The sequence below is a fragment of the Gadus chalcogrammus genome, chromosome 3, assembly GCF_026213295.1.
Source record: "Gadus chalcogrammus isolate NIFS_2021 chromosome 3, NIFS_Gcha_1.0, whole genome shotgun sequence".
Classification (NCBI taxonomy): domain Eukaryota; kingdom Metazoa; phylum Chordata; class Actinopteri; order Gadiformes; family Gadidae; genus Gadus; species Gadus chalcogrammus.
Genome location: NC_079414.1, coordinates 8,437,140 through 8,492,139, shown reverse-complemented (window position 1 = coordinate 8,492,139; position 55,000 = coordinate 8,437,140). Strand labels below are relative to the sequence as shown.

At 44.1% G+C, this 55,000-nt stretch overlaps 3 protein-coding genes across 4 annotated transcripts in view; 2 read left to right on the top strand and 1 right to left on the bottom strand.

The window, feature by feature from the left end:
* Positions 1-13,687, top strand: part of LOC130379134 (inactive rhomboid protein 2-like) — a 28,485-nt gene extending 14,798 nt beyond the window's left edge. For both annotated transcript variants that reach the window (XM_056585774.1, XM_056585775.1), the window contains 15 exons: positions 797-980; positions 1,565-1,786; positions 2,007-2,147; positions 2,604-2,716; positions 4,222-4,452; positions 4,883-4,994; positions 5,138-5,212; positions 5,669-5,830; positions 6,871-6,956; positions 7,184-7,247; positions 7,414-7,508; positions 7,790-7,865; positions 8,395-8,495; positions 9,267-9,420; positions 11,934-13,687. In XM_056585774.1, coding sequence (XP_056441749.1) covers positions 797-980; positions 1,565-1,786; positions 2,007-2,147; positions 2,604-2,716; positions 4,222-4,452; positions 4,883-4,994; positions 5,138-5,212; positions 5,669-5,830; positions 6,871-6,956; positions 7,184-7,247; positions 7,414-7,508; positions 7,790-7,865; positions 8,395-8,495; positions 9,267-9,420; positions 11,934-12,365 — 2,248 coding nt within the window. In that variant the 3' untranslated portion in view covers positions 12,366-13,687. The remainder of the gene's footprint in view (positions 1-796; positions 981-1,564; positions 1,787-2,006; positions 2,148-2,603; positions 2,717-4,221; positions 4,453-4,882; positions 4,995-5,137; positions 5,213-5,668; positions 5,831-6,870; positions 6,957-7,183; positions 7,248-7,413; positions 7,509-7,789; positions 7,866-8,394; positions 8,496-9,266; positions 9,421-11,933) is intronic.
* Positions 13,688-16,161: 2,474 nt separating this feature from the next.
* ube2o (ubiquitin-conjugating enzyme E2O) lies at positions 16,162-48,460 on the top strand. The gene is made up of 22 exons (XM_056585773.1): positions 16,162-16,721; positions 23,173-23,232; positions 24,087-24,197; positions 31,311-31,408; positions 31,520-31,583; positions 32,679-32,822; positions 33,040-33,149; positions 33,569-33,719; positions 34,104-34,164; positions 34,355-34,511; positions 34,665-34,820; positions 35,173-35,327; positions 35,520-35,632; positions 35,802-35,933; positions 38,986-39,075; positions 39,878-40,199; positions 40,813-41,195; positions 41,576-41,741; positions 41,877-42,013; positions 42,247-42,450; positions 43,537-43,594; positions 44,104-48,460. The coding sequence occupies exons 1-22, from the start codon at positions 16,317-16,319 to the stop codon at positions 45,006-45,008; spliced, it is 4,182 nt and encodes a 1,393-aa protein (XP_056441748.1). The 5' UTR covers positions 16,162-16,316; the 3' UTR covers positions 45,009-48,460.
* A 1,121-nt stretch (positions 48,461-49,581) lies between these two features.
* On the bottom strand, positions 49,582-53,747 carry LOC130378181 (sphingosine 1-phosphate receptor 1-like). Its single transcript, XM_056585071.1, has 2 exons — positions 53,656-53,747; positions 49,582-52,335 (listed from the first exon to the last, which is right to left on the bottom strand). Exon 2 carries the CDS (start codon positions 52,129-52,131, stop codon positions 50,896-50,898), a length of 1,236 nt encoding a protein of 411 aa, XP_056441046.1. The 5' UTR covers positions 52,132-52,335; positions 53,656-53,747; the 3' UTR covers positions 49,582-50,895.
* Between the last annotated feature and the right edge of the window lie 1,253 nt (positions 53,748-55,000).

Below are 55,000 nucleotides of genomic sequence, written 5' to 3'. Positions count from 1 at the left end.
GGAGAGATAAGGTGAACTTAATTGTTTGAGTCCATTTATTAGGTTTTGCATTAGGCAATGTGTACTGATGAGTTTTAGGCTATCGGGAACAGGTTCAAGGCAGTTATATAATTGGACCCCTGCTATACAGGCTGTCAATGCACTGACCAGAGTGCCGCTGTCACGTTAAAATTGTACCGGGGGCGAAAATTGTACCGGCCTACGTCATCAGTTGTTTACATCTTGACAACCTGCCGACAACATTCGGCTCATGTTTCCAAAAGACGAAATGACATAATACAGATAACGGATCGCTAGATAACACTTGTTTTTACTTTATATTTGTATTGTATTTAATTGTTTAATCGAGGCGATCGCGTCAAATGACGTAGGAATGTACAAGAACCTTCCTACTTCATTTGACGCGATCGCCCGTTTCCCGGCAACAGACGATCGCGTCGTCTGTTGCTATTCGATTAAACAATTAAATACAATACAAATATAAAGTAAAAACAAGTTTTATCTAGCGATCCGTTATCTGTATTATGTTACTTCGTCTTTTGGAAACATGAGCCGAATGTTTTTTGCAACCTGCCCGGCAACAGACGATCGCGTCGTCTGTTGCCAGGCAGGTTGTCAAGATGTAAACAACTGATGACGTAGGCCGGTACAATTTTCGCCCCCGGTACAATTTTAACGTGACACCGCCACAAGCAAGAGTTTTGGTGTGTTAATTAAATTATCGTAGAACCGGCTGTAATGTCATTTAATTAATGTTCTAATTCTCACTCTTCCTCTCTCCCGTTTCTGTGCACAGGGGCACGGCCCAGTGGTTCGGCGTGGGCGATGACTGTGAGACGAAGCAGCAGACGTGGCACAGGAAGAGCATGCGCCACTGCAGCCAGCGCTACGGCAAGCTGAAGGCCCAGTACCGGGAGCCGGACCACACGGCCAGTATGGACCAGGGCCTGGACTCCCCCCAGACACACAAGATGCCAAAGGTCCGCTCTGTTCCCTCCTTACACATCCATCAGGATTCAAACAGAATCTAATTTCAGCTGAACCCGGAGGCTATGGTCACCTGGCAACGCATTACACCGTCCAATGACATTCATCTAATACGGGGTCGGCGTCGGCCCCAGTGGCCGATGGGTTAGTCGCCACCGCACCTACTTTTTTTTTGACAAGACATTTTTATATTTCAACCAGGCACAGAATACTAAACACCTTCAAAGTTGTGGATCCATCGGACATGGATCCACATGTAATACTGGGGCCACCACAAGGGGAGGTCGGCGGGGCTGAACCTGAACAACTAACTCACTCTATCCCAATGTTTTTTTAACCAAATCAGACCGGAAACGAAAGAAGAAGACTATGGTGTTCATAGCCTTTGCTGTCATAATCAGAGTTGAGGACGTAGGGTTTAAATACATGGTGAAAGTAAATAAAAAGTAAATAAAAATTTAAGTTTGAAAGTAAAACTATACAATAGTAGCCCATAAAATAAGTACCAAATATACTGTTATAAACCGATCGGGAAATCCTTTCGATACCGAGGTAAAACATCTCTCCGTCCTTCCAGATCGTGGATCCTCTGGCCCGGGGACGGGCCTTCCGATACCCAGAGGAGGTGGACGGGCGGGGCCCCCGGACCCCTCACGCCCCCCAGGGAGGGCCGGTCACCCCGGGGGTCACCTCCCTGTCCTCCTTCACCAGCCAGCGCTCGGGCTACGGCCGGCCCACCCGCCGCAAGAGGGAGTCGGTGGCTCGGCTGAGCATCCGGGTGGCGTCCAACGTGCTGCGGGTAGGTGACACCCCCCCCCACAGAACCAACAACCCTGAGACTAGTAGATGGGTCTGCATCAGATGGCTCCCTCTCTAGGTTAAACACATCATGCCATCACTTATTTTCTTCAGATAAACCATTGTTGCCACACACCTGGCCTCCCCTTGTTGAAACTGTATTCAATTGGCGCCAGCAGCCCCTCAATGAGAGAAATCTGAAATGTGTTTATGTGTTTCAGGGTCGTAATGGTCTGGCTGGCTCCCACTCTGGACGGAGTTACCCCAGGAGGAGCTTTGTGAGGCCCAGCTGGATGGATGAGGACATGGTGGACTCGCATGCACACAGTGCAGACACCTCAGAGTCCCTCTTCTTCAGCAAGGTCAGTCCCTCACCCTTTCAGTCCCTTTCCCCTCTCATTCCCTCACCCTCTCACCTCTCAGTCTCTCACCCTCTCATTGTTATCATGGGTTTCATTCATGGATGCATTCAAAGATTGTTTACCATCTAATTGCAGCAATCCTTAGTATTACAGATGGCAAGGAAATTGTTTCTGACTTATTGTTATACACTCTCCCTCCTGCTCGGTCTCTCCCTGCTGCCACGGTCTCTCCCTGCTGCCACGGTCTCTCCCCCCTGCCTCGGTCTATCCCCCCTGCTCGGTCTCTCCCTCCTGCTCGGTCTCTCCCTCCTGCTCGGTCTCTCCCTGCTGCCACGGTCTCTCCCCCCTGCCTCGGTCTCTCCCCCCTGCCTCGGTCTCTCCCCCCTGCCACGGTCTCTCCCCCCTGCCTCGGTCTATCCTTCCTGCTCGGTCTCTCCCTCCTGTCTGTCCCTCCAGCACGACGCCCACGAGGAGCAGTACTCCATGGCGGACGACGTGTTTGAGTCGCCCCCCATGTCCGCCCACGGCCATGACGAGCAGCCCGACTACCTCCTCCACAGACACAGCCTGTGAGTAGGACTGCAGAGGGTACACGCTGTGCATGCTTTCTCTTCTTGAGCTCCTGGAAAGCTCTTAAAAAGACCAGACCAGGTCTTTTAGATAGACCATCAGGTTTCCCCGCTGATGATCAGGCTGACTCTGCTCCTGTTGAAACCCACTTTTAAAGGTCCCATGGCATGCTACTTTATGGATGCATTGATATAGGTATTGGTGGGCTCCTACGCCACTACGAGCCAGTCGCACATTGAGCTTTACTCACATGCGCCGTTTCGGTGTCTGCAGCTTTAATGCAAATGAGGAGGAGAGAGGCGGGTCATGGAGGAGGGAGGGGGTGTGGCCCTGAGCAGCTTGGGGCCACAGTACCATGCACTCTGTTTACAGTGGATGTATTGCAATGGCGAGGCGCACATAGCCTTTGGCCGTGTTCTGTAAATATTCTAGAACACTCCGGGTGCTCCAGTGGGACTCCTGGAGCTCTATATCTAAATAATATCATATTATGCATAGGTATCTATATCATATAATATATATTATCACGGCAAAAAGCTGTGTGCGCCTCCAGACGATATTCTAAATCTCAAACGACTGCGTTCGGGTTCTCCGACGTCTCTGTTACTTCCACTTCCACATCAATCTGAAGTAGACTGAATCGTGACATGGAGGAGAAAGGGATTGTCGCCAGGGATTCTCTCCGGCGGGAGACAATCGCGGGCAATAATCCCTTTATCCTCCCGCGGTTCATGTACTTCAGGGAGTCAAAGCCAAAGTTCCTTTCCCCCTAATTCCTTCTCAACCATGGCTGAGATAACCCCCACTACTAGTCTCGTTGTGGAAATTCCAGAGACGTCAGAGAACCCGACATGTAATGCGCCACAACAGCAGAACGGTTATCCAAATAACTGAGAAGTGTACAACATTCGTAGCTCATTGTCTCATTGACGGGCCAAATTCTCTGCGTGGGCAAAGCAGAGAAGGGGAGGTAACATTTTCCTGTATGACGACATAACGGCGAAATTCCCAAAACAGCCTGTCTGAGCTTTGTCTTTTCAAAGGCAGAGCAGGATACCTAGTCCTCATTTTACACCCAATGCCATTTCTAGCTACTGGGGGACCATAGTCGGGGAACTCATATTAATGTTAGAAAACCTCAAAGTGACATTTTCATGCCATGGGATCTTTAAAACTCAAAGAGTGGATGGACCAACCAGTGCTAGGTGGCAGGAGTTGTAATTTTTAATGAAGCAAGGAGTCAAAAACAATGGCAAGGCCTGAAGAAGGTGTAGCAATCAAATGATTTGAAATGGAACAAATATCAATGTTAAAACATGCGTTTGCCAACTCTAACTATGAAGTTTATATTTTTATTTCTTATTGCAGACAGTGTCATTATGCCATTTCATCGGTTGTTCTTCCTCACTTGTTTTAAGAACATTCATCAGGCCATCTTTCTGGTTCCCTAACCCTGATCTCTATTTTGATTATCTCTGTCTCTCTCTCCCACCTTCCTGCCCAGCAAGGACATATCGAAGATGTCCCGGACGCCCCGGACTCCCCGGACTCCGGTGACCGACAAAAGCCATCCTCGGCGCGGGCGGCGCATCGCCTCCCAGGTCAAACACTTTGCCTTTGACAAGCAGAAGCGGCAGTTTGGCATGGGCGTGGTCGGCAAGTGGCTGAACCGCAACTACCGCCGCAGCATCAGCAGCAACGTGCAGAAGCAGCTGGACGACTTCCACAGCCACAGGTCAGAGGGACACACTGCATGCACGTCCACATGCTACCCAGCACAATGACGCATGCCTCCACATGCTAGACGGCACAATAACACATGCTTCACCTTCCACATGCTACCCAGCCTTATAACGCATGCCTCCACTTCCACATGCCAGCCAGCCCAATGATACATGCATGCACATCCAAATGACAGCCTAGCCCAATGTCACATGCACATCCACATGCTAGACAGCCCAAAACACATGCCCCCACTTCCACATGCTAGCCAGCACAGTAACACACTCCAACGTGCGAACATGCACACATTTGATCTCCCACCTTTGACCTTTTTTCATATCTTTAATTTTGGAAGACAAATGTGAATTTTAAATCCTCTGGAACAGTTAATTAACTCAAGATTGGTGAAATCAAGCATAACCCTGCGATGCTTGGACCCCCAGGCCTTACTTCACCTACTGGATCACGTTTGTCCATGTAGTTATCACACTGCTGGCCTGCGGTACATACGGCTTTGCCCCCATCGGCTTTGCACAGCACTCCACTACTGACCTGGTGAGTTTCCATTAGAGTTCTGGTCAAAAACCCTCTCTTTCGATGTTCCCTCGCTCTCACTCTGATGTTATGATGATGTGATGTTAAAGTGAGCCAGCGTGCATACTGTTTTTAATTCGAATGGTGTCTGTCGCCCCCTGCAGGTGCTCAAGAACAAGGGCATCTACGAGAGCGTGAAGTATATCCAACAGGAGAACTTCTGGATCGGACCTGGTTCTGTGAGTGTTATGTTTAGCACATTTTTATTTCATGCACATAGCGGTTCTATATTGCTTCTGAACCTACAACAAAAAACAATCCCATTATCTCTGTGTTTGGGCATCCTTCTGATTAAAAACAGTTTTCCTTACTGAAGAATACATGTAGACGGTGGGAATTAATTGTTTGAGGTTTAGTTAAAATGTATGTATCTTTGCAAGCGCATAATGGGTTTCAATTCTTTGGCTGCTTCCAGAACTTTTTTTATTATGCGAGCCCTGAATCTGTGTCAGCCCTTTAACGCTATTTAAAGTGTTAAGGCCCTGTCACATTGAATGCAATTGTTTGTTGCGATCTCTTTCCCATGTAATCTAAATACAAAACAACATTCCCATCCTGTATGGTATCCATTTATCATCCAGGAAAAGTTTCCCAGTTTTCCATTCCACAACCAGCCGTTCTCTGCTGCGTAACAGGATGACCTGATCCACCTGGGGGCCAAGTTCGCACCGTGTATCCGCCAGGACAAGCAGATCGTGGCGCTGATCCAGAGGGCCAAGGACCTGGAGAGGAAGTCTGGCTGCTGCGTGCAGAACGACAACTCTGGCTGCGTGCAGACGGGCCGCAGCGCCTGCTCGGTGAGTCTGATGGGACCGTCTGATGGGACCGTCTGATGGGACCGTCTGATGGGACCGTCTGATGGGACCGTCTGATGGGACCGTCTGTTTGGACTTTGGACCGTCTGTTTGGACTGTATGTTTGGACCGTCTATTTGGACCGTTTGTTTGGGACGTCTGATGGGACCGTCTGTTGGGACCGTCTGATTAGACCGTCTGATTGGAATGTCTGATTGGACCGTCTGACGGGACCATCTGATTGGAAAGTCTGACGGGACCGACTGACGGGACCGTCTGATTGGAAAGTCTGACGGGACTGTCTGATTGGAAGGTCTGACGGGACCGTCCCATAGGGCAGTCTGGGAGACTTAAGGCTGAAGGCTCGGTGGTTAGCGCTGCTTCCCAGCAGGATGGTCCTGGGTTCAATAATCTGTTTTGTGTTGAGTTTGCACGTTCTCCCCCGTGTGCATGCAGGTCTACTTTCCACCTGCCTCCATAGACATGTGAGCTACCTGGCAACAGTTAGCAGTCCAATAAATATTTATTGGTTAGCTTCTTGATGGTGTTAACCAGGCCGAATGTTATAAAGACTTGCGGTTGGTCTCCTATGCTTCTTCCTAAGTGAAAACCATGTTGGGGATTGTAGATTGTCTATTTGATTGTAGAGGGCTGTAATTTCATTGTAATTTTTTGGATGTCTTGAATAGTGCCCTGACGGATGATAATACGATCATACAGGTATTTCTGTTGTTTATGCATAATACATATCAAAAGGTTGGTCACAAATACTAGGGCCTATTAATGCTACAGCAGGAGGGGAATCCCTACTGCTGAAAGACCAATGGGATTTGAATAAGCACCGTGGCATCCGTATATGATGTTACATCAATATTGAGTGCCCCGTTTCATTGGGGCACTCAATATTGATTTAACATCGTATGCAGATGCCTTTTTGTTTCAAAGAGATTTATCCAAACGTTTCACTCAAATAGATCTCCATACAAAAGTTATTGCTGTCCGCTTGTACTAATGGTGGTGTGTGTGTGTGTGTGTGTCTATAGGAGACCTTAGCCACCTTTGTGAAATGGAAGAATCAGAGTTTGGACACCATCCGCTCATCAGGATCTGTGTGTCATCAGGACCCAAGGTACCTCAACCAGAACCACTGCTTCAGCTGGAACCTTCCAGTCCACCACATCCTTTTAAAACCTCTAAATGTTTATGTTAGCACAGTCAGCTCTGACTGAGCCATCGAACTAGATGTTTGAATTGTCCTATGCAGGATAGATCTGCTAATGGGAATTTGTAAAAAGCTCTGTGTGGAGGTGTCTTATCATTGTATCATTGATTTTGGTTTTGTTTTTCTGTGTACAGAGTATGTGAGGAGCCCGCCTCTGCAGAGCCGCACATCTGGCCTGACGACATCACTAAGTGGCCGGTGACAAAACCTTTGATAATTTTTAGTAAACGCACGAGAACACACAGACGCGCATAAGACACGTAGAAGCCGAGTATTGATATTGTGAGCGGCGTTAAGTTACCCCGAACGTCCGCCCAGCATGAGGTGGCTCCAGGCTGACAAGCGTATTTTTCCCACGTTCCAGGTGTGCACCTTCCCTCAGAAGTGGAACCAAACAGGCTACAGGCACATGGACTGTAACATAAAGGGACGGCCGTGCTGCATAGGAACCAAGGGCGGGTGTGTGTGTGTGTGTGTGTGTGTGTGTGTGTGTGTGTGTGTGTGTGTGTGTGTGTGTGTGTGTGTGTGTGTGTGTGTGTGTGTGTGTGTGTGTGTGTGTGTGTGTGTGTGTGTTGGTGTGGGGTCGGCAGTAGCTCAGGAGGTGGAGTGGGTGGTTGACTCCGCCGTCTGTGTGTGAATGAAATGGTTCCAAGTCGCTCTGGATAAAAACATCAGCAAAATTCCCAAAATATAAAGTGTGTGTGTGTTGATTGCCTGTAATGTCCTGCTTTTACCTGTAGGTGTGAGATCACCACCCGGGAGTACTGCACCTTCATGCACGGCTACTTCCATGAAGAGGCCACCCTCTGCTCCCAGGTCTGTGTGTGGGTTGGCATTTTTACTCTGCCAAGTGGGTTCGGTCGCAGCCTGGTACACCCGGCAATTTCACCGTCTTATCTGTGTGAAACCGAGGGGGTAAAGTCCCCCGTTCGTCGCAGCGCCGGCTTTCTTGGTTCACTGTAGATGGCGGGGGCTTCACACGGACCACTTTAAAATAATTTGCATTCTCCCGTATGTTTTTATTTTTTCATGAATGAAGACACCCGCATTCAAGAATGAGTTCACGTCTGAGTGTAGGCTAGAAACTCAATTAACTATTTACAAGTAGAAAAAAGCCAACCTATTTTTTATTTTCAAGTATATTACCTCGGGCAGTGTAAACGCCCGGACCATGCTGGGAAAAAGGCGTGCATAATACGGGCATATTTGGCAGTGTAAAAACGTCTATTGTCTTTGGCAAAAATTCCTCTGGTACGTTTTTTCCAAATTGAATACTGTAACTGTAAATGGGAATTATTGGTTGAACTATTCAGCCAGAGGTCTGATGAAGGTTGTGTGTGTGCAGGTTGACTGTCTGGATGATGTGTGTGGCCTGCTTCCCTTCCTCAACCCCGACGTGCCGGACCAGTTCTATCGCCTCTGGCTCTCCCTCTTCCTCCACGCTGGGTATACAACCGAAAATAACCCACACACACACATATGCACACTTTATTTGCCTGAATGTGTTTCTATGTTATGACTTTTATGAGTTAATACAATAGCTTCTCATTGTCAGTATCCAATTCAGGAACAGCTTTGGCTGGCCCAAATCTACATACATCTTCTCTGTGTGGCACTGTTTGACAAGTACTTTTTTGAGTGCCATCATGATTTTCTGCCAGATTAGGGGGTCTTACAGTTGTGCTATGTGCTGACCTTTTTCTTATCCCGTTGTGCGTGTGTTTTAAATTGCGTCAATATATTTCAAGTTTAAACTTCATATCAATTATGTTACTCTTCACGATTCAGTTTTGTAACTTAGACTTGTCTACTACAAATGAGCCAGTAGAAGAAAACTGGAAACTTTTTAATCCTATTAGTGCAAGGGATGAAATTGGATAAGCACCTCGATGATTACCGTAATAGCTTGCCGCGTCTTTAATTCATACCAGCTTTAAAACATGGGAAAATACCTTTTACTTAAGGCTCGCTTTCCCATGAGCCGGGTGCTTGGTTTTAATACGGGAAGAGGTGAAGGCACACCATAACAAGTGCTATGATGAACGACAAACACCAGAGACCTGATGAACCAAGGTCACCATGTGTTGGTTTGGGTCTCTTATTGGCTTTAGGTCTTGCAGAGGTTGTGAGAGAAGAACTGGGTAAAGGTTGTGCTATCTCGTTGCTAATGTCCTCTTTTGTGTGTGTGTGCGGGTGCGTGCTTGTGCTTGTGCGTAGGCTGTTGCACTGTCTGGTGTCTGTGGTTTTCCAGATGACCATCCTGAGGGACTTGGAGAAGCTGGGCGGCTGGGTCAGAATCTCCATCATCTACATATTCAGTGGAATCACTGGAAACCTGGCCTCTGCACTGTTCCTGCCCTACAGAGCGGAGGTACAGCACGCACACATGAGAAGTTTTCAAAGCACACACAGCGACTCGTGCACAGATCTCTGCAATGCTGGGCTGGTTTCTATTGCGGTCAACGCATGATGAGCATCCAATTTACGTTCTCTGGACAATAGTTTGGGCATTATATATATATATAGCCAGCCTACAGACAACAGTTCAGCACTTTGAACACCACCACGGAAACTAGAAATGAAAAAAGCTGTTCTGCTACACTATAAAGTCTCAATGTTGAAGTAAAGTCATAATCCGATTGATGTGCTTTGAGAGGTCAGCGTCAGTTTAAATTGTGTGAACTTTAAGCGCAGCCTCAAGGTGAAAGATCTGAGCTGTCTGCTGCACCCAGGGTAGTATCAAAGCTATGTAGGGTTCAACTTCTTCTACGTTAACTCTTAAATTTAATACTTCAGAGTTCTTCAGGTGTCAGCACTACATCTTCTGAGAGTGGGCTTGTTTTTCACCTTAAAAAATAATAACAAAAAAGTGCCTCTTTGGAGGGATGCGCACATTGGGCCATAACTGGTGACATCGCTGGCTTTTCCCATCAACGTAGAAAAAGCTTTTGTTTTTCTAGATGTGTTCCACATGAATTCCATATTCAAATATTTTCAGTTTGTGTCTCAAACATATGATAACAGATCTTTGACTGTTTAGCCAGTTAAGATAAGTCTTTAATCAAAAGTCATGTAAATAGACAGATCTTCCATTAATCATTCTAAAGAGTCCTATTTGAATTGGCAACATGGTAGAGGCCATTGTCTTGGTTCATTTAACTGTAGCCTGGGCCCCTTCCTGGGTTGCGTGTCCCATCTCCGCTCAGCTTATTGTTTTCCAGAAGGAGTGCACTACTAACTTTATGTTGTTTATCAAAGAATTTGACATAAATGATCTTGTGGCAATGTGTGAGGGGTGGAAATAAGTGTCCTTGCACATCATAACATGTGTCAAACACATGACAGGAAATAACATTGAGCAGCTGCCATCTTTTGGCTGACATGTGTAGTGAGAGCATGGGGTTGCTCAGATTGGAAGTCCCGGAGGAAGGGGGGGCTTGGTTTGAAGCCCTACTGCTATGGGGATGAAACAGTTAGAGAGCCAAACCTTGCGACACCGTGTGTCCCAAGGTTTGGCTCTAGATGGACCGGTAGCTTTTGTGGATGGAAGTCCTTGAAAGAGGTTGTGATAGGAAGCTCATCCCTGCTCCACTCCTGATCCTGGAGGGGTCAAGGTCTAGGAGAGAGTGCAGGTTAGAGCCGATTACCTTATTGGCTGACGAAAAATATCCACTGTAGTCTGCCTTGGTGCTTGGCAGTGGAGTAAGCGAACCAGACGTTGATAGATGAGCTAAGAATGGAATCAATGATGGTCGTGTAGAACATGCTCTGCTTGGCCTGGATGGTGGAGGTGATGTTCCCCACCCACCTTAAGCCCTGTCAGGTTATTGTGCCCAGGAATCTGAATGCCTCCACACGTTTTACTGGGGAGTCATGCGTGATAAGGGGAGGGCTCCCCTTGGAAGTTTGTCCTGGATGAGAGTTGGGGCGATGGTGTTGAATGTGGAGATTACGCGATTACCCCAAACGGGGTAATCGCGGTGGTGTCTAGGGGCTTGAGATTGAAGTGGAGTCCTATGTTGACTGTGTCGTCTACAGACCTGTTGCCTCTGTAGGCGGCCTGAAGTGGATGGAGGACGGAGGTTGGATTTGAATGACCATACAGAAGGTTGTGTGTATACAACATATGTTGTTGAAATTGAAACAAACTTTTAGTAAAGCTTGAATTCCAAAAAAAGATTCTGAAACAGTGGGAGTATGGGATAGGTGTGTGGCAGCCACAGAGCCCCGTCTTTTCAGTCAGACTCAACCCCTGTTATCATTGTCCTTAAGGCCTGACCCAATGTCCTGCCAGCTTGGCCCTCTGCCGCACGCCTAGTGCCTCCAATAGGCTCGGACATTGTGCTAATTTCACACCTTAAGTGTCTGAAGCAAGGCTAACGTTAGAGATCCCCAGGCGACAAGTGTTCCTGGTTCAAAGACATTTCTCAAGGGAAGGCTTTAAAAAAGCCCCCGTAAGCCCCATGTTTTGGCAGGCATCCTTGAAATAATAAGTGCTGTCTTTACAAGGAAATTAATGAGACAAATATTCATGTTTACACCTCCATATAAAAACATATCTTTGAATGAACCCAATGTGGAAGATTGCTCACTGAGAGTGGAACATTAGACTCACTTGTAGTTAACCTGAACATGATTTAAAGGTTACGTAGTTGCAGCGGCCCTAATGCTGAAAGTTTTTGTGGGTGAATGGTGGGGTAGAGTGATTGATTTGTAGACCTGTATTATACACATCAATGTGCTGTATATCGAATTTCATGAAAAATGAAAAAGCTCTATACTGTATATTTTACATGTAGATGATGAAGCTAATCATTTATAAAGTAATTTCCGTTTAAGGTCTGATTGATAACAAAAGTCTAAATTCTCCCTCTGTTCTTCCAGGTGGGTCCGGCAGGGTCTCAGTTTGGCCTCCTGGCTTGCCTCTTTGTTGAGCTTTTCCAGGGCTGGCAGATGCTGGAGAAGCCGTGGAAGGCCTTCCTCAAGCTGCTAGGCATCGTCTTGTTCCTCTTCTTCTGTGGCCTGCTGCCATGGATCGACAACATCGCCCACATCTTCGGCTTCATCAGCGGACTCCTTCTGTCCTTCGCCTTCCTTCCCTACGTAACCTTTGGCACATTCGACAAGTACCGAAAGCGTATTTTGATCGCTCTCTCGCTGGTGGTCTACTTGGGGCTCTTCTCGTCGCTCATTGTCTGGTTCTATATCTACCCCATTAACTGGCACTGGCTGGAGCACCTCACGTGCCTGCCCTTCACCAACACGTTCTGTGAGAAGTATGACATAGACCACGATATAGAGCACGTGGTGACCTAGAGGCACGTCCGGCCGGGAGATGGTCCTCTAGTACTGGTGGAAAGCTAGCGCTTTAATCCTGATGAGGCAAATGATTCCCAAGTGGATGGCGCTCAAGTGTGGATGAGCATTTCAGTTGTATTTGTGCATCGCCGTCGGACCTTCAGAGAAAAATGGATACGGTACATGGATGGGGGATAATTGAATAATGCCATGATGTCTGTCTTCCTAGACCTCAACTCTCTGCCCTCTCTCCATCCTTGTAAAACCTCAACTTGCGTCAACATCAACCTGCTTTCCCATTTTCTATTCACAAACTGGTCATCACAGCTAATGCTATCATCAGAGGTTTGCTGGAAGTTTGAAGAACACGAGAGATGTAAATTAAGAAGACATGGCTATATTTTTTTTATTTTTGCTAATTACTTGACCAGTAAGGGTACGTACCACTGGATTTTTAACATTATTTCAGTAGATATGATGCGTTAAGCATTTGTAATTTGTTGCTTCACAATCAAATCCCTTGGAAGAAGCTCAATGCAATGTTGATATTGAAATGTATTCTCACTTAAAATGTTTGGAAAGTCAAGAAGTTCCGGTAAAAAAATGCCTCAAAATCTACATAGGATGTACAAATTAGAAATTATGCGTTTTTCTACAACTTGACATCTTTTAAACTGTATCATGTCTCATTATCTGCAGAATTTCAATTATTGATACATTACCAATTTCAAAAGTGCACTAAGCCTTGGTGATAAGTTATAAGTAGTTGCAACCTCTGCAGGAATTCTATCAAAACCACTTGCTGCCTTAAAATAACAATTACCTTTTATGAAGAGACGGATTGCAGCCATCTCATTCTCTTCACAGATCACATCCATATGTTTTGAGGCATCTGAGCGGTTTTACCCACTGTTCTTGTGCATGTTCTTGCTATACCGGTTCCATCTTTTAAATCTCATTCATCGTGTTTCACTTGTCTGTGCGCTAGCGTTTACAGCACCACTACTGGCATTTTGATTGTTCTAATGTCATTCTTACATTCTTGTCTAAACCACAATTTAGTCATGTATTCAGATTATTTCAAGTGTTTTTTCAGGAACGCCACAAAAAAGCTATACTTTTATTCGTGGGTAACTATTATCAATGTGCCTGGTTAGATGAAGGTTGCAATGGGTTTTCCCTGAGCCTTCTCTATTTGTAACATACTTTTACTTTGAATCTTTAGCTCTGTTCGCTGAGGCAAAGCAAAAAAAACAAGGTACACTTCTACTCTGTATGCCTATACCCTTCTTTCTAAAACAAGGTACACTTCTACTCTGTATGCCTATACCCTTCTTTCTCCCACGTCTGTTGGCCAAATTATGCATTAACTAAAAGGGATTATTTGTTATTTACATTTTCTGTAACTCTTGTGAGTAATATGCTTTAAAACTTGGAAAGCCAACAGGAAATATTACCTTATTTGGTTATAGTCAGCAATGACATATGAAGAGGGATAAACGAAAGATGAAGACTGTTATGGATAATTTGTGTCATGTCATTTTAAGAATGGATTCAAAAATCAATTGGTAATCAGTCATTTTGTTGGGGAAAAAAGACTTTCACAGCCCAGTGCCTTTCTACAAAGTGGAAGTCTTGACCAATGTCTTTTTCATGCAATGTTTTTATGCAGCAATGTCCAGGGCACCGTTATATTATGAGTTTCTCTTTTAAATGAAATACTGTAAAAAATAAATAAAAGAAAGCTGTTCAAAATCAATTTTATAAGCAAACATATTTGTGTAAAAGGTTTACAATTGACTCACAAGAAGGAAAATGTTTCTGCAGTATTAAAAATAGAAATAATCGGATCTAGATATTTATTTTATTTCCTCAGCATTTTGTCAGTTTTGGGACTTGAGGCAAAAATGTGATTGTCCACAATGGACATTTAAGAGAGAATTACTACGAAGATAGATTTTCTAATATGGTAGTCGTACATTTTCAAATATACCAATGTGGAGCTCTATATAATATAGGAAGAGCCAGGTCGATTGAAACATGGGATTTCCTCGAAAACCACGCAAGTCTTTCAAGTCAAATTTACGTTCAGCACGCAAGGCTGACCAACCCCGGGACATTATGTGTAATGACGTAAAATCTTTCGTGCGGTCGTTTTTTTTCTAATAAACAGTTGTGTTTTTTGTTTCATGCCATAATAATATGACAATACAAAGGATGAATTCGTACTTAAACCTGTCCTAAAGTGGGCAATGTCAGAGTTTTGAAGTTAAGAGGCAGAAAAAGGTGCCAGTAGTGGCTGTCGGGACGATTGAAACACTTGTTTCAAACGTCCCGCACGTCACTATTTTGTTTAAAAGAGTTATTTAATATAACAGGATGTTCAACTGTGTATCCTTAAACATGAATTAGGACAGGGAAATAAGTAAATTAAATGAAAATGTATTCGTCCAACGGGTATAAAATAAGAAAGGTGAGTTTTAATCGAAATGTGCATCTTGATAATTACGATCAGGACAAAAAATATTTGGTTGACCTATTTGTATTACGAGAAATTATGGGACATTTTAGCAACGACGAGGACACTAGTATGTTGTCCGGCATGTTGCATAAAAACAAGAGTATGGTCAATCGTTTCTGTTTACAATATGCTGATCATTCGTCCCGCATATGTAAACGTCCCGACTGGGCGGGGAGTTTGAAACAGTCAATTTACGTTCAAAGTTTAAAAGAAAAAACATTACAGCGCGATCATCCAATATGTGTATTAAATAACACTTCTAACTAAGATAATACGAGTTGTGAGTTGTTGATCACATGATGAAATTATTTGTATACGTAACGTCATCTTTGAAAAAGACGTTTAACTGAAAGCTGTTTCAATCGACCCGGCTCTCCCCATACAACGATTATATTTTGTTTTTCAGAAGGTGAGATCAACAGTAGCCATTTGCTTCATGTAGGCTACTTCATGTATTCCTGTACTACTTGAACTGCTGTTAAAAAAGGATTAACATGTTTTCGATCATCTGGAAGTGTTTTCAACGGTCAAAAGCAGGCATCGGGATTAATCGGAAATCTTAGAACAATTCCGATATTTTCCTGGAAATTTCATAAAAAACCTTATTCAAACCTCAAATTTGTGAAGCTGCATTATCATAATCTCAATGACACGAGTGCAGAGTCCATCCCTCCTGTGTCCTCTTTTTATAATTTATTTTATTTTATTTACATAAATTTTCGCTTTTCTGCTTAGGTCATTTCCTTTCCTAAGCAAGTTAGTTTTCTGTTTATGTTTCTTGTTTATGTACCCTACTTCGAATTTCTCCTTTGAGTTCTTTATTTCTTTGACGAATTCTTATTATTATGGCTAGCTTTTTCTGTCCCAGTATTTTCTTTTCTTTACTTCCTTCTGGGTCATGTTTTCAGCCAGGCAATGTGGTTGAAATGCAGCCTGCATCGATTTTTGGATTGAGGAAAAAATACCTACCTACCTACTACTTAAATCACAGAAATATTTTTTTTCGGATAACTATTCTATTTAGTGAGCTTTGCCCTACACTTATTTCCAGACATGGATACATTGATAAATAAATTTGAGAGTCTCTTATTGCTGAAGAACCAATGCATAGGCTCCTCCATTAATATTCTGTTCTATAGGCCTACTACCCAATATTTAGATGCCTCTAAAGTAACTCGAATACATTTTGAGATGCCTTACTTTCATCCGATAGTTTAAAATAGGAAATGAATGCATTCAAAGTATGCAATATATATAGACCAAATAAACACTGACACCAAGCGGCGAGTTCACCAGCCACCTGAAATTCAATTGTGGCAAGTGATGCACTGCGCTAGTTACGTTGCGACGCAAACACGTGCACTTCCCCAGTTACAAGTTTCTCTTTTTTCAGTCCCATCATCCACCCCTCTGGAGCTCCAGCTGCATCATTCCCTGAAAACACAGTGATGGCGGACCCCACAGCATCAGATGCAGAGGTAACGGACGAAGAAGCAGCCTCCCCGACCCTCTCTCCCGCAGCGAGTCCGGGCTCAGAAGCAGCGTCCATGGCGCTCTCTCCCACCGCGGACGGTTCGCAGCGGCTGCTCTTCTCCCACGATCTGGTCTCAGGGCGGCACCGCGGCTCGGTTCGGCTGGGCCTAGTGCGGATGATTCACGGAGAAGAGGAGTTGATTTCAGATTCGGACATCGACGACGACGGCGGAGGGAAAGGTGGCGGCGGGGGCGGACGTGTCCCGTGTAGCTCGGACACCGAGAGCGCCGCGGACGCCCGGAGTCGGCCTCTCGGACGGGGATTCGTGCGAGTTGAGTGGTACCCCGACGGAGGAAAGCAAGACATCCGGGAGACAAAGGTATCTAGCTGTGGTGCTAACTGTTTACACTCCAATAAATCACCTTGTGGGATACGAGGGGGTTGTGTTTGGGTGTTGTCAGCTGGCTGATGTCTCAGAGATGACTGTTGCCCCTTATTGGAATATATTAAACTAATTTACTCAATAAGCCAAATGTGCTAGTTGACTTACGGAACAAGGCAGACATGTGTGCTAGCAAGCTGCTTAGCTTTCTGCTACAGTACATCTCTTATCGGCTGGTTGCAAGCGAGCTACATTGGCTAAATCCTCCACCTGCCCCCTCCATATCTCCTCATCCCAGCTGTAAATTCACACAAAATGCCATAAAGAATAACAGGCAATCGAGGCTATCCTAGATTTTTCTGTACAATCTGTTGTCCTGTTTTCAGCACTTCATATTTGATTATAATCTTAACTATTCAAATCTCAACTGGGTGTGACTTGGCCTTTGGCGCATGGTCGAGATGTTTTTTTGAGGTTAGGGAATCGCCAATTATTCAAGCTGAACTCGTGTAGTGATGCGTCTTCAGGACAGTGTAAACTAGACGCACCCACAACTAAACAGGTGTGGCAATAACTGCAGCAAACCATTGTCAGGCTAAAATAAAACATTTCATCCATATCGCCTGACGCTTTTTTTTATATCTAAATTTAAAATGGTGCTAACTGTTCTTAGTCGTCCGGACAAGACATTCAGGCCAATGCATTTACTGTCAGTTCGTACGATGATCACATTTAAGATTTATTTCTAGGAGGTTCAGTACACTAGAATCATGCTCTAATCTCTTATCTTCAGCAGGTAGCTATCATAAAACTGCCTGTAAGCTGGTGATGTTATTACAAAAAACAGTCAACATTACAGAAACACAAATTGTGCTTTGCTGAAAAAAATGAATCTCTAGGGACTGAATATATGATCCTAGAGAACAAAATCCTTTTATTTATCATACACATAGATTAGACTAGAAACAAATTTCAAGAGCTATTCCCAGCTGGCATTGTCAATCTGGCAAAATATGTTCTGGCCAGATATGTTGTTTATGGATAAGAACAAAGGTTGAATGAAGCTGACGTCTGACAATGACACACAGGTCAACATGCCAGAAAACCTTTTGTTCTGTGTCAATACAAGTAGTGAAGTGGCAAGCCCCTAAAGGCTTGACGGTGTATTTGTGTCATCATATTTGCACTTATAGTGGCTTTTTAAACATGCCATTGGCCTGACAATATACGAATAAGCCATCAAAACGATGGTCAAATAGATTTCCCTATGGAATCAGTTTTATTTATTATTCTTTAGTTCAAATCCCCTAATGCTGTTCATAACATTGAACCAGTCAGTAATATTTTTAAACCTTTCTTAATATTATGAAATAGTTCGCGACAATGCTATTTTGAAAACTACTTTAGGATACTTAACCTTTCTTATGGCAGAGCCATTTCTGCAACGAATGTGAAGGATTGTCAATGCCATCCACTCTGACTAGGAAGCCCTTTTCTTCCTTGGTGCTAAAATGAACACTGCCCTTCAGCTACTCTGTTTTGATGTAACTAGCAGTGATCCACTAGGGGAAGTAAATTCCGAGTACATTTGACACCAACCGGTGATGTTCTTAGGTCAATGTGAGTCGGGACAATAATAAAAAAGTATTCTAAATCGGGGAGTCATTAAAGACAAGTTTCAAGCATGTGTATAAATAAAAAAAAAACTTTCAGCTCACTTCATGAGTTTATTGTGAGTTTCTTTATGGTAGATTACAGCTTCAGGCAGATAACTTTGGGGGGGGGGGGGGGGATTGGAGTTTATATGTACAACATGTTGAAAGGAGATTCATTCAGTAGCTCCTTACTGCGAAATCGTTTCTCACATGTATACCATTACATCTTGATGCATATCTGAGTCCATACTCTGCCCTCACTACCATAACTATAGTTCTGCACCGAATTCAGGGATAACTAATTATTTCTAAACAGTCACTTTCAAAGAACATGAGTTTTGTGTCAGAAGATTGAAAGTCAACTGAAACAAACTAGGCTCAGGCTGCCACGCTTTATGACTCAAGTATTTTCTTTGTTGACACCACCCACTCAATTTGGCTGGAATAATTGGTTCAAAATGGCTTCAGAGCATCAGCAAGGGGATGGCTCTTTATTAGTGCTGTTGGGAAACCATATTTCCAAGGGTTTAATCTTTCGATACGTCCAATGTTGTACGTTTTCGTTATTTGTGATAGTCAGTTTATAAGAATGGCATAGCTCCAGTATGCCATTCTACTCTCGCTATCATGCCTCAACATCAGCAGGCAACATTCTGTAAAGTGTAATGAATGAAATACCCATATTTATTTATAACGGGCTTTGTTTTACATTTTGAAAGCTAGCTAGTTAGATAGACATTTATACAACATGTGCGATCAACTTTAGACTGTCCATCGGCCGCGGGATTAAGGAGCTGTTGACTAAGCTGGTAGAGCTAGTCGAGACTAACCTTAGCTGTAATGTAGTTATTTATTTAGTCTTCACCAAAATTTCTCGGTGTAAAGCATTCCCACTTCCTTGACCCCCTGGCTGTCGGCTGGTGATGTATGGGTGATTGGAAGAATCCATTCCAGACAGTGGAGGTTGATCAGCAGAAGGGTGGGGTTTCTCCATCCATTAGCTTGATCCTGCTGCATCCATTCCCGTAAAGACCCCCGGTTCATCACCTCCCCCGCTGGTGCCTCAGCAGAGTACAAGAAAAGCCTCTCTCAAATGAGAGAGGGAGTGGAAGGCACATTTGACAGCCTCTTGCTACCCAGCCCCGTTTTGCCATGAAAGAAAGACAGCCAGACTGGTCTTCTTTGAGTCTGGGTGTTCCTGAAGCTGTTAAAACAGGGATACATTGATAAACCTCAGAAAATTGCCTTATCGTGGCAAAGAATTTAAATGAGCAATGACAGTGGTTATGCATTCGAATTATGATTTGAGGATAGACTGTTGACTTTCAAACTGGCTCATGGCAGGCTAAAAGGAGGAGTTTTAACCACATTAATTAACCAACAAGGTGCCTAATCTGATGGGCTGTTGCCTCTGTTTGCAATAAGGAGGCATTGCAACCCCAACCAACCGTTTTTGCCTGCTAAGTATTGACACGTTATCTCCCTGTTGATGTCTTGCTCCGTTTAACTCATTTTGAGGTGGTTAATGATCAAACTCCAATCCAACTGGTCTAGTTTGATGTTGAATTCCCTCCTAAATATGTGGAATTGAAATCCTTCTCCGTCGCTTTACTTGAAGTGGAGCGAGATTAGAATATTTTCAAGGTCTCTAAACAGCGTAACCAAAGCCTTAGATATAGCAGGACGATTGCAGCCATAGTACTTGCCTGTCAACATAGTTCCTACAAAGTGATGATGAAAGGCTTTCTTGAAACCTAGACTGAACTGTGTGGTTTGCTGAAGCTGGACCCCGGTCTGAGCTCGTGAGAGAAGCCGTAGACCAGGGCTATTCAACCTCCTTAACAAGTGGGCTGAAAAGGAAACCCACTGGGGGTTCATGGGCCACACAGAGTAAAACTACGTGAATGAATCGCTACAAATAAATCGTACTTAAAGTAGTGTTAACTTAATATATATAGTACTACTACATGGAATAAACTTGTCAGACGCATTCCTTCCTTCTTCACTTTTAATCGTATCATTATAAAAGTTTTTTGTTCTCGCATATTTTGGACACGTATTTAGAATTCAACCATGTTGTTAGAATCATCACAAAACAGAACTACTGTACATATGAGACATTTTGAGTCTGAGAAAGATTGCACTGCCTTGTTTGCCTAGTTTGGCTCATGTATTGTCCGTTCCTTTGCGTCAAATTTTATAGATACGGTCAGAAAACTGAGCGGTTTCACTTTTAATCAAACTCAACTCTGTAATGCTATGTTTACATGCCGTCTTTTCTCAAAGGAACAAATGTCAGTTGGATCAACTAATTGACAAGAACTCTCATAACACTAATTAAGAACCCTTATACAATCGGCACACAATGAATTTCATAAGAAAAATCCTATTAATATATATTTCACAGATTGGGCGATCACGCATTAAAAAGATTGATTGTTATCTGCTTAAATAAAACCAGATTGGTGCATCCCTAAATAGCTGCTAAATTGGTTTGCCGTTTTTTGGATTACTATTGGTGAAAAAGACTAGGCTAGAATCGGGTCAGATTCATACTACATCTTAAACTATTCTCGTTGGGAATAAGAAATATAATGTTGAAAGATCCCAGTCACCTCCAATAACAGGCCCTTTTTTAAATAATTTTTTTTATTTGTTTCCAAATATTGAATCATTTATATAAATATAAATTATTGCCTAATTTTAGCCAATATTGGCACAAATGGCATTCCATACTCGACGGCCTGTTTCGTTATTCATTCCTTTAATTATATAAAGTCTTATTAAAAAAGGTAATTTAGGTTTACATGGAAGCGCACCGTGTGATAGTTGGATTATCTCTTATAAAACAAAATAGTATAATTATTTTCGATTAGTCTTGGTCCAAACAATGGACATTGGAAGATATTCACATTATTTGATCTGTTTGTGTCTGTGTGATCTCTAATAGATGACAAGTGGACATGGGCGCGTATCGATTCCTCTCCACTGTTCTCCCAGAATTCTACTGGCTAGGGTTACAGCTTTGTTTACACATATGTTGTTTGTGGATTTAAATGATTATTTTTCATGTTGGATTGTTCCGTTAAAGGCTGTAGAGAAAACAAAACGAGAGACTGCATGTCTTGTATCTGACGTCGCGCTCCCTGCGACTAGCGTGGACAAGACCGACAATCTCCCCATCGGCATAACTGAAACTCTCCTCCACATGCCCAGACTTATAATAGTTTTCACCTCTTTTAATGCTTTTATCCTCCCATTGGAAAAATGCGGTGAAGTGGAGCAGAGATCGCCATGTCTGTACCGGAGTTCCAAGTGCGGGTGGTGATGTATATCATTCGCGTCGAGAGCAGCGTGGATTTAAATGATCATTTAAATCCACAAACAAACATGTGTAATTCAGGGCATTTAAAGTAAAAAAATAAAATGAAAGATAATTACTTTCTCTCCCTTGAAACCCATTCATATTTTACGATCTCATAGGTCCTATGGGGTCTACCGGAAAGGGCGTGACTTTGACACTATTGGCAGCACCCGCACTGTTTGCGTACATTTGTTGAATATTCTACTGACTTTCTGGTTGGTATTATGTGGAAAGCGACTGAGGATTTTCTCAGATGGAAAACATGTTACACTTGGTCATGCTGGTACGGTGTCACTGATTAACTAAAATAGAAGATGTAATGAAACGACAACAGGAAAATACTCTGACGGCATCAAACCAAAAACATAAAATGGCTCCTTCTCATTATCCCGAATTGGTGCCAGTAAGTGCTTCCACCTGGCATACAGGCCTCTACCCGCTCCCCCTTAATGGTTTCCATAGTCCATCTCTGGGCACTCCCGAACACAGACATCTGTGGCTGCCGCATGCGTCGTAACAGCCCCATCTTCAAATGTTACAGGGTGGCGCAGCACAACTGTTACTCTATTTTGGGGGAACTGTTAGACATTCTATGTGCCCCAATCCAATCAATTTACTCTATACCGTTTGCGGCTTTGCTGAATTTATATTGTGGGGCAAATTCATACCGGTGTAGTTAACTTAACTGTGCCAATATCGTAATCCAACTGGGTTTATTGGATGGCGTAAACCCAATCAGCCGGACTGGGTCCAGAGAGGTGTGGATGGACTAGGTCAAGCTCCACACACTCGGTGTGTCTATGACTTCCCATTGATTTTAGTTGTACCACTAAATTGTCATCGAGTCTCTTTGGAAACGGTTAAAAATAGTTCAATACACATGCAGCTGGGTAGAGGAGGCAAACGCACCTTACGCACAATTATTACTGCATGAAGAGCATGGTCGGTGGGAAAGGGTGGCAGGTAAAAGTCAGCAAAGCTGCTTATGCAGTGTTATTTAGCAATCAGAATTAAGCACAACATAAATGGAAAACGTATGATGGAATGCAGAAAGCAACACTTAATTTGAAATAACACCAAGCTGTATGACTTTATTTACGGTTTAGTCTATTTCAAGATTAAAATCCCAGTGGAAAGTGTACCACAGGTTTAGGTTGGCGGTTCAGCTCTGAAGGGTTCTCTGGTCTCTCCACTGTTTAATGAGGACCGTGCTGAGCCCTCTTGGCAAGCTCAGGGCCACTTGCATCAAGGATGCTGAGTTCTAATGCGCCAGCGGTCAATACGCATCTTCTAGTCTGCAATGAATAGACTCCCCCTGTGATGGAAAACAAGAGGGCGTACTCTTCTGCAGGGGCTGCAGACAAGATGACTGGACTTTTTTTTTTAAAAATGATTTTGTTGACCGGTATCCCTTCTCTTTGTCTTGCAGCTGAAACTTGAAGACCGCTCCATCGTTATTCGAGACTTTGTTCGGCGGATGAATTCTAATGTAAGTGGAAAAAGAACACTCACTGAATGACTGACGCCTGGAAGGTGTTGTATTTTAAAAACGTGTACATCTGAATTGTACAAATTGATAAACAATTTTTTCATTTGATCCATTTTCATTTGTGCTCATGATGGTTATTCTAGATCACCAATACCAGATTCAAATGGCAGGGGGGGCAGTTTGAGGAGGGCATCGGGGACTCGCATCAACTGCATGCAATACCGTTAAAGTTGTCCGTGTATAAACATTTTATGAATTAAAAATGTTAAACATTAAATGACTATTATCTCATGACGCTAACTATTGTGGAGAACAGTGTTTTGGTGAGCAAGCATATGGAGAACAGAGATGCAGGGTGTCGGATCAAGCAAATTTCTTTCTGCATGTGCTACAGAAGGGTGACCATCTTTGATCAAGTTTCCCTCAGCGCTGTATTAAAAGCCAAAATACGACCACCCTTCAGACTTGCTCCATCCAGAAGGCTGAACTTTTTCCAGAACGCTCTCTATGCCTTTCGCTATGCTTCTCTTGACTCCAAAAAAACCCACGTTGCATCTGTGAGACTGTTGCTGACTTGGTGGATGTTTGACATAACATTGACCATGACTTTTTCAGAGCATGGTAATTGAACGATGTTTCACCGATAATTAAAATGGTAACAATCCTGCTTACAATCTGAATTTTAATGTGGTTTATTGTTCAATCGTAAAATATTGATCGCCTAGAAGGTGATTAATGTTGGGTGTGTCTGTGTCAAACCATAACTCTGGACACTCTTCCGACCGCATGCTGTTGAATGACTATATTCCAAATCATTATGGAATAGAGGATGTGATGTCATTTTCTTTTCCCAGGACAACCAGTCCGGTGTAGTGACCAACATAGACATATCGTGTGCGGTGAAACTGGTCGGGACTAACTGCGTTTTGTATCCGGTGAACAGTAAGGACCTCCAGCACATCTGGGTAAGAAGGGCGAGTCCTGGCTTGGTTTTATTCCTGGTGAACCCTTTTAACAGAAGCATCATCGTAGGACAAACACGTGCGTCACTCATAACACTTATTACTGTGAATGCTGTAGCATTCACACTCTAGATATTGAAATCTTTATTATTCTTATTTTTATTCTTCTTCCTTACGTTTTTTGGGTCTCCAACTCTTCCGCCATACTTTCAGCTACAGAAGCCATTCAACTATCAAAACGTTCAGCTCTTTAACGACATGATGGCTATCTATCAGTGTTTTTCAACTTTTTAAACTATTCAGCTTTTTCCACCTCTGGTACTTCAACTTCTTAAGACGTAACTCAATCAATTTTCTACCGTTTATCTGCGTTCAAACTAGGGCTGCACGATATGGGCAAAATATGATATCCCGATATTTTTTGGCTGAATGGCGATATACGATATATATCTCGATATTTTCTATAGAGTGGGTTAGATGTTTTTTTTCTAAGTCAAAAGCCACATGTGAGATGTTGCAAGCACTTTTATTAAAACATAGGTCAGTATGACTGCAACATGTGATTTTGTATCGTTATTTTCAACAGAATTGAATGAACATGTTAAAAAAAAAGGACGTTTTTCACCTTCACAAAATAATCACCTATGCAAAACATTATAAAGCTGTAGGTTACACACATTAGCTACCAATAAGAGCATTGGCTTCGTCGCATTGTCCTGTGTACTACGGTGAGGGTTTCAGTGCGCCGTAACTTTAATCCCCCGCCCCCTCCCTTCTCCGTTCCATTTGGGAACATGTTTGGTTTCATTTTGCTTGTTTCGTATATTTTAATTAATTAATTAAGAGCGTCACCAGAGGGCGTCCCCAACACATTTGCCGAGCGCCGGCCCTGGTTTCGGGGCAGAAGAAACTGTCGCGGCCGGTGATGCAGCAGCACAGCCACAGAGTATTACGCATTCCTTATACTGCACTTTGTACCGCTGCTGTAAATGGTGGAACAAATTTGTCGTGCTTCCACTTTTAGTCGCAACGGTTTTGCTACACTCTCTACAGATGACCTGCAGCTGCTACTCATCTGTTTTTTTTAAACCCGAACTATTTCCACATTATGGAGCCGTTGTTTCTCCTCTTTGACTCAATTTCGTCTACCGCCGCCGTCTCGGGGAGGGGTCGCGCTCAGTCTCCAAGGCAAGCGCTGTAGACGCTTGAGGGGGAAACTGACCATTTTAACGCATATCGATATAAACGATATTGTCAAATCTTGTATCCCCGTCGGAATTATATCGATATATCGTGCATAGCCGATATATCCTGCAGCCCTAGTTCAAACTAGGGTTGCCGCGGTACACGGTATTACCGGTGATGCCAACCTCGGTGTTGCACAACGGCAACAAAGGATTTTTTTTTTTTTTTTTCAGTAATAAAAAACGAATTCAGTAAAAATGAATAATATAATTAAGAAAATTGTAAGTAAATGTGTAGAATAGGCCACAGTTCTGCTCTGTGCGGGAGAATTGGCGCGCCGAGAATTGACGCGCTTCCTTACAAGACTGGTAACTAGGGCTGAAACTAACGATTATTTTAATAATCGATTTATCTGTCGATTCTTTTTTCGATTAATCGATGAATCTGATAAAAAAAAGAAACATTTGGAATTGCCGCATCTTTATTCAAAAACTGAACATTACTTCAAATTCACAGTGCAGACTGAAGTGTTAAAACACCAGGTTATTGCTCCAACGTCCCGGAACTATTAAAAGTAATATTAAAGAATTAAAAGAACATAACTGGGATAACACAAAAAAAAACATATGATGTATGATACTGTATGTGAATGTATGATATACTTTTATATGTATATAAGGGATGTCCATGGTTAACAGGTCAAACCTATTGATACCATTTTCGAGACTCCTTGAAATAGAACTTTTAATATTGCTTTAATTGCTGATAAGATGATTATGGTTCAAGACAGGACATTAAACGGGTCATAATTCTATCTTTACTATCTATTTTATATTACCTTGAAAACAAGTTTTCACCAAATCCCAATTATTATAATTTTTTTTCTGTTGCATTTGAACGCATCAATCATATTACTGAGCCAACCTGAACACATCACATTTGACACTGTTTGTGACCATTGGTCCGTTTTTTTTTTTTTAAGCTAACTAGCTCTATATCCTGCCGATTTTAACATGGATTAAAAACTGCATTACTATTTTTAACTGACGGGACTTTGTACACCGTCCGGTTGTGTGATTACTACCGCTGCTTTGAATGACTGTTCATGCACGCGGTGCCGACTCTGAGCCCGTCTGCACAACGTCTGCAGCAGCTGACAGAGTTTTCGGTTGGACTAGACGGATACTCAGTTGAAGGAGTTTTTTTTAACCCAAAGACAGTGAAGGTACAACACTTTTATATATTTTAAATACAAGCTGTGTTCGCTCACACCAAAAGCTTGCTGTGGGCGGGCATGAACCATGAACCAACCTGTCGGCGGCTGGCTGTAAACAGTGCTGCGCCTATGAGTAACTTATTAATCGCGCGACACAACGAATCGACGACCAAATTCATTGCCAACGCATTTAGTAATCGATTTTATCGATTCGTTGTTGCAGCCCTACCGGTAACCATAGCAACGCCGGTAAACATCCCCCGCGAAGCCCAAGGCCTAAAAAAATAAAAAGTTTGGTTCCTGTTGGTTGTCAGTTGAGGTCATGGGTAGGTAGGGAATTTAATTTATTTTTTTATTTTATTTTTTCCAGCGACAGCGAATGATAGGTAGGTTGTTTTCATTTGATAACGAGAAAATTCGCTCATCCTTGTACAGAATGAATAGGTGCTGTACCAAAACGTAATTATGGTTTGCATAAAAAAAAAATATATATATATATTTTTATTTTTTTTATTTTATAAAGCTCATAAAATAATTTGGGTCGCACATAAATTGACAGGGTCGGTCAGAAACCGGAACCAAACATTTCTTTTTTTAGGCCCAATCCCTACGTGAGCTCCCCACGCTATGGCCATCCGGAGGCGCACAGAGCTTTTGGCCGTGATATTATGATATATACAATTAGGGCCCGACCGATTTATCGGCCTGCCGATTTAATCTGCCGATTATAGCCTTTTTGAAAATAATCGGCATCGGCCTAAAAGACGCAGATTACAACCGATTCTTTTTTTTTTTTTTTTTTATGTCATTGCGCTTAGTATCCTGCAGATTGCGCTCCTACTCGCCTTGCTAACTAACAACTTTAGCTGGAGTAAAAAAGAGGAGATTGAATTTTACCGTACAACATGAAAGCACGCTCGCTCAGGCAGCTGCGCGCTCACCTCACCAATGTACACAAGACGCGTTGTTTGAGCATGTTGTGCCTGTTTGTCTTTAGGTCCCAGGCCATGTTAATTTGTTATACTGTAGACTCTAACGGTGAGACCATACTGCTCAGCACGCACGTGTTAGTCACTGCTCACGAGTGCAGCACATTGGGAGTTAGTTAGTTATTTTACATTTTACATTACACTCATTTTTGACTGTAAATGTATTCTAAAACACTCAAAGGTTCTGCATTCAATTCACATATTCGTCAAAAGTGTTTAAAGTATATTTAAGGTATCAAAAACTAGGTTTTATATGCTTTTTTTTTTTTTTTTTTCAAAAATCAATATCGGTCGGGCCCTATATACAATTATATTATACTATTGTATATAGAACGTTATAAGACGCCGAGAATTGGCGCGCTGCCAGCCGCTGTCAGAGTGTGAGAGGAGAGTTGACGGACAAGATGGCGGTTAACCTATAGTTTCAAAGTAATACCGTTTATACCGGTGTTGACACAATCGTATTACTCGGTGTGAAAATGTCCACACTGCGGCAACCCTAGTTCAAACCATTTAACAAATCTACACACTTGTATCTTCAATAATATCTAAACGGAATTTAAATATTTTTTAAACTTTCTTCAGAATCAGTTTTAGTTTCAAACCGTCATATCTACAGTTGGTCCTGTTGAAGCCATCTGCCCATTCTGACACTTAAATTACTTAAGACGTCGTAACTCGGTCAAATTTGCACCGTTTACCATCGTTCAAACCATTAAACAAATCAGCACATTTGTATCTTCAATACCATCCAACAGAATTTCGATAGCATTTATACTTTTTTCAGAATCAGTTTTAGTTTCAAACCGGCATAGTTTTCAGTTGCTCTTATTGTTTTCCGTTGACACGCACACATTAGCTCCGCCATTCTCTTAAAGAGACACACAGGCAATGCCGCCGCCGTTCCCTTAAAGGGGACATATCATACCACCAGGTGTGAGTGTGATTAGCCATTACAAGCTGTTTTCAAAATGTGCAGCATAGTGACATCACAGGTGGGCGTGTCCACCTAGATATGTGCTGGATAGATCAGTCTACCAGCCTACCCAGTGGACTGTAGCATGCGTTGCTCATCTATGCGTCACACATCTAGGTGGACATGCCCCCCTTTGATGTTACAATGCTGCGCATTACATAATCACACTCACACCTGGTGGTATGATGTTTTCTTTAAAGAGACGCACACACACCAATGTCTCCGCCATTCTCTTAAGACACACACTGCCAACGCAGTGTGTCTTTATTCAGCTTTATTCCAATTCGATTTTGCATTTTGAAATCACTGGATTAAAGCTAATCAACATTTCAACTGCTGCCTACTACTCCTACCATTACTACTACTCCTACCATTACTACTACTCCTACCATTACTACGAATACTACTACCATTACTACTCCTACCAATACTATTACTACTACCAATACAACTACTACTTCAGCTACTAACTATTACTTCAGCTACTAACTATTACTTCAGCTACTAACTATAACACAAGCAATAAATCCTTCTATAGTAGGACTAACGCAATATTGTAAGCAGTCAACAAATAAACTGCTCCTTCCTGTAGGCCAGGCCTTATATGTTGAGATGAATCGGAGGCCGGAATACTACTGCCCTGGTAACAAATCACAAACTAAAGTGCAAAAATATGAAAACGAATATGTTGCTCTACCACTCTAAAAATAATGTAGATAACTCAGTTTTTGTAATAAACATGTCGTATGTAAACATGTGCGATTTGACCACCTGTCAGCAGAACAGAAGTAGTAAAAAGATTTATGCTCTGCTGCAGCTCTCCGCTTTCATGTTTTGAATACCTCCAGTAGGGCAGCCTGGCCATACATGTGCGGGATGCCGTGCTGTTTATCCTGCGTCTAGCTGTAAACATGGCCTTGGTCACCATGTTGATCATATTGTTCCCTATGAACTCCGCGTTCGTCAGAGTAAATTTGCAGTTTTGAATCTCATTCATACGGAATTATGCTCTGGATCATTTTGATTAGTGATCCCTGCTGGGTATTTGGCCTACTTGGTAGGGTTTCTGTCAGTTAATTTTTTATGTCTGGTTCACCATTGTGAACCATTATGGCAAACCGTGGCTTTATTTTTTTCTTTCATCGCAGCCTGTGCGATTTCAGAATCTCTGTTACAAGCTGACCTACCGCGCTCGTTATTCCCCCGGGTAGTCAGCCCGTAACCTTATGCTGCTATCCATTTGGAGGGTAGGCTGGTAAGAACGACCAGCTTCAGCGAGAACGTGACGTATTTCCCTTGCTCCAGCCTTCCAGTTTGCCATTTGTGTCCGACGAGTTTGAGCCGAAAACTATTTTGGAAAAAAGAAATAATCCAGTGTATAATGGTTGCCAGCCTTTACAGAAACATTAACATTGCAAGCCTTTTAGATTGCAATAATATTTTACCATTTTTCGCAAATTTTAATTTCAACAAGTGCTGTTGTGTTTCTGTCGAGCCACGAGGGATAGTAGCGGGCTAGTCATCATTAGCAATATAGCATCTTTAGCAAACCAACTTGAAAACACAACTTTACATTGAATTGCACGCAAAGCAAGGCCGTGCAATGCATAAATTGGTGACCGGATTAAAGCAGCAATGAAATCAGGTGTGTAAGAGGATTACAACCACATTACAACCACCAACGTGGTACAAATGCAAAGAAAATACAGCTCAACCCCCATTGACTTTGGGCGCATCCATCTTCTTTGCTAGTTGTACAGATCTGCTCGCTCTACTTTGAAAGCGACGAGATACTACGACCGAAAGGGGGCGTGCCTCCTGAAATGCAGCAAGAAAGCTGGGAGATTTGCGACTTTAACACTTTGTACATCCAAATGGATAGCATTAGTCTGTCCCTGCGTGGTGCGTTGAACTCGTAACCTAAGCGTTCCCTTGGTGTGTGCAATCTTTCCTATTTAGGGGGTTAAGTGAGAGCAAGCACCCCATGTCCAAAACCACCGCACGCAAAAGCTCTCTCTCACTGACACTCCGCCCCAGCCCCTCGTCCCGATGGGGTGAACTGTCAGTCCCGTTAACCAGCCCGCGCCTAAGTTCAGTCTTTTCATTCCACCGTGTGTATATAAATCCAAAAGGTTCTCTCTCTCAATGAAGTGTCTTGACAGCCAAACGTGTGTCCTTCGGGTTAGGTCCTATATCCGAGTCCCGTCTGCAGAGAGCCAGGTCCAGAGACTCTCACCTCAGTCTAACAACCTGACACTAAAGGCAACGCTAATGAGCACCTCAACACCGCCCCCTCTGTGTGATGTCAACACCGACCCTCAGCATAAGCACACTAACGCTATCCCTATTCCTCATATCGTAACAATCTCGTTCCATTACATTGCGTTTGAGGGATACACTTAGATTAATTGTTTAGCCCTAACGGGTAGTCGACTTATCTGCACTGATTTAGACCTCTACCCGTATCCTGGTGCATGCAAGGAGCAGACCCATTATTAGATTTATGAGCAACACCTGTTTATCCTAAATCACTGTCTCCTGTATAAAGGGTCTAATTAATCCATGGCTATCAACTGGATACAATCTGATGCCTTGCAATGGCTTGCATATATTATTTCACTTTCTTATAACGAATGTAAGTCGTTTTGGATAAAAGGGTTAGTCTGCTGAATGCCCTGAAAGTAAATGATGGTCAATCTTGCACATAATGTGGAGTTTCATACGTGGACTAATCCTGCTCCTCCTTCCAGTCCTTTATGTATGGGGACTACATCGCCTATGACTTTTGGCTGGGGAAGGTTTACGACCTGACCAACCTCATCATCCTCAAACTGTCCAATGGAGCCAGGTAGAGTATACTTGCATCAAAGATGCATGTATGTCAAGTGTGTCCAATAATACCCAAATTGTTGGTATAAATCAACCCAGCTTCTTTGTCTCCGGCTCTGTCTTCCTGTAGGTGCTCCATGAGTGTGGACGACGGTGCCAAGCTTTACGATGTCTGTCCGCATGTCAGTGACTCTGTACGTATCTCAAGCCCTATACAGAAGAGGCTCTTCTACTTCGCCTGGTTCTAGGGATTCACTGATACGATACCAGTACTGTTTATTGCCAGATACTGTGCTCAAGTACTCCTACTCTACCCTACAACATAATAATAATAATAATACATTTAATTTAGAGGCGCCTTTCAAGACACCCAAGGTCACCTTACATAGCATATAGTCATCATACATTTTTTTTTTTTTTTAAAAACAAGACATTGTGGAAAAAAAAAACCACACATGCGTCACAACGTACTCCTATTCTACCCTAGGCAAGGTGACGTTACGTTGAACAGTCAACGGTGAACCTGCGTTTATTTATTTTATTAAAATTTTTTAAACATGGTAATTAGTCCTTCATGATCGTCAACAAGGTAATCCATGGCATACTATCACTGCTACTGAAATAAATGTAGAATCAATAATTTGGGGGAAAAGGTGCACCAGCCACATGGTTTTGTGTGGGTCTGTCTGGGCAGTGATCGACTGCGCCGTCTGAGAGAAAGTTGGGCTTTTCGCAAACTTATCTTTTAACGTCAAGGTGTGTGGCTGAGGTTTTTTTGAGCATGGATTTATTTAGTACCTGTGTCTTAGGGTTGTGCTTCTTTGACACTTATCGCTAGAGCTTTTTTTGCGCATTTCATTTACAACATCGTATTACTCATCATAACGCTCATAACACAACAACGGTACTAAAAATTATATCACAAAGTTGCCGTGGGCCATAACCATGGCAATAACACGGCCCATGTTTTTTTAATCTCATTGTTAGTTTTCCCACTGAAACAGTGCTGGCTCTTTAAACTGTAACAGCATTATTAAGGACTCGTATCGGTACGCTGCATCAGCAACTACCCAAATGAAAGTACCTGTACTTTGTCTGAGAAAAAGTGTAATCTTTACTCCCTGCCTCCTATTCCCCTCCTATTTCTCTATTGGCCCCTTGCTCCCTCTCCTAGTTCTCTCCTCACTCCTCCTATTCACTATAGACGCACGTCCATTGGCAGATCTGAATGATGTCCATATTGATGGTGTTTTCTCTTGTTCATTTTCTCTCCTTGCTTTCGTTGTTAGGGAGTTTTTTACGACGAGGCCTATGGCTTCTACCCCGGCCAAGTTCTGATTGGCCCAGCTAAGGTATTCTCCAACGTCCAGTGGTTGTCCGGGATCAAGCCTGTGATCTGCAAGAAGTGCAAGTTCAGGGTGGTAGTCGAGGAGGTGAGACGATGGCCTGATTCGACTGACTTTGTGTTTTGTTTTTTTAAAGGGTCCAGTAGCTTCATGACTTCAAGACTATGAAGTGGTTGGCTGTTGACATTTGATCCAATTGGATTTTATTCCCCTATGACCCCCGAGCCCGTTGGTGTGTAGTCTGTCGCCCTCACTCCTGTCTTGACCTGCATCCCATTGATCCAAGTGTGGGTTTGGTGTTCAGGTGAAGGTGGTGGAGCTGAAGGTGACCTGGATCACCAAGAGCTACTCCCCCAAGGGCTCGGACAGCGTCTTCCCGCCCGCCTCCACCATTACGCAGGAAAACCTCAACAGGTAAACTCCCCCCTTCATCTGTTACAACCCACCCCGTTGGTGTCCAGGGGGAAGGGGGGGGGGGCAACAATTAATATAAAACCGGGTGTTTAAAGGACAGACGAGAGTAGCAGGGTTTCAACCAATATACCATTTATTGCATAAATGAGTCTTATGTTAACGCAGAAAAGAACCAATAACACTATCCCTCCACTGAGGGAGCAACCAACAACACTATCCCTCCACTGAGAAGTCACTGAAAAGAATAGCCATTCCTGAAACCGTCAGTGGCAATGTCCTATGCTGCATTGGTTGTCCTTGTTTTCTACTGAACCGTCCTATTGACTTTGACTGTACTTGATGGTGTGAATCAATAAAAGCACAGTGAAATTGTACTTGATGGTGTGAATCGATAAAAGCACAGTGAACTTGTAACCTAGGGTGCGGCGTCTGGGCTACTTTGACCACACCCAGAGACAGCTGGGACAGCGTGCGCTCTATGTGTTCCCGGCTAAAGGCGATGCCACGCGCATCACCTGCGAAGGGCCCGAGGGGGCCACTCTGGCCACGGAGGACCCCGTCGCCAGAAGGGTTCGTGTCTGTTGTTTAAAGGTCCCATGACATGCCACCAGGTGTGGTGTGATTATCCGTTACAAGCCGTTTTGGAAATCGGCCCCTTATGACATCACAGGAGGTCATGTCCTCCTAGATGTGGGCTGGATAGATCTGTCTACCGGCCTACCCAGTGGACTGTAGCAAACGTTGCTCATCTATCCGTCACACATCTAGGTGGACACGCCCACCTCTGATGTTATAAGGGGCAGATTTCCAAAACGGTTTGTAACGGCTAATCACACACCTGTAGGCATGTCATGTGACCTTTTATAAATGACCTCATACTGCATGTTACAACTCAAGGCTTTTTTCACTTGTGTAAACTCATAATGTCCTAAATGTGTGTTTCTTTGTGTGCAGCTAAAACGAATGTACAAAAAGGATGCAGGAAAGAAGACGACGGAAAAAGCCGACGCGCAAGGTGACGAAGAACAACTGTGCACTTACACAAACAACACGGAAAAGACTTGTCGTAGTGATAAACAGTAGAAAATCTGAAATGTGTTTACATCCTCCTCGAAAGCTTATATTTTACCGCTGAGAAGCTCTTACCCTACAACTGGGATTTGAAAGCTTTTAAACCTTTTAATTGAACCTAGTGCTTCCTACAGATACCGTGCAGAAATCAGACGAGCCAGACCCGGTGAAGCCCAACAACAATGGACCAGCAGACGCCCAGCCAGACACCCAGACGCTCACAGGCAGCTGGGAAGAACCTGCTGAGCAGGATGCAGACGATGAGGCGGCCGAAGACACGGACGACAGCAGGTTGGTACATTGGTCCGGTCCAGCAGGTTATGATGGTCCGGTCCAGCAGGTTATGCTGGTCTGGTTCAGCAGGTTATGCTGGTCCGGTCCGTCCGGTTATGATGGTCCGGTCCATCCGGTTATTGAGGTTTGTAATGGAGTGTTTCTCCTCAGCTCACTGACCTCCTCCGCCAGCTCCACGGCATCCTCCCAGAGCGGTGGTCTGGCGGCCAGCCGTAAGAAGAGCATCCCACTCTCTATCCGCAACCTCAAGAGGAAACACAAGAAGAAGAAGACCAAGTTCTCCCGGGAATTCAAGCCCGGTGACAGGTGGGTCTACAGTAGGGCTGAACGATGAATCGTATTCAAACAGACATCGCAATGTACTAGAAAGCCATATGTTAATCGCAAAGGCTGCGATTAAAAAAATAAAGCATATCGATAAGATTTGTATTTATTTTTCTTTTACAATTCAATAGTTAAAGATTTTATAATATCAATTCATCTCAACACATAGGCCTGGCCTAAAGGAAAGGGCAGTTTCTATGTTGACTGCTTCCAATTTTATGTTCATACTACAGAATGATTCATTGCTTGTTTAGTGAATAATGCAAAACAAAAAAAGAAAGAAAAAATAGTCTCATACTAAATCGCAATATTGGTCAAAATTGTGGGTGTGTAGGGTTGCAGTGGAGGTGATCTCCACCAAGACCAGGGCGGACGTGATGTGGAAGGATGGAAGTGTGGAGCTGGGGATCCGAGCCAACAACATCATTCCCATTCAGCACCTCGACAGTCATGAGTTCTGCACCGGGGACTTTGTAGTCGACACGAGACGTAAGTGGATTCAAACCCATTTGGTTTTAACTTTTTTTCGAATTTGTTCTCTGAAGGAATATTGTTAAATGTAGTTATTTAGCATGAGGCCTAATATGGGTTATGGCTGCCTCCCTGCCTCTTTCAGGTGGTTGGGCTTTGTTAGGGACTGTAGCTGCTATACGTAACCTAGGGGTGTGTGTCTGCATGCAGCTCAAGCACTGCAAGACCCAGGGGTGTATGGTGTCATCCAGTCCGGGGACCACAAGGGAAGGACATGCGCAATCAAATGGATCAAACTCAACTCTTCTAGCTCCGATGTTGAGGTTGGTCGTGTGTGTGCGTGTGTTTGTGATGTCTAAAGCCATACCTTTGGGGACAACAGGCATTATCCCTGGGATTCCGGTGAAGCCTCCTAACGGAAAACCTAGCCAAGACTTCATCTTGCCTGCGCTTATTTACATTATATTGAGCTAACCATCTTGTGTACTGCAGGTGATTGGGGAGGAGGAGGACGTCAGTGTGTATGACATTGCCGAACACCCAGACTTCCACTTCCGCACCACAGACATCGTCATCAGGATATGGAACTCTGAGAACGGTCCGACCACGGACTGTGAGAACGAGGTGAGGCCCTCACTGTCTGCTCACGTCCTTATTACTGTACTTTCGGCTCGCTCCCGGTCACTGTAGATATTACTGTACTCTCAGGGGGTTCCCGGTCACTGTAGATATTACTGTAATCTCTGGTGGTTCCGTGTCACTCTAGATATTACTGTACTCTCTGGTGGTTCCTGGTGACTGTAGATATTACCGTATTTTCCGCACTATAAGGCGCACCGGAGTATAAGCCGCAGCAGCTCAATTGAATGATGTTTACATATATATGCCGCACTGGAGCCCGCCGCTTAAAGTTGGGGGGGCGCGGACCGGTCATAGAGCCCATAGAGTTAAAGTTTGTAGACTGTAACCTGTAAAATCCATAGATTTAGGAGGTCCCCTAGTGGCCGTTTGCTATAAAATTCAAATATTAGCCGAACCGCAAAATGGGACAAAAGGCGCGGCTTATAGTCCGAAAATGACGGTACTTTTTTTTTTTTTTTATGAAATTTGTTTTAGTTTATAACATACAAACAACAACTAATACATGAGACAGACCTACACCCCCCCCCACCACCACCACCACCACAACCACCACCACTCCCATCCACAGGACTTGGTTGCTGAAATATCCAAGTTCTTTGGTATTGGACCATGTGTTCTTCCAACTGATTGTTCCATATTGAGAATGTCCAAAATAGCAAGCAGCCATTGTTGCCTCTGAAGAGACTGCGGGGCCTTCCAATGTGATGCAGCATTTTTTTGTTGATGCCGTTAGACCGGCCAGTCACAACCGACTTTGTTGAAAAGAAAACCTTAAAAGAGAATCATCGTTCAAAAGGAGAACCAATGGAGAGAAAGGTACAATACATTCCATGATTACTGAAAGACAAGAAGATACACATTTCCAGAATTTGACATTCCTAAATCATATGAATATAAGTGCCCGGAATACCCTGGGTGAAAAGTGTGCAATTCGGCGATTGTCTGGCTTTCACCAGGAATAATTTCCGGGGTGTACAATATGATCTCCAGACAAAATTATAATGTATCATCTGATGATTAGTGTTTCTTGAAGAGATTTAAATATTGGACCAGACTCTAGGTCAATTTATAACAGAAGGATTTAATGTCTTTAAAGTCTTTTCTCCATATATTGTCAATTGGCATAGGTTTGAATGTTGCCTTTATCAACAAGAAATATAATTTCGAGACCAGACCTCGCGTACCAATACAAGAATATATACAATGTATTGAATGCAGTGGTAGTTCTTGCCCCCAGGGGATTCTTAAGGCATTTAAAGCAGAACACAACTGCAAATAGGAAAAAAGGACGACGTTGGTAAATTTAACTGCTGCTGAATGTCCTGAAATGAGCGAAGACTGAAATCTTTTGTATTATCAGAATTTATATGGATCCCTCTATCAGACCGGTAAGGAAATGAGACAGGCCGACCTCCCAGTAGTAAGTCATAGTTATGAAATAAAGGAAAATGCTGATGAATTTTTATGTTGCTCTTGGTGTGCTTGCTCACCAGGCGCCAGAGTGCTAATTAAATGTGATATTACTGGCCCAAATTTAAGGTTAGAGTTTGAGAAATATTACAATGTACTACATCTTGCAGTCTATGTCGGAACACTAATTTCTCCTTTATCGGGCGCCAGGAGACAGAAATATCACTCATCAACCAAGAGTGCAGAGGGCGAAGGGTAAAAGCCCAAAAATAAAATTTGAAACTAGGGAGATTTTGGCCACCTGCACATTTTCCCCTTTGTAAAGTGGAAAATTTAATTCGAGAGCTTTTGCCTTTCCAAATTAATTTAATTAACAGTGAATTCAGCGTATCCCAATATCCCCCTGGAGGTGGCAGAGGAATCATAGAACTGAAGAAGTTAATCCGAGGGAGAACATTCATTTTAATTATAGAAAATCGTGACTGAATCGGTTTGTATTTTAATCCATCTCTCCACAGCTCTAAAAATATAATTAAAATTGTTTTTAGCTGAAGAATGTATTTGAATACCTAAATAACGGAACTGTTTCACAAAGAGGATCCCACAAAACTCTTTGGAATTGAACACAGCTTCATTCAATAGAAGCAGGGCTGATTTGAACCAATTCATTTTATTTATTTATAGTCGGTGAAAATCTGAAGAAGATGCGGTACAGATTGAGGGGCATTACCAAGATAAAGCAAAATGTCGTCGGCATACAACGATATATGTTGGTCTGTATTATGCAGTCATGGGAACTTGGTGCTCCGATAAACGTATAGCCAGTGCAAGTGGTTCTAAGGATAAATCAAACAAAAAAGGGGAGAGAACACAACCCTGCCGACTGCCCCTTGCAACTGCGAGGAGCAGATTTTCCCCGTTAATACCATAGCTGTGGGATTGGGATAAAGAACCTGAATCAGAGAAATAAACAGATATCCACACTCCAGCCGGTCAAAAGCCTTCTCTGCATCTTAAGACGAGACAGGCGCCGGAGTGGGAACACTCTGGGAGGCCCCTATGATATGCAGTAAACGACGTATATTGTCCGCACCTAGGCGGGTTTTAATAAAACCTGTTTGAAAAACCTGATATTACTGTACTCTCGGGTGGTTCCCGGTGACTGTAGATATTACTGTACTTTGTTGGTTCCCTGTCACTCTAGATATTACTGTACTCTCTGGTGCTTCCCGGTGACTCTAGATATTACTGTACTCTTTGGTCGTTCACTGTCACTAGATATTACTGTACTCTTTGGTTGTTGCCCAGTTAAAGGGCAACCTCTTCCCTTTACTTCACCAGAAAGTGAAGGAAAGATTTTATTTTTTTTATCTTATCCTGTTGAATAATGTTTGAAACTGTATAAGCTTTTGTTCCGGTGAAACCGGTGCCAGATTTTACACTTATGGCGCCTCCATGATTAAATTCTATGGTCATATTTTTGGGCTACATTTTCTATGATTTTAAGATGAAGGTAGAGGTGTTCTTTGATCTTTCCTGTTCCTAGAATTGCCTCGTTTCATAATGATGGTTATTTCAAATGTCAGTCTTATCCATACATGTTGTTGTATCCCTCCCCTTTCAGACGTCGGTAGGCCAGGTCTCCAGGGTGGATGTGAGCAGCAAGGTGGAGGTGGTTTGGGCCGACAACTCAAGGACCATTGTCCTACCACAGGTACCCTCTCCCGTTTGGTCTGTCGCCTCAACGAGGGAAACGAAGGGATCATGGTGCTTTCATTTCTCTTGAGTTCAACTGGTTTATGGAGTGCGTTAGCGGTTTTACAGTTTGTTTTTGTAAGACTTTAAATAAAAGACATTTGCACCAGCATTTGATGGCAACGCTGAACACAATTTTAATCATAACCAACCGGTTCACACCTAAACTGTAACCCAGCAAAATCCCCTACCCACATGGGCTTTATTATAAACAGAGGTCCCCAAAACAGTTTAAAGAGCCAGTGAACCCACCCCTATAATACTAAAAAGTGTTTTGGGCTGAGAGTTCCAGGAAAGAGAGGGACCCATCGGCAACTTTGAACCTTTTTAGTGCGGTCGTTGTGTATCAGTGTTATAATTTGTAGGGATCCACTGATCAGGTTTATTTTAAGTCGAATACGATCAGCATTCTTTCTAATGCGTGATCAGCCGATCCGATTGGGGAAATACATATTAAGGGGTAAGTTTCTGAAAAAAAACGTTCGCTCAGACTCGGCTGCCGAGGCAGAGCGCCACACGTCTATACAAACCGCGACACCGGTGCCCCTTTTTCCTCTATCGGGGACTTATTACAGTAAATGTGATAAGATTGCATTGTTGCATTATCGTTGATGACAAATTTCCATTTTTAAAATAAAAATGATTTGGGTTCACTGGCTCCTGAACGTCGTGTAAAGTGGTATCAGGTGGTTTTATCAGAGTCCATGAGCCAACATGGTTGTCTGTGCTGACGGCTAGTGTCTCTATGTGTGTCCCGGCAGCACCTGTACAACGTGGAGTCTGAGATCGATGAGACGGACTACGACTCCGTGGAGGAGACAAGCAGCGGGCTGTCCACGGGGGAGTGGGAGGACGAGACGGACAGCTGGGAGACGGACAACGGCCTAGCCTGCGAGGACGACTCCCACGCCAACGCCCCCGCCGAGGGCGTGGCCTCGCCCACCTCCACGCCCATGGGGTCCATCGTCACCCCCGAGGTCGCGGAAGGGGAGGGGTTGTTGGGTAAAGCCCTGGGCGCCACCAGTCCCAGCGGAGCCCCGCCCCCTGGCCTGGAGGAGGAAGGAGCTGCTGCTGCTGCAGGAGGTGGGACTGGGGAGAAACTAATCTGAATGTATAGGGGGGGGGGGGTTGGTTCAAATGCCTAACTGCAGGTGAAACATCTTTCATCAAATGATTTGGGTCATTTGTACTTATATAACCATCCTGTAAAGAGAGAAATGCTTGTTGAGAAAGAAATTGGTTCTAGTTGACAATTTCTAAGACCTCTCTGAGCTCCCCGGTCAATTCAGAGCATCTCATCTGTGATTGATGTGGGAAATCCATGTTGGTTACCAATCACATGAGTGTTTTCCTGGTTAACAAAGGCATCACTTTTTGGGAATACGTACGTAGGGAGGAAGAAAGCAAAAAGGGATGGGCTGTTTTTTGGGGTTTAGTCATCATTTATGATCTCTTTGCACCTCTGAAATGTGACCTACAGCAGCTCCAATAAAGGAGGGGATCTTGCACGTAAAATGTTTTCGTCCAATAGACTCATATTCTATATGATGCAAACAATTTTGTCCCGATGCATTTCCTTTCACAAACTTCGCTCAGAAACAGTTCGACTCTAATTATTGGTTGGGCACCCTGCAAATAAGAAACGTGCTCAGTGTGCTTTGAGCTCAACATGTCGCGTATTTATTGCTCCATCCAGGCACCACTCTGGGACGAGCCGCCGCCGACGGCGCGTCCGACAAGCCCAGCAAGGAGGGCCCCCCGCGGGGCTTCAGGGAGCTGCGCGAGGCCCTGAAGATCCTGCAGAGCCTGAAGAACATGACCGTTGAGCAGCTGTGGACGGGGGGCTCGCCCACCTCCCCCACCTCGGTGGAGTCTGCCGCCGCCAGTCTGACCGCCGGAGGGGGCTCCACCCCCGCGGGCCCCGAGAAGCCCACCAAGGAGCAGCGCTTCCTGGATGACATCAAGAAGCTGCAGGAGACCCTGAAGAAGACCCTGGACAATGTGGCCATCGTGGAGGAGGAGAAGATGGAGGCGGTGGTCGAGGCAGGTGGAGGTGTAGGAGGGGCCGGTGCAGCGGAGGTCAGTGTGCAGCGGCGCTGTCCGTTGGCCACTCTCACTGTTCATCCATCCATCCATTCATTCCTCAGAAAGTCATCCAATTCCTTTTTTCTTTGACACTAACGAATGGTTCTGTTTGGATGGAAAAGGTTTTTTATACTTTCACTCTTTCAGGTTGTACTCTTTCAGGTTCCCCTTAGTTGATGGTCAATATTTTTGAATAAACTTGATTTGTGTCCTACATATTTGTTTACAAAGTATTTTTACTTCCCCTTAGGGGATATGTTAATTAGTAATATTTGAACCTAAGAAAGAAGTGCTGTTGAGTGTCAAACTGTATGACGTCAGTTGATCCCCTCCTCTGATCTCTCGCACTACGTCTGGTGGTGTGGCGTCCAAAGGCAGAGCGAGGGGAAGACCGGGTTCTGTCTGACCCTCAGTCACCCGTGGGTGCTCCTGATTGGCCCAGCGACACGCCCGTCCTCTGCCAGCAGAGTGGAGGGAAGCCCGGGGTCACCTTCACCAGCGCCAAAGGAGAGGTGTTCTCTGTCCTTGAGGAGGCCCCAGGTCAGTCACTGAGCCCCAGGCCATGTGGTACACTATGTACATTCAAATAATGGATATAAACATTTCATGCAATCACATGCAACAGATGTGAAGCATGGCACAAGTTTCATGTGCTAAACGTTTTTTATTCTGCAGACACGCACACGTTTAAGAAGATGGAGTTCCAGCCGGCAGAGGCCAAGAGGTTCTTCTGCACAGTGAGGAAGGAAATGGTTCTGCTGGCCACCTCGCTTCCAGACGGCATTATGGTCAAGACCTTCGAGGATCGCATGGTCAGTTCAGCTTTAAGCTTTAACTCATTTGATACGGTTAGTTTGAGCCTACAGGGTTTTGTTCTGCAAAGAATCAAAGGAGACCCTCAATGTGTGTAGATACAAGCTAAAAGAAGAAAGGAGATGATAAAAAAAATCGGACTTCGACTGTTCTTTAGCCATCTCGTCAACATCGTCTATTGATGACATGAACATATCAAGGGTAACCATGCTGATCCCCCCCCCCTTGCCAGGACCTGCTCTCAGCTCTGATCAAGGGTCCGACGCGGACCCCGTACGAGGACGGCCTCTTCCTCTTCGACATCCAGCTGCCCAATATCTACCCGGCCGTTCCGCCGCTATTCAGCTACCTGTCCCAGGTCTCCGGGCGCCTCAACCCAAACCTCTACGACAACGGCAAGGTCTGTGTCAGCCTGCTGGGCACCTGGATCGGAAAGGTACGCAGAGCCTGTGTGTCAGTGTGTGTCCACTCCAAAGACTAACGCATGGCTGGGCTCTTATCCCACCAAGATTTGTTAGTCGAGTCGTCAAATTTTTGGTTATGATGAGCACATGTTTTTATTATAGCCTCCCAAAGTTTCTTGGAAGTTTCTTCCAAACTAGAATTTTCTTCACCAACGTTAAGTTGCTGTCCTGGTGGGTGGAGTTCCCGTGGGTTGGATGTAGGAACTTTTTAAATGTCCTGTTCCAAACTTTGTAACACCTTTCTGTTTTCAAAATTACCAATTAAAAATTATAGCCAGAGATATGCAGGCCATAAGCGTAGTCGAGGGGAAGGGGTTCCGCGATCTAATCTCATTTCTGTGGAGTAAGATGCCATCACCACCAATGCGTCCAACAAATTCAATGGTTTCATGTCTTAAACAAATTCCGTTGCAAAGAGGAGGCGCGCAGCATCAATATCCTAAAATGTGTCGGACGACACATTTTGCCTATTGTAAATTGACATGAGTCATTGTAAACATTCAAAAACCTGCTCTATGCTTTGTGATATTTAGTTTATCATCATTTATATTAATGTCATAAAGTTGTGAGCTCCGCAACTGCTGCAGCCACAGGGTGAGAAAATATATATTTTTAAAAAAATAGATTTGTTGATTCTTGACTCCGACACGTCGACTCAAGAAATAATGAGTCGTTATCATCCCTAGTTAATGCAGACTTTCAATGTGTGCAATTTTTTGTTTATTTTAGTTTTTTTTTTTTTAGGACATGATCTAAGAATGCCTAGAATTAAATGAAGAAACAAAATATATCAATCAGCAAGATGTATTAAATGTTTAATTTAGGACTATAGTGAACTATGCAATACTTTTTTTTTTAATCCTTTGACTAAATGGCAATGTGTAACAAATGTATACATGTGCGACTTGTCATATGAAATGGATTCCACGGTCGGTGCTTCATTGAATTTGCTCACACAATGACAAAAATCCAATGCACAACCCTCCCCTGAGCAGTCCTGTGTTTAATCCCTTGGATGTTGTGGGTGTTTTCTGATTATTTTATGCTGTGGTCCACAGGGTAATGAGCGATGGACCAGCAAGTCCAGCCTGCTGCAGGTCCTTATTTCTATACAAGGTGACGAAACTCACAACCCCCCCATAACATGAACAATGCCTATTCACAGACGCTGACGCCATGCGTGTGAGCATGCTGCTATCATCTATTGGGAGACAATATAGGATGTTTACTGGCAGGAATATCAGGCGATGAAATAGTATACATTTATTATACAGGGGTCGAAGTTCAGTGTGTAAGGAATTATGAAGTGCTTTGTACCTTATTTCATGTATACCTTAATATTTAATGAAAGTTCATGTTAAAAAATAAATGAACAAATCAATATGAAAAAGCGGTTGTGTTTTTGAGATTTAAAACCGATAATTATTGGAGATTTTTGATATAATGTCGAGAAAGAAAAGAGGGGTCCTTCCCAAATGCTGAGCTTTGATCAGTAATGTTCAGCTCCTCTGAACCCGTCGAGACCCCATGCTGTCCCAATGGGAAACGTACACGGCATCCCCTGTTTTGGGTTGGACCTGGGTGAACCGCCCTGGTGTTGACCCTGAGCCGTCCCTCCCCTCCAGGACTCATCCTGGTCAACGAGCCGTACTACAACGAGGCGGGCTTCGACAGCGACCGGGGGCTCCAGGAGGGCTACGAGAACAGCCGCTGCTACAACGAGATGTGTCTGATCAAGATGGTGCAGTCCATGACCATGCTGCTGCAGCACCCCGTGGAGGTGTTCAGCCAGGAGATCCAGGAGCACTTTGCCTCCAGCGGCTGGAGGCTGGTGCACCGCCTGGAGGCCTGGCTGGAGCTCCACGACGGCGTGGAGCGAGCGCCCCCCTCCAGGGCCTCGACGCGGGCCGCTCCGCACTCCAGAGACAGGCCTGCCGATGCTGCCCAGCCCCTGGACGAGCAGCTGGTAGCCCTGGCCCACAGCAGCCCCAGCCAGAGTGTGGTGGAGGAGGAGGAGGAGGAGGAAGAGGAGGAGGAGGGCTGCTGCTGCATCGTTAAGAAGGAGCTGGAGGACTCTGGGCTGAGCCCCTCCACCACAGCCATCTCCCAGCCGGAGCTGACCCTCAACTCTGACAGCGAAGGCATGCTTCCTGTCCACCTCCCAACGGCATCTGTGCCTCAGGCCGGTTCCGGCACTATCGCCACGACGACATTAACAACGACGACGTTAACATCGGCGACCTCGGTCTCGTCGGCGGTGGTGGTGAGTGAAGCGGCGGCGTCGGGTTCTGCCCCAACGTCTGCAGCAGCGGTGGCTTCGACCGGTCCTCAGAGCCAGCCGGCCGTGCGTCCAAAGAAGCGCAGGAAGAGCTACCGCAGCTTCCTGCCAGAGCGCAGCGGCTACCCAGACATCGGCTTCCCGCTGTTCCCGCTCTCCAAGGGGTTTGTGAAGAGCGTGCGGGTGGTGATGCAGCAGTACCGGGCCGCCCTGGCCGCGGCCGGCATCCCCCAGCACGCGGAGGACAAGTAAAGTGCCTGCCCACCACCCCCAGTAACTCCCATTTTGCACCTCCCCACCCCCACTTCCTTGTCAAGCTCTTCAGTACGTGCCCTCGAATACGGTTCGGGAGTAGGAGGGTCCACCTCATCCGCATCCGGTCATCGAACCCAATCCTCACCCCACAGCTCCCCCTGCCCTCTGCCTCGCTTATCCTGAGGTCTGCTGTTAAACTCTGTTCCCGCTCATCTCCCACTCCCAGTTCTCCGTGAGGAGCCCCGGTGGGCTGGGAGGCAGGCCTCATTGGAGAGCCTTCAGGCACTTGCTCGGTCCTGGGATGGTTATGCTTGGAACGACCATTGGCAATCCGACCCTTTCTTATGCACACGTACGCATTTAGCTCCAAGCCACTTGGAATCGCTTGTCAGAGTGGGGAACCCGCATACTTTGCTGCCCATCTGGTTGAGCACGTGGACTGGCCATGGTACGTGCGCGTGCGGGTCAGTCATTACATCAACAACATTCTGATGACCACTGGGATATATATCGTAGAGGATGTTAAAGATGTGGATTTGTAACATACTGGCCTCACACTCCCCCCCCCCCCCCCCATCCACCCCTAAGGCGACACGGCACTACTGGTTGAGATGAAGCTGCATCATACTGCACTGAGACAGACTATCGTGTTGGGCAGACGGTCTGGCCGCTCCACAGACTTGACCAGGAGCAATCCTTTTCAGAGGTCACCTTATTGTACACATTCTGCCAAGCTATAATGGTCTCTTCAACAAATAACTGAATGTTCTTAAACTGCCCACCACCACCTCCACAATAGCTACTTCACAATATTTATGTTCCCACCTCCTCCCTGTGGCTTCATGATTCATTTTGTTTTTGGCTTTGATCCATTTTGTTTCACCGCACTGACCACTCTCACAACACATCCAGACATAAGGGAACGTGAAGGGACTCATGTTTACATGCTCATCATCTTTAAGTCAGAACCACTACCATTATTTTGGCTGCTCTAAAAGAGCATCAGCCTCACCACCACTACGCTCTACGTTGTCTAGCTAGTGTCCTCAATACCGCTACACAACATCTTGTCTAGCTAGTGTCCCCAACAATCACTACGCACTACGTTGTCTAGCTAGTGTCCTCAACGACCACTACACAACACGTTGTCCAGCTAGAGTCCAAAACAATGTTGTCTAGCTACCATCATTAGCCACCACTGCACTCCACATTGTCTAGCTAGCATCCTCATTCTTCAACAACCACTACATGTTGTCTAGCTACCGTCCTCACAAACCCCTATGCACCACCTTGTGTAGCAAGTGTCCATCCTTTCTCTGTGTGACATATCAGTGTTTCACAGGATAGAAAGAAGATGGAAAGTCGCTCTCCATAGCGCTTTGTAATTGGCTTGAATTGTGTTCAAATAAGAAAGGGGGGAGGGTTGCTGTAGAGGTACGGTTCAGTTCTCCTAAGCTTTTCCATAATCCATTACTTCTCATTTCACTGCAAATGACACGATTTTGTAACTGGAGGGGAGGTAGAAGGAAAAAAAATGCTTCCATTCCATCATTCATCTCAAAATGTTGCCTTACTTGAATAGTTGATGTAAAACCATTGTGTACAGGGCGTTTTGCACCATTGAGTCATTAAACCTCACTCAGTGAGGTTTCAGTGTTCGTTTGGATTCTTTTGTTTTGCGTTTGAGGAATTGGCTCGTCATTCATTGGCATTCCCCCACATTGATAACTGATAGTGACAGAAATGTTCAACTGATTCCCTGCTCTCTATTAAAACAAAAAAAGCCTACCAACTGCCGTACAATAGTGAGGTTTGAGAGATCTGCTGTATGCTGAGGATCTATTCCATTAAGATGCTTAAGGTTTTAATATCAAAGTAATGTTTGGGTTGATGGTTATTGTGCTTTCGCTGTGATTTTTGTGTTATTTTACTTTTGCCACAATTCAAGCACAAATGGTTTATGACTGCCTTAACCCAAGATGGAGCTCTACAGACTTTCTCAGCTAGGAGCTAACGGCACCCAAGACCTCCTCCAGTATTATTTCTTTATTCTTTGTTCAACTATTCTTTAAAAGAATATACCGGATGAGTGGAGCTATGGGTGATCTGCGCGTGTGTGTGTGTGTATAGGGGAGAAGGGGAGGTGTTGGAAGGTGTTTTTCAGGTTCAGGTGGGCTGTTAACTACTGTGAAGAAAAAGTGCTGCGAGCCAATCTTAAACTTCCCTACAGGTCTGAAAGCTCTTGCTGGGGAAATCTGAAGTCTTGTTTACATCTTTAAAGGAACAGAGAACCTGGCTCCTCCTGTTGTCTTGCCAGATATTATTAATTATTGTTTTTGTACAGGTCAGTGAAACACATTGTGCTTGCTTTATCTGAAAAATGTAGTGAGGTGGCTGTATTTTACTTGAATTACCTTTATTGCTGAAGTGTTCCAGAATGACAGAGAATTTTGTGCCAATGTTGATGGATGACAAAATGTGTGCGCGTGTGTGTCGGGGGGGGGGGGGGAGGGGTTGGCTGGTGAAGCGTGAGAACCAAAAGCTTTGATCTAATATTTGGAACATGAGGTATTAAACGTGTTTTGCATTGCTTTGTTTTTGCCACTTTTTGCTTTTTATTTACTTCACCGACCATTCCTCTAAATAATGAACTCTAGTTGTAGCAACCAGGTTTTCAACACACACTCTCCCCCCTCCTGGGTACTTACTTCCTGTTCGGCCTTTTGTGTGACATTGGATATTTCTGCTGCCTCCAATTGGCTCTTGGACCTGTAGCATGTAGCCGAATCAGCTTCCGTCTTAACGATCTGCGCAACCTTTTGTTTTGTAGTCTTGTTAAAATCTGTAACCTGAAGCTTTTGCAACTATATCACACACAGACACCCTCAATGTAAGTTGGAGATGTGAAGCGGTTAGTTTGCTGCCCTATTCGACACTGTCTCATACTAAGTCTCATACATACCAGTTGCAAAAATGGAAAATGTGAAGCTATTCTGCAACAACTCTGTTCAAAAATCCAATGGGATGCGTAGGACACAATGCTATGTTAAGTTTTCTATGTTTGTGTTCATCAGCCAGGTTCAATCATGGTTAGGATTCTTATTAGTGCGATATATTTATTTTACAGCCAAAGCATGTAACATGTCGCTTTAAGCCCTCTAAATGGGCGACCCACTAAACTTGACTGTATGATGTCTACATTTCCACAGTGGCCTGTTGATATATTTAAAAATAATAAAGTTATGATTTTTAACCTGATTCTCTGTACAGAAGTCGTGACTTTAAATATATAAATACCTATTTAACATCGATCTGAGTACTAAATAGTCACATAGACTGTTGGGGCCTACATGTATACAATACTCAGTGTGGGAACTTTAACCTAACTTTATTTTGGATTATTCTTTTCTTGGGAGTTTTTTTCTTACATTTTACTTTGGTTGCGTTAATAAAATTAAACATTAAACTTTGCAGTATTTTTATTGCCTTTCTTCATGCATTTGACTACCCAATATATTGTAGTCCTTTGAAATGTTGAACTTAAGATTTAAGAGCCATTTTTTGAATGTAGACCTACATGGTTGACCTTAATTAAATTATTTTCGGAAAATGCAATATTAGAAATGTGCCTCTATTGTCATCGGCTTTGAGGCTTTTTTATAATCGGTAGGCTATATTCTGTTTAAGAAATAACATTTTTATAAGCATGTATTAGTATTTCAAACGTGGAGAAATTGGAGGTAAATAATAACAAAAATTGGAGCTGCAAAAATCGGACCCAAAAGTGTATTAGAAAGCATTCAAGGGGAGGAAAAAACGGGAAAAGGGTAAAAAGTTGTCAATGGTGTGCTACCGGCTTTACGACAGCTGTCTACCAGCCAAGGACATTGTGATTTTAAGGCAGGTGCTCTAACCTGGGAACTGGTGAGTCCGGGAATATATTGCAGCTGATGGCCAACAGATGGCGTTAAAGGCAAGGACAGGCACAATAACCGTTATCAAGAGTGCCAATGGCAGCTCCTAAAATCTGAGGACTGAACTACAATATTCTGTCCTAAGGTCAGGAGTAGGTAGAAAACTTACTAGCCAGTTTTTTTTATGTTAAGGTTCTACTTTTGGACTAGTTTACCTAGGGGTTTGCTTCCATGCTCTCCCCCAGGCCCTACAGTGAAATAGAGGGTTTCTCTCATCACACTGCCTTTCTAAACCTCATCAGACCGTATAAGGCCCTTATGAATACAGTTATCACTTCAAATCACAAGTTTCTAATACTTGAAACTAGGGTGGGGGGGAAACTAGGTGGAGAATTGATCAAGTTATCAGCACATTTAACTGTGCAAGTAGTGATTAAGACATGTCAATCTCCCAGAGGAAACTAGCTTCAATTTCCAGGACTATAGCATTACCAGATGCTAGACCAGGGGGGTAGACTTCCTGTGGTAGAACTTAGGAGCTGCTCCTTAGCTCACCCCTCATTGCTGATATAATCAAAAGTACATACGCATGTGCGCACGCATACTCGCACATTAACGCACACACACAGACACACGCACACACACAGCCAGGTGCAAAACATACACATAGTTTCTATTGCCATGCCCTCTCACATAGTGTAAAATGAGAATGAGGTGTAGTTTATTGTGGACTGTTTATTGCATTGTTGAACAAAAGTATGATACAAATTGATATATGCTACACACATTCTCTGAAGATACAAAAATACAATGTTAAATACAGGATCTCCAAATAAAACATCAAACCATTCAATAATTAAACTGTATACATTATTTTTAAATGTAGGATATTTATACATATATTCAAATTGTAGATAAATGATGTCAAATACAGTTCCTTACAAATGCTACATGTAGACCCAATCTTATTGCAAAATTGGTTGAGTGTTAAAAGAGTGCTTAAATTGTTTAGTTTAGTGTTCTCTGCTCCAGTCCAAATGGCCTTTGTCATGGGCAGGCATGACCTTGCTGGGTGATGAGTGGAGTGAAGAGTATTGACTCGCAACATCGGTGTTGCGTCTTGTCTGTTAGTGAGGGCTAGTATGGGGTATGAAATACTGTCCCTGTTTCCCAGTTAACCATTTGCGAAATGCAGAACGATACATTCATTTCTCCACACAATCTCATGAAATCTCACACATTGCAGTTCAGAAGATCTCTTACTCTCTTTGGTTGTAATTATTTTTACATTTCTATCTATGTTGAGAAACACAATGTAGTGGTATAATACAGTTTATTCTAACAGGCAGTATGACATCTTGGTCCTTTGATCCAGCAAAGACCAATAATCCATGTGTTGATCATGCCATCCGAGTGTCCATGTTTTTTCTTCAGCACATTGCTTTTGCATGCATAACCAAAATGGGTCATGCATACACATTCACTTGAACAAATTCACTGAATTTGGAGTGTTGACACCAACTGTAGTGGTGCCACAATAATAGCTCAGTCCAATATTTCATCAGTGCAATTTCACTCGTACAGCCTGTCCTCCATTCGGACTACCGTACATATCTCTGTGGTTTTGGCACTGTAAATGCATTGCTCCGTGACATCTTTGGGGGAGGCATTTCGGTAAAAACGCAGCTAAAAACGTTCTAGCTGTTCTCTCTTTCCACTGCACCCACCTTCTATGTTATTGGAGTCTACGCTCCAATTTGGAGACATTCTTGAGGCCTACACACACATGTGTGCACACATGTGCACCATTGCACGCACACACACACGCACGCACGCACGCACGCACGCACGCACGCACGCACGCACGCACGCACGCACGCACGCACGCACGCACGCACGCACACACACACACACACACACACACACACACACACACTCAAGAGTATTCTGCAAAGTGTCAGATAGACTCCTCAGGACTTCAACATTCTGGGGTAGAGTGCTTTGACGGGGGAGGAGGGGGTTGTAACATTGTTGCCGGAGGAGACTGTGGTCTCCGCTGCCCCCTCTAGCTTCTGTGTTGCTACCTCAGTCTTACTGAAGCTGCACTCCAGGAAGGGCATTCCCATCTTCTTCACCCGGCCGTCCCTGGTCATCAGACAGGGCCGGCACAGCAGTCTAAGAATGGCCCTCCTCATGTCCTTGCTCGTGAGCGTATAGATGATAGGGTTGAGCAGGGAGTTGACCATCGCTACACCCAGGAAGTAATCAGCCTTGAATAGCAGTTTACAGCTGCGGGTTGGGCAGAAGAAGTCCAGGAGAAGGAGTAGAAAGAGCGGAAGCCAGCAGGCAATGAACACGCCCAGGACAATGGTGACTGTCTTCAGAAGGGCTATATACTTCTGGGACTTCCTGGCCAGGCCTTTCCGCAGGCTACTCGAAAGGCCGTGGCCCTGCCGCTTGGTGTTAACCCTTACGATGCGGAAAACCCGCACGTAGAGCACTACGATGGCTAGCAGTACGGCCATGAACACTGACACGCAGAAGAGGATGTAACTCCTGGCGTACAGGGGAAGGACGGTGGAGCACTGGTCCAGCTTCTGCATGCAGTTCCATCCCAGGATGGGCAGCACCCCGAGGAACACCGCTAGGGCCCAACTGGCGGCGATCAGGGCCCACATCCGTCCCTTCTTGGCCCCATGGTAGGGCCGCATGGTCACCATGGTCACATGGCGTTCGATTGCGATGGCTAGCAGGCTGACCACAGAGGCCGCCAGCGTTAGGAAAACGCCTCCCTCTCTGAGGAACCATAGCAACGGCGTCAGCTTCAGAGTGTTGTGTCCAGACATGAGGATGTTGGCCATGTAGGTGATACCGGCCAGGAGGTCAGACAGCGTCAGGTTCCCCAGGAGGTAGTACATTGGGAGGTGGAACTTCTTGTTCCTCCAGATAGAGAGGAGAACCACGGCGTTCTCCAGGACGATGAGGAGACACACCACCAGGAAGGCGATGCCCTCTGGTTTGAGTCCCTGGCGATAGCGGTCTCTCTGCAGCTTGCCTGTGTAGTTGTAATGCTCCACCAGGACTGCATTGTCCTGGTATTCCAGGAAGAAGTGCAGGCTGCTGGTGGAGGCCGGAGTGGTCAATACTTCTGTAGTGGACGTGTTGCTGGGTGTCCACAGCATGTCTGCAGAAGGTGACGTCTCCATAGCGATGGTGTTAGTGCTGTTCTGTCACCACGTTATGGCTGTATATTCCATATTTATTGTCACGGCTCGGATGGTTCTACAGTTGTGCAGCGAGGAGGAATACACCCAGCGAAAGTATTCCAGGCCGCTTGTAGTGTAACTTGTTTAGTTTTTCTCCAGGTGAGGGTACTCTTGAGCAGCTTTTGCATGGGTGATAGGTTTCAGCTGATGAAATTAAATAGAAGATAATGGTTAGGTACAGACAGCATAATTAAAGGAAAAGGACTGATAGGTGAATTAATACAGTGGTAGATTCATGGAAGCTGTGGTTGCATTGATTAACTTCACATTTACTGATAAGGTGAACATAAAAGCGTTGGTGATGATGTGGGTGTGTGTGTGACATAAGTGTACACACCAACAGAAGTTGGGATATGGTGATAATAGAAAAAAACTTAAGGGGCAGTCAGACACAATGTGGCCATTATCATATCTTTGCCTCTGTACTGATGTCCAGACTGGCCGATAGAAGAAAAAAACGGAAATGAATACATCCTTTCTGAACATTTCTATTAGTATATTTTTGGGGGAGACTACATTTAGCTCCACTCACAATCTTAAATCTTATGAGAAACAGAGATTGCAAACTGCTGGATGTCTTAGCAGAACAGAATGCTGGGAAACGATTACTAATTTGTGCCTACGCAAACCGGTAGCCGGGCATATTGTGTCCAGGGTTTGGGTCAATCAGCGGACTACCACGGACTAACATGTGTGTGTAACTCGGCACAAATGTAGATCCCTTATCCATCCTTAAGCGCAGCCAGATGTCATGCAGTTTCAAGCAGACGCATGTTTTATTGCGTAAGTGTGCTTACATGCGAGATCTAAATGCCGGGCTCAAACTTAAGTAAATGGGCTCAAGTTGAGAAACAGAAACACATTTTCATCAAACGTCAAGGTTCAAGGATAGGCTATACTTGAACCTTTTGTCTTGTTTTAAAAACGATCATGTGCAATGAGGTCCAGCTTCTTTTAAATCTTGCTGAGAAAGGGAATTTATTTTTTCTTAGTCTGCCCGAGACAATTGCTGAAACATTCCTTATTTAACCCGCAATCCTCCCATCTACAATTTCGATCAAAGATGGTTCCTTTTTCAAATTATAACCTGATTAATAATCCGCCCGAATCACTTATTATACATCCTTCATGAAATGAAACTTTGCTATTTACATTTAGCTGTTTTGACTGTTTTGTATTCATTTTATAATATATAAAAAATAGTCCAGAATCAGTATTAGGCCTACTTTTGTCAATAATATGCTATGAATCCTACAGGGCACCAAAATCATTGCAAAGTGTTACCAACACAAACACCTCTGTTTCCTCGATATAAATGAAGTAGGCCTATCCTTTTCAAATGTTTTATTTTGCAATAATGGAAGGAACAAAATCGAAAAGTATAAAAGAAAAGATAACACGTTTGAACATGAAAGCATTAAACATAAAACACAAAACGCTGCAAGATAATAAATAAAAGGTTACCTTTCAATGAGGCTGTGTTGTATTGCGTGTATTATCTTGCCTAATGGTGAGAAGAGGTCCAGCTAACGCGTAGGCTTCTTACTGACTCAACGTCAAAGCGGAGTCTGAAGGGGATCTAGGCTGATGCATAGACAAACTACTGGGGGCTGGTCTTAACCCAGGGGCTGGTCTTCACCCAGTGAATTCAATGCAATACAATTCAAAAAAGCTTTTATTGGCATGAGAAATAAACATTTACATAGCAAAAGCAGGTGAACAATAAAAAAGTTAAAATATTAAATAGAATATACATGTCAGGTATTACACCACTAAGTATATAAAAAGTGAAATGTGAGATCTTATAAAACAATTCTGGTACATACTATAAACAGATAAATTAAAGATACACTCAAAATGTACAGTCTCTCATTCTGTCTCACTCTCTCTGTCTCTCTGTCTCTCTGTCTCTCTCTGTGTCTCTCTCACTCTCTCTCACTCTCTCTCTCTCTCTCTCTCTCTCTCTCTCTCTCTCTCTCTCTCTCTCTCTCTCTCTCTCTCTCTCTCTCTCTCTCTCTCTCTCTCTCTCTTTGTCTCTCTCTCTCTCTCTCTCTCTCTCTCTCTCTCTCTCTCTCTCTCTCTCTCTCTCTCTCTCTCTCTCTCTCTCTCTCTCTCTCTCTCTCTCTCTCTCTCTGTCTCTCTGTCTCTCTGTCTCTGTCTCTCTTTCTCTCTTTCTTGTTGACTATGGAACAGTTCTTTGTGAACACAGAGAACTGAGAGCGTTGGGGATCAGAAGGACGGTTTTGTGCTGTTAACCTGCCCCTCCTACCCTTGCTAACAAACGATCATCTGAGAGGTCCAATCTGGCATACCTTCGATCAGCAATCACTCAGCCATACAAATTGAGTCTGAACACCTAATCCTGGCCATATCATTTATTGTCCATTTTATTATCACACACCATGATTCATTCCAGGTGCTTTACCACCTGCACTCCTCAGCTGCTCATCCAACACTCAATGAAGACGATACAAAGGACTCTTTGACAGAGTGCTGAATAGTGCAGGAAGAGGTCTTTCTTCCCACGTTGTCGGGATGACTCGCTGAAATGGGACCCCTCCAGCTAACTGGAATGCAACCAGTGCATAGAGTCTCCATATTACCCCTGATGTGTGCCAATCATTTTATTAAGGAGAGGCTAATGGTAGCGGCTTGTGCAGTGATCCACACCTGGGAGTGCCGAGCAGCCAGATTCACATGGCCGGGCCCGAAGGCCTGTTCCCCACACCTCTTTCAGTGGGGAGTCACGCTCAGACACGCTTCAGCCGCACCAAGGCCAAACACATGCACACACACACACACATATGAA

Bases quoted from the DNA above. Each gene is read 5' to 3' on its own strand.
- ube2o (XM_056585773.1), top strand. From the start codon at position 16,317: ATGGCGGACCCCACAGCATCAGATGCAGAGGTAACGGACGAAGAAGCA. The intron at 33,720-34,103 runs GTTCGTGTCTGT...CTTTGTGTGCAG, and splicing joins AGGACCCCGTCGCCAGAAGG to CTAAAACGAATGTACAAAAA. The intron at 34,165-34,354 runs GTGACGAAGAAC...TGCTTCCTACAG, and splicing joins GGAAAAAGCCGACGCGCAAG to ATACCGTGCAGAAATCAGAC.
- LOC130378181 (XM_056585071.1), bottom strand. From the start codon at position 52,131: ATGGAGACGTCACCTTCTGCAGACATGCTGTGGACACCCAGCAACACG.